The sequence below is a fragment of the Camelus dromedarius genome, chromosome 13, assembly GCF_036321535.1.
Source record: "Camelus dromedarius isolate mCamDro1 chromosome 13, mCamDro1.pat, whole genome shotgun sequence".
NCBI lineage: Eukaryota > Metazoa > Chordata > Mammalia > Artiodactyla > Camelidae > Camelus > Camelus dromedarius.
Genome location: NC_087448.1, coordinates 22,479,804 through 22,551,892, shown reverse-complemented (window position 1 = coordinate 22,551,892; position 72,089 = coordinate 22,479,804).

Sequence of the window (72,089 nt, the reverse complement as noted above, 5' to 3'; positions counted from 1 at the left end):
TATATATAGCCAAGTATTAGGATAATAGTATGTTCTTAGTATTAGGTTCATTACTGCTATATTGCTTGCCCTGTACAAAACAGCCCTATACATTTGGAACTAGTATTTTATCGCTTCTTTGTTTTCAGACAAGGAGAGGTGGAATTAGAGTTCAATTAATTTGCTAAAGGTTACACACCTAGCACATCACAGTTGTAACTTGCATTTAGACTATTTACTTTAAAAATCTAAAGTTTTTAAATCAGTATATTCTATTGATTCCCAGTACCCACCTACATATATGTATATGCTAAAAAATAAAAATAAACCTACCTCTATCTGTATGTGGCAATACTTGGTTATGTCTAGTATTTATAAAGTCTCATGTTATGTTCTATATGCATAAACTGAGTGCGTTTCACTCCCAGAAATAAATTATTCTTTTAAAGAAATGATCATAGAAAGTTAGTATTACCCTGACTTGCTTACTCTGAGTGCTAGAATCATGTAAGTTCTGTCTTGTTCATGTATTTATTTGGGGGATCTTTGATTGAAAAATTTATGATTGAAAACAAAGGAACTATTTTAGAGTGATAATACCCTATGGGATAGGAATTATAAGCAACCTATGATACAGGTGATCACTCTGTTGAATGCAGATGATATACAGTGGGACCTCTGCATAGTTTTCATTCTCTCTATACAAACGAGACTTTGCAGATGCTCATCTTGATCTGTGTACTTACTCAGTCTAGAATTCTCCATTTTTTATTTTCTATATGTCATACACATAATTTTCCCTCAGGTCATTTCATTGTATTATAATTTGTAGTACACACTCTCCAAAAAGTATTCTGCTTATTTCTACTCAGGGGAAGTAAGTCAGGGACATTTTATGTTTAAAATTCACACAAAATCCAAAGTCTTGAATAATATTTGAAGGTTGCCTCCTTTTTATACATTATGCAAAGGGTTTCACTGGTTATTTGTCAGTCACAGAATTACTTTTATATTGGCTATATATATATTTTTAAACTTAGATGAAAGTATTTCCCTATCAGGCTGAATTAAGGATAGCACAATGCTCCCCTGAGTATCTAAATTCACTCTCTCTCCTCTTCTTCTTCCTCTTCTTTTTCTTCTTCAACCTTGTTACATGCACTCTGATGGCTTAATTATTTTATCTAGTGTTTTAATCAGAGTTCAATCTGAGAAGCAGAATCACAGAATCATTAGGAATACATTTATATTTTTATATATATATTTTTGAATTTATTACAAGGAACTTCCTTATGTAACTGTGAAGGTTGATTAAGTAACTCCAAAATCTTCTGATAATCAGGGAGGGAAGATCCCAAGCAGGCTTGACCCCTACATACCTGATATGAAACCTGTGGTCATTAGGCAGCAGTCAGAAAGATTCACAGGCAAGGAAAAGCCATTGCAGACTCAGTGCTACGTCGAGTCTTTTCCTCAGTAAAGACCTGCTCTTCTTAAACTGCACTTCTTACTGGCTAGGTCAGCCCCCTCCAGCACAATCTCCTTTTGTTTAACTTGAAGTCACTGATTAGGGATTGTAATCACATCTGCAAAATTACTTCACAGCAGCACCTAGATTAGTATATGTTGAGTAATTGAGAGAGGGATGTGGGTACTATAAAATGACTGCTATTCCCTTTTGTCCTTCAACTCTCCTAAATGCGTGTCTCTTTTAGCCTGAGGCAGTGGGAATCACACTAGAAAATGTATTCTAGGGACTGTAGCTCAGTCTAGCCAATTTGACTTATCAAAAAGCTATCGCATCAAACATTCAAATTCCTAAAGTTTAAATTGTTTTAAAAAAGAATATCTTGAGATTGGAATTGTACATTAGTTAGAAGAATCATAAGTAGTTTTATTAATATTTAGGTAAGAAGCAACAAATAAGCATCAGCAGTCACTGAGCTGCGAATGAAATGCCCTTTCTGCACTCCAGGAATTGCCTCCTCCCTTTCCTGCACTGTCTTGCATATAGGTACTACCATATGACCTGGTCTTAGTCAATGGAAAGTAAGAAAAATAATTTGGAAGGGTTCCTAAGAATATTATTGCTTTCCTTGCCTTATTTAACACTGGCTCTCTTGTTATTCTTTCTTTAAACACAGCATTAAACAGGAGTGAAAGAGCTACTAGGTGGCCATCATGGAAAGTTTATAAGGATTACAGAGATTTCAGCTCCAGCATTCCTGAGCTATTGAACCTCATTCTTATCTGAGAATAATAAGTCATATTTAAAATCCAGTATATTCAGGTTTTATGTTAGTTTCAGAAGAAAACATATTTATCTGTTGTATATGCATATGATTTGATCTATAAATAAGTCTCTTGGCATTACTTATGAGAATTAACCTGACAATTATGCACATAAACATGTGTACAAGGTTATTTATAAAATAAATTATAGCTTATAATACTAAACATAGAAACCAGTCTATACTTCTTAATACATTAGGAATTGAATAAATTAAACTATATATTCAAAATATGGAAGCATGTGACCATTAGGTGAAGAAAGGGTAAGTAATGCACACTGTGGTAATAATTTTTGAATAGTTGAGCCAGGATTCAACCCAGGCAGCTGAACTTTGGAATCCACGCTTTTAGATGCTAGGTTAACTTTTTCTATATTCATGAATATAAGAGTATTTTATGATAAATTATTAAGTATAAACGCAGATGATGAAAATGTACAAACATTCATACAAGGTAAATACTTATGTATTAACAAAATGTGCATTTTTATACAAGCATGAAACATTTTATCTATATATTCTATATCTTTAAAATATATGTAAAATTTGAAATTCTGTTGAAGTACTGAATTTTGTTTTGAAACAGTATGAGTCACAGTTTTATTTTACTTGCATAAACTTTCAAGAAGAAATGTATTCAAATAATGTTTTTTTATTTTAATTGAAGTATAGTCAGTTACAATGTGTCAATTTCTGGTGCACAGCACAATGTCCCAGTCATGCACAAACATACATATATGTGTTTTCATATTCCTTTCCACTAAAAGTTATTACAAGATATTGAATCTAGTTTCCTGTGCTATACAGAAGAAATTTGATTTTTTAAAATCTATTTTTATATATAGGGGCTAACATTTGCAAATCTCAAACTCCAAAAGTTATCCCTTCCCCCCTTCTTTCCCAGGTAACCATAAGATTGTTTACTATGTTTGTGAGTCTGTTTCTGTTTGTAGATGAGTTCATAGTGTTCCCCCCCTTTTTTTTAAAGATTCCACATATGAGTGATATCATATGGTATTTTTCTTTCTCTTTCTGGCTTACTTCTCTTAGAATGATGATCTCTAGGTCCATCCATGTTGCTGCAAATGGCATTATTTTATTATTTTTTATGGCTGAGTAGCATTCCGTTGTATAAATATACCACAACTTCTTTATCCAGTCATCTGTCAATGACATTTAGGTTGCTTCCATGTCTCGGCTATTGTATATAGTGCTGCTATGAACTTTGGGGTGCATGTATCTGTTCAAAGTTGTATTCCCTTCAGATATATACCCAGCAGTGGGACAGCTGAATCATATGGTAAATCTATTTTTAGTCTTTTAAGGAAACTTCATACTGTTTTCCACAATGGCTGCACCAAGCTACATTCCTACCAGCAGTGTAGGAGGGTTCCCTTTTTTCTACACCCTCTCCAGCATTTATCATTCATGGACTTTTGAATGACAAATAATGTTTTAAATAAGAGCTTATGTAGTTCTTACAGACTGATTGAGTTAATTTTATAACAGTAACATAATAATTTGTGTAATTATAAAAAAAATTGGTAAGTTCAGCTTTCTAAAAAAATTTTAGGTTAACAAATGCCATTTTGGGGAAAATATTTTAGAAATAAACACTTAAAGACTTTGATAGTCTCCAGTTTACTAGGTAAAAATATTTGAGAAATAATTATGAAAGGTAATTTGTATTTACATGAAAGTTATTTATCTTCTTGGAAGCCTACTTAACAAAGCTTACTTTATGATAACAGGTTACAGAATAGGTATGATATTTGGGGTAACTGGTATTTAAGTATTCTCAAAACATCTTCCACCTTTTTATAAATAAAAGATTATATCTAACTGTGTATTATATTCTCCAAATAACTTGTATCATTAACTTCTTTTCTGAAAATTTCTGCTTAAGAAGTTTTTAAGTATATTTTTAAAAAAATTTTAGTCTCATGAAGCTGACTTATTTCAACAGTTTATCCTATGACATGGTTTTATAACCTTTAGTTTTCTCTTTACATGTTTTAGACCTAATTGACTAATATTCCTCTGAATAGCAGATGTACAGCACTGAACACAGCACTACAAAGTTCCCCTTGTGTATTTCTACAAAGTCATGTTGTAATACTGTAACACTTAAATGTTTACAGGTCTTCCTTGCCTATTAGAATAAGAACTTGAGGAGCAAACACTGTTCTCTAGTCCTCATTATAGAAGAAACTCTTTGTTATGCAGGAGTTCATAAATATTTTATGAATTATTTCATTTATGATAAAATAAATGACACATTTAAAAGTTAGTCATTACTTTCTCTTTATGTGTTGTTTTTCACTAGATTGGGAAAACACAACCTATTTCTTCTAGCCAGAAAATGTAAGGCACATTCTGACAGTATTTATGGTCTCCCTCCTTCATTCCTGAACGAAATACCTGCAACCATTTCTTTCCTGTGGGAGTTATCACATAGGCATTCTTTCATTGCCATGCACTATTGCCAAATCGCCACTTCTCAACTACATATATTATTTTGAAAAATGTCGTCCTTCTTAACACTATTCTCAATCCATAACATTTCAATGATACTATTTAATCATAATCTTTTCTCTATGTTAGAATTTCTGGAACACTTTGTTTCTTAATTAGGAACAGTGTTATAGAGATCATTTTAGGCAAAACAGAAACAAACAAAAAGAAACAGAAGAGTGTTGGTCTATGTCAACATCCCTGTGATATCACTTCTGAGAAATACTTTCTTGCTTATATTTAATTACTTGCCTTCCTAATTATCTATTTTATACTTGTAATGGAGCAGTGGTCCCTTCCTCCTTAAGTTTGATTAAGTTGGTGATTTTAGTGACTTATATGTTTAATTTGGTTTAGTATGGTTTTCTCATGAGGTGAAATTTTTTGGTAAAGAAACAATAAAATTCTCTTTTCTGATGTTTAGCTGTTCAGTTCCCATGTCTTCCATGTGTGCCCAGAGGCAAAATGCTTCAGTTACTCAAAAAAATTGAAATACTATCCTAAGCATTATTTTCCTGTCTTAAATTTCAAAGTCATCAAAGATACATTCATATAAAACTGTAAGATTTATGATATATGTTTGATGAGTCCTTTGAAAAGACTTAATTTTCTATACAAAACACTTCTGTTACAGCAGGGAATCTTCAAATTCTATTACCCCTTCCTTTTTAATGATCTAGCAATCTTTACATTCTGGCATTCTTTACATGTTATAATCCTATTGATTCTTTGTAAAATTAAAAAATAAAACTACATCTGAACAGAATCAACTTTAAAAGACATACATGGTTCTTTCCCCATATGCTAATCTTAGCTTGTTTTCAGACTCTAAGTCTACCAACTAAAGGGGATGCTGGATCCCTTGAGAACAGTTTCTGCAATGTAAATAAACTTAAAAATATAAAATAAACATTCATCCAATCCCTTCCCTAAAACATCCTGCATCCATTTACTAACATAAATATACACTGGGGAAAATTATGAGAGCTGCTGGATACAGCTCATGATATGATCTGACACTGGGATAGGAATTGTAAAATGCCATCGTGTTCCTTCAGTTAGAGTGGAGGCATAAGAACTGGTGATAAATGAGATCTTCACCCAGGTCCATCTCACAGTCATTCCAGTGAGTTCACAGACCTACCCATGATAGTGTGATTTATAACAACAAATACATTATTTGGTCTTCATCCCTGTTTCTGGCACAGAGCTTCTAAAACTCCAGGAATTTCCTAAGTGATGAGAGCCATAAAGTTGTCCTTTTTTTATGTTAATGAAGTAGCTTTTGGAGTACACCTAACTATTAGGATTGACCTCCAGACAAACCGACCCTCTCATTAGAGGGCTGAAACTTTTACTCCCACGGAAGTTTTAACCTCCAGGGAAGACAGAGGGGCTGGAAACTGAGATCAATCCTCCATGACCGGTGATTTAATCAATTGTGCCTATATACTAAAACCTCCATTAAAACCCAAAAGGACAGGGTTCAGAGAGCTTCTGGGTTGGTGAACACGTGGAGATTCTGGGGGAGAGTGGTATGTTCGGAGAGGGTATGGAAGCTCTGAGCCCTTTCCCCATATCTTGCTCTGTTCATCTCTTCATTGGGCTGTTGATTCATATCCTTTAATATCCTTTGTAATAAATTGGTAATCTAGTGCATAAACAGGCTTCCAGAGCTCTGTGAGCTGCTCTAGCAAGTTAATAAAATCCAAGGAAGGGATCGTGGGAATCTCCAATCTGTAGGCTGTTGTTGGTTAGGAGTACAGGTAATCATCTCAGTTTGTGATTGGCACCTGAAAACGGGGTGGAGGGCAGTCTCCTAAGAATAAACCCTTAACCTGTGTGATCTGATGCCATCTCCAGGTAGACAGTGTCAGCACTGAGTTGAATTTTAGGACAGCCATCTGGCGTCTAGAGCATTGCTTGTAGTGGGGGAACTTCCCCCTTTCCAAATTGGAATTTGGCAATCAGAACCAACTTTACTACCCTTAGGTTATTCCTAGTATGTGAAAATAAAATTAGGATGATTATACCAAACAGCCAGCAGAATACTTGCACAGGTTCCCTAATTTGTAATATAAGAGCGTTTTTGGTAATGTTACTAGAGAGGAAGTTCTTGTTTCACTGAAGAAAGAACTCAGACATGACACATGGAGGTCAGGAAAGCTAAGTAAGGATTTATTATTAGGTGATAGTGTGCTCTCAAGGGGAGAGCAGGAAGAGTCAGGTGAGTAGCTGAGCTGAGTTTCTTTGGCAAGCTGGTTATACGGGGTGTAAAAATGAATTGGCAGAATATTCACTGGGGAGGGAGGGGTTTGGTGTTATAGTTTCTGATTTTTATCCTGGTTCCAGCTTCCTGATGGGAGGAGGGATTTTTGTCCTTATTTAGTCTTGATTGGAAGTGTCATGGTGTCAGTGCATTATAGGTAGTTACCTGCAAGGATAATTTTATTGTAATGAGGGCATAATGAGCAAAAGATTACATTCAGACAATGGAGATTCCTGCCTCATCCCATCTTTCTTTATATGCCTCCAGGACACTTACCAACTCAAAAATGTGTGGTTATTTATTGGTCCAGAGGATCCTGCTTTTCTTTGTCTGCCCAAGGACTCCTGTTGTTCACAAGATGTATTGTTTCCTGCCATTTGACCCGTACCCTCCTTTCTCTGCTCATATCTAGCCCTCTGTCTGCTCTAAGAATAAGGACTAAGTGGCAGTTTCTGAAAATGTCCCTGCTTTGCTACATCAGCCAAGGCAATAAACCAGAAGTTATGCTATATACCCTTGGTGAAATGGTAGAGATTAGGGACACCCTCAAATACTTAAATGAGATAGGAATCCTTGTCCTATTGTGTCGGCTTTCATTCATTTGTATGGTTTCCTTAGGGGAAAGAAAGGTGGAGTGTGGTAGATTATTCTGCATTATCTTAAAAGTCACAGACTCAGTTCCGTTTGTTTTCCAGATGTGGTATCTTTATTGTTATGCAGCTGTTAATCTAGTGAATACATTCTTTTCAAACCCCATTGGCAAATAGGATCAAAATCAATGTGCTTTTATGTGGGAAGGACAGCAGTAATATTTTATTTTTTAGTTTTATCTTATCTTATCTTATCTTATCTTATCTTATCTTATCTTATCTTATTTATCATCCCTATGCTGTATCATTGTTAACCTTGATCATCTTGAATGAAGAATATCACACTGGCAATACATACTCTATCACCCAGATACAGCTCCACAGGTAGAATGTTGGGATGGCCTGTGAAAGGCCAAGCTAAATGGCCAGCTTAGGGTTGGCACCATGTGTGATTGAGGTATTGTCCTCCAGGATGTAGTATATGCTTTGACCAAATGCCCAGTATAGGATATGTCCCTAAAATCTAGAATATCCGAGTCTGGAAACAAAGGGATGAATGTAGGATTGGCCTCTTTCCATTCATTGCCAGTAACTGTTGTGCCAATTTTGTGTTTCTTCCCCTTTGTCTTATTAGAGACTTTAATTCTTGAGTTTGGAGTTGGGGGGGCACACTGCTAAGGAAGCAAGAAGCACGCCAATAAACCAGACTATGTGACCATCATCTAGCCACCTTGACTTCTCATCCCTGAGGGTCAGCAGGCATGGAAAGGAGTTACTTTATGAACTGGGGCAGTTGACACTGATCACCATGAGGGGTAGGGATGCTAACACACAACGGGGTTATAGAGGAGTATGCCTAAAACCTATGGTGTTCACTGGGTGGAGTCTTGATTTTCAATCTCAGTAATAACTGTAAAGAGGCAACTGCAGGAATTGTGACTTAATAAAGAGAAGACAATTAAGGGCTTGGTTTACTCCCACCAGACAAGCAATTGAGACCAATGAAAGTGCTAAACAGGAGAAAAGGAGATCTAAGATGGATCATTGAGGTAGAAAATGATGGAATACCAATTAAGGACTTGGGGTTGACTATGGCAGTGGGAACCGTAGCCTGTTGGAAGAGACTCTGAGACAAAATGGATTTGTATGTCGCCTGTCAGGAAAGTAGTGAAAGTATGTAGTTTTCACAGAAAGAGATCCATATTGTGGAGTGGGTGCTGGAAATTGGAAGGGAGGGTAGTTTCCTGTTGCCAGTGTAGACTATATTGGCAGCTATTATATACCACTGCAGGGCCTCTTGGAACTGGGATACTTTGCAAATCATGTCCTACTAGCTGCCGTGGAGAATGACCTCCTGTGCACAACCATCAGAACCTTGTCTCTTGCCCATGTTCTACACCCTTAGGTAGTAATATTAGGTTTTCTTTTTGATGTAAAGCTGTAAGATACCATGGAACTTTCATTGTGATTATCCATTTATAACTAGAAGGGCAGGGAAGTTAATATCTCATAAAGAAAAAAAATCTTTGATCAACATTATAGTGAAGCCGGAAGATAAGTTATTTTTTTTCTTCACCTGGAAAGAATTTCCAGAAATTAATATAGGTTCCTAGATAAACATTTCTGAGAAGCTGAGTAAGTTACACAAAATTAAAAAAAGTGGTAGCTGGTTCAATATGCAATTCCAAAATTGTTCCCCTTCTTTCTCAGTCTCATTAACTTTTCAATCAATACTGCATTCTTGGGTTTGAACCTCCTCATAAATTATTAATTTATAAGGTTTTCCCCAGAGTGTATTCTCTAGGGTATGCATTCTAAGACAAGTATCTATCAGTGGACCAGTTCTCTTTCTGAGTAAATATTCATCTTATATAGTATATTTTTCAAATTTTGTTCTTACTCTGGCCTTCATTCCCCCTCTTTTAAGCTACTTAGGGTACCTTAAACCCTATCTCATTTGTCAAAATTGTATCTATTCTTCAAAGCCTTAAATGATTTCTGATCTCTTGCATTATGCTTTCAAAAATATTTTTCAGAATCTATTTTTTAAATGTTATACATTGTATAAATATCCAATATTTCTATCTACATTTTAAGTTTATTAAAGCTAAGGATTATATCTTTCATCTTTCTAGTACTCATCACACTTATTACATCCTTGTAGAGGTATAGCGTAAATGTTTATTTTTATGCTAATTTATGTTTTCTTCTGTCTATGTAGTTTTTTCCCCTTTCCAGTCCATTTGAATATGGTAGGCCTCCAGTGCTCTCTTACCTCAGAGAGCACTCATATTTAATGAGTTGTAAAACTTGTACAACCTACTTTCCTGTATTTTTTTCTCTTTATTTCTCATGCTATGGGGCATTATCCGCAAAGTAAAAGACTTAGAACACCCTTTAGAATAGCAGGAAGGTGCACAGGTTTCTACTTTACCTTTTTTTCTTAAAAGATTGTTGAGATCAGAGAGGTTTGTGTATCACTGGCTCACGCCCTGTTTTATATTCACTTCCTAAGGAGCCAGCAAGGCCTCAGAGGGGAATGGTTGCATAATGCATCCAAGTAGACTGGACATTAAGCTTCAGGGATAATGGGATCAGCCGAGAAAATTTATGCTTAATTGTCCTACTGAAGCATTGGTTTCTGAATTACTGCACAGGCCCCAAGGAGGACAAAGAAGCTCTATTAGTAACATTGATATTTCCAGCAAACATGCAAGACACTAGTTGAAGTTTACTAGATTAAATAAAAAATTAGGATTTGACATTTATTTTATCCCCAAGCTTATAAGTTAAGATTCATGCCCATAAAACTCAAAATAGGCAATTAACTGAATTGGTCATACATTCCAGGTATCCTGGAGAACAGTCACGCTCCCTTTGTCTTTCCCTGTGGGTCATTCTTTTTAGCAGCTTCAACTAAGTTATTGTTTGCCTCAAGGCTCTGAATAAGGAGGAATATTTTCAGTTTCTTTCAAGCACCAAGTTTTTCTTTCTCCCTTAAAATGTGCATTTACTTTTGCCATTTGGTTTTCTGTTATCTTTGCCTCTACCCAGGTCATGAAAGTCTGTTTGCTACAGCTATAATTCAAACCTTGATTAGTAATACCATTTTCCATCCTTTGCATGCCCTGTTGCTGGCAACTTACAAGTCAACTAAAAGTAGTCATACTTTCTTAAATTAAAAAAAAAAAATTTATCACTTCTCTTTGTTGTTCATTTAATTCTACCAGTATCTTATTTTCGTACAAGTATAACAACTTCTTAGAGCATACAGGAGCCATATGGCTAAACACAGCTAATGTGGATATAGGGAACGCTTTCTATCCACCAGTACATACAAGATCTGTTTCAAAATAGTACACCAAACTATCTTCAGTGCATCTTATTTTAATGAATTGTTTGTGATTAGCCATTTTTTTTAAAGGCAGAATATGTAATTATTTCTGGTATTACACTACAAGTATTTAATATTCAAAATTTCAAATTGAGGGAAACAAAAAAAGTGCTTTTTTCTGAAGTTGAATATTTGAAATCAACACAGTTTTTTCTGTTTGTAGTATTTATATGAAAACAATATAATGCCAAAGTCTTGACAGTTCCATTTCTTAGAAGTTTTAATTCTTACTAACATTCTAAGTATTGTCTTGATTTCTTATGGGTTTAGTTCATCTGAATTCACCCATGTTGAATATATTTTTAAGTGGTTGAGAACTCAGGATGTGAAAGTGAAGGCAAGTGTCAGGAGCTATACAATTTTATAAATGTCATCGTTGGGAAAAATGAAAACAGGCAACCTACAAGCAACTTGTGTGAGTTATCTCTTTCTTCATAATATATTACCCTGAAACTTAGCAGCTAAAGCAACAAACATTGGTTGTATTAGTTTCTGTGTATTAGGAATCTGGACAAAGCTGAATGTCTCTGGCTCAAGCTCTCACATAAGATTGAGGTCAAAATGGGAGCCAGGGCTGGGGCTGCAGTCTCAGCTGAGGGCCAGACAGGAAGAAGATCTACTTCCCAGACTAACTCTCATGGTTGTTCACAGGATTTAGTCCTTATGAGCTGTTGGACTGAGGGCCTCATTTCCTCACTGGCTATTGGACAGAGGCTTCCTACCTTCTTTGTCCATAGGGCAGCTCAAAACATGGCACTCTTTTCCCTTAGAGAAAGTGTGTATGTGAGAAAGAGTGGGGACTAAGATATAATGTATAGTCTTTGCGTAACCTAATCTTTACAGGGACATCTCAAACTTTTGCCATAGCCCATTCATTAGAAGTGAGTTAATAAATCCAGCCCATACTTAAGGGGAAAGGATCACACAGGGAAAGTATAATGAGGCAGGAGTCACTGGAGCCATTTAGACATGCCTCCTGCACAACTGTTAAAATTCTCCTTTGGTCAGCTATCGTAGATATAATGCAAAACTACAAATAATGAAACATTAAAGCAAGGAAGATGTATAGATTCCTTTTATGATACACAATTGTTTAACATCCAAAGAGAACACATTATTTAACCACAAATCCTTGACATTTTGTGGGAGGTCGGGGATTGTGGGAGTATTAGTGATGGCAATATAAGTGTTGGAAATTTTACAAATTTATAAAAGTTCTGAAATAAAATGTGTAGACTGTAGAGGATAACACATTATTCTATTTTACTCTCCATTGTCATTAAGATAAACCAAATGAATACCTACTACTGCTTTTTCATGCACACAGAATTGTATGTTGTGCCCATACAGACTCTGTAACAAAAGGACACCTTTACCTGTATCATTATTTTCACCTTTAGAAAATTATTTACCCTTTGCTAATTAATCATTGAAATATAGCTCATTGAGACTATAAAGGATTTTAGGAACATTTTCAGTGTTAACAAATTGCATCACAAATTTTACATAAGAGGTTTTGTCAAACTTTGTTGAATGAGTTACTAAAGGAATGCTCAGTGAACTTCATTAGTTTGGCCTCCCAATCATCAGTTATCTCATTCAGTTATCCCAGTACAACTCTTCATGTAAAACAATTATTATAAACTTATTTTTTTCATTGATGAGATGAAGCCGTATTTGCTTTTTTTCTCATCTTTCTGCAGTCACACTGTTATTTATTCCATGGAAAACTTGCAACTGTTGCTTGATTAGGAGTAATGATTTAAACATAAAATTGGCTATATAAATACATTTTTTCTGAATCATTACACAGATGCCAACTATTTAAACTGAATGTTCATTCATTTAGAATCTGACAAATATATTTTTATATTATTATTAGACTCATTGTGTTACAAGAGCATACACTGGCATCTAGGCAATAATATTGCAGCCAAATGATCTCTGGACTTCAGTGTTTGGTGTCTGTCTAATGCTAATATGCACTTGCTTTGCACCCAGGATCTCCAAGTTCTATAATTTTCTGTGCAAATGAGCCATGGTGAATTATGCAGCTTTAATGCTTTACTAGCCCCTTATTTGTCTGCATTTATAGAGACATGAACAATCTCTTAAAATATGCTTGGCTATCTTCACTGAGGGCCAAAGAACATATGCTCTTGCATTTATTTAGCCATGTTGGTAGAACAGAATTTTAACAAATATTGATAAAATTCGGGCTTTTGGGGATCTGAATGTAATATTTTTACCACAGGAGTTTTTTTTAGTTAAAATAGTATGAATTTGCTTAGGACTAACACTGTTAATTTGTAAGAGAAGATATTATAATATCTTTAATATGAAATAACCACCTATAAAATATTTGTTAATGAAATAATTTTCAGTAACGTTCATGTTGCCTATTCAAGCATCATATTATTTTTATCACAGGCACATCATCATTTGGTTTGTGGAGAAAGAAACCTTGAGCATCCTGCACCTTGTCCCTAGGCTAACGTAAGGCTATGAAGCTAGAAGTCACTTAGTACAGATTTAGAATTTAAATGGTTGAGAATATACACCTCCCCTACTCAAAGTACTGCAAGACCCTTTGAAGAAGCTAAGGTTCCCACTGAATCTAAACAAGACCAGATTTTGAAGTGCTCTGTTAGTTTATTTTCAACCATCATGTGTCCCCTGATGATGTAATAACCTGCCTGCTTCCTCACCACAAGACAGAAGCTTTCAAATTTCCCTCTCTTCCATTCCTAGAAAACATAAGAAATATTTCTGGTCTCCTATCAGGATAAAAGGTTAAAAACATCTCAGTGTTGACTTTTTAATAGGTGTTACCCAACCAGAATACTTGCATTTCAAAAATGTAGTGATATTACAAAAAAGAATCTTGTCTTCTAGAAGTAGATATTCAAAACTATGATACATGGCTTGCGAAACATGCCATTCAAATTACATTTACAAACATTACGGTTATATTCCTTGCTTATAAAATACCTATCTTACATGCACATAGGGAAAATGAAGCAATTTAACAACACAGACAGGGCTTTGAAGTCTGCTTTGAGGCATTTCTGAAAGCCAGTCCACACTATGGCATTTCAAAATTTAATTTTTGCATTATAATTTGGTTTCATCCATAAATGATAAGAACCTGGTCTCGGTTTGGATCCTGTCCTGGAGTTTGCTGTTGCCACAAGGCTCGGGCAGGCTCCATTTGCTTCCTTCTGTTGGTGCCAACTGGACTCCAGTTTTCTGGGTTTCCTTTCCCCTAGAGAGAAGCAGAGACTTTCTCACTGAGACCCTTACTCTTTGTTAGCTTTCCCAAGTGTAAGAATCTTCTTGATTTACACTTTTGAATGATATTCCATTGAGATCCACTTGTCTACCAGCTATTCCTCAAGATTCTTCTTGAGGTGGTGTGGTTGGAGAGCAGCATGCTACAGAATTACTGGCTTTTTGCTCCTGAAGAAGGTCATCCTAGCCTCCTCATCAGAACGTCATTCGAAAGGGATCTCAGTTATCCATGCAGAAGCTGTGGACATCCATGTCAGTCCTCTCTGCTTGCCTCTCTAGATCACAGAAGGATGCAGTCATTCTTAAACCCTGTGACCTGCTGGTTTAATGGCTTTGTGCCAATGCCAGGTCACTGGCCCATGAGCCTTATAATCCTATAACCTTTCTCCTTGAATCGTGTAATCATCAACAGATTCTTTCCCAGGCTTCTGATCTGCAAACAATCCACCTAGGGCCTTAGCATCTGAGATTTTACTAAATCATGTGAAAATTTTGCATAGCTAAGATACACGTATTTTCATTCTGTGATACTTCTGAGATTTAAAAGATTTATAGTTGTCCTTTTGTTTTCTGTAACAGAAAAATATAAATGCTAAATAACTGATGTTCCCAACCAAAGATGGAAAGAGAGAAGAATAGTATGGGTGGAAGAATTCAGGAGTTAGAACTCATTAAAATATCATTCACCTTGGGCCAACTATTTAAATCATCTGAGTTTTAGTTTTCTCATCAATACATCAGGATAATTATTCCTCACTTTTAAAGCTGTTAAAGAAGCTGATGAATGTAAAAAATAAGCATAGAAGAGTCATTTGAGGGGATCAACGTGTTTATCCAATTTTTCTTCTATATCCTCTAGATTATGTCCATGATTATTTCACTGGTTAGACTGCTTGGCACCAGGTAGGATGTACTGTTTTGATTATTATTAGACACGTTTCAGGTGACAGCCTTCAGAAGGGGTGTTCAGCTAGCCAACTAGCTCATGTTGTAGTACTTATTTTGGGGAGATTTCTCTCCCTCTCTCTGTCCCTCTGGATTAACCAGAAAACTACCAAAATTGTTTCCATTTTCAGTTTCCCCTTTCACATCTTAAGAAATAACTTCCTATTCTACTTCACATCAAACAGTGACATTTAGGAAGCTGAAACCACTACCTGTCATTCTTTTACTTCCCTCCACACATTCTGAAACAAGTCCAGACCCATTTACTTGAAACAGATGCTTTCTGTTTTCTCTCCCTCACCACCTCACTCTTATTTGATCTCTTCCTCTCTAAAGAAGAAAGCAGAACTTCCAGACAGACCATGGAAAATCTCTGCACATCTGTCCCTGCCTATTTTCTTACTTGGTAAAGAATCTTTTGGAATGTCTATACTATACCTTACAGAAAGTGTGAGATGCAGGTGGGCAGGCCTTATTTTAGTTATTGACAACTTCACATGTGTAAGAAAGAATAATTTTAAAATGTAAATGTGAATTGCCACAAGATCATATTTTTTTTTAACAAGGAAAGTATCTCCTTGATAAATCTATCTTTAGGATTGACACTTCACTAAACGCTGCATCTAAGAAACTTATTCTTATAATTTTACTTAAGAAACATATGTCCTATAATTAGAATATCCCAGATCATATCTGTTTAATTCTTCTGAGTGTTTGAATTAACATTCTTCTATTAAAAATAAAATGAAGCACAAAAACAAACTTAGTCATAAGGTTTAATGAAAGCACAATCTCATTCTGATTTTTTTTTCACATCTGCCTTTTGGCATATTAGTTGTCTTTTTAAAAATTTAAGGAATAACAATATTCATCGTTATCAGTGATCTACAGTGCTTCACATATACAGAGATACAACATTTTAAAGCACTTCACGAATTAACTATCGTAATTTACAGCCGGGATGCAAGAAAGAATGTCTGATATTCTTGGAAATGTGTAACTGGGAGGTGCCCTCAATGTTACTGTAAATGCTCTATATATCTCCTTAGCATTTTCTAAGCATGCAGTACCCTTGATGTTGCCTATTTTGTAAAACCAACTGGAAACATTTAAAAAGTATAATCTGCTGTGCAATGAAATGAATGATACGGAGACAAATAGAAGTTTGAAATGTAGTTCATACATCTCACAATAGCCACAACAACTGTTGTGGATTGATCACAGGCAATATTCATCCTAACTCCTGCATCCATTTTTTGACAATAAAGTTTGTGTGTTATATGACTACTATATATATGTCAAACTAGTAAATTTGATATACTAGCATGGAAACATCTTGGTATCACTGAGTCCAGTGAAATAAAGATGTGATTCATAAAGCAGCATGCAATCTAGAGGACACTCACTTTCTATTAAAGGCAAGACTACTTTATTTTGTATCTATTAAGGAAAATTTCAGATAGTCCCAAGGTAAGGGCTGGCATTTTATAGTTTTATTTTCCTGGCCTCTTTTAAATTATTAGATGAATTAGATGCATCTTATTTGTGAAAAGTTATAATTATGTGTTCAAACATAAGCTTTCACATGCTTTTTGATGACTGGTTTTTCAGCATGATTTTCACAATCCATACACCTTTCTTGAGCAAATTCATATTAAAATACAAATTCAAATAATTTGTGGGCTGAAATAACAATGGTAGATGTAACTTCTCTAGCATATAATCCTCAAAATTCTAGTTTCCTTCTAGCAGTAAGCCATTGTGAACTATTAGGAAAATATATGTATTACCCACCTTAGCTGTTCAAGTAAACATCATTTGAAGGCTAGATGGATAAATGGGTCATTGAATGGAATGGACTGCTCCCTGGATGGATGGACAAGTGAACAGAAAGATGAGTAACATAGTAACTTTGTAGGATTTCAAAAAACTAATGAAACCAATACCCAGTGTGTTTTTTTAAGTGTAGGGAACTGGAAGACATGTTTTTCTGAGAGTATGTGAATTGCTGCTTTCTCCTATTACTGTAAAAATAATCAAGAATATATGCTATCGCACAAAAGTTTCATTAGTATAATTAACAAAATAGTTTTATCACAAAACAAAAATCCCTGGGCAAGAGTAAGATTATAATGATAAATCTCATTCTAAGTCTTTCTGTTTGCCAAGTCTAAGAATTGGTTCTGATTTAATTTCAGTTCCCTCAGCATTAATCTTAAGAATTCCAATACAGGTAGTTTATTTGAGACATGATCCTTCCCCCAAATGCCAATACTAAACAAGAAAATTGAGACAGGAAAGAACAGAAGTCAATAGAGAGGCTGTGATTGAACAAGTTTCCTCTATGGGAAATGGAGTTTAATCATGCTGTGAGTTCTGCTATCAGTCTAGAGAACACAGTCTTCAGATCAATAGACACATGAAAAAATGCTCAATATCACTAATTATCAGAGAAATGCAAATCAAAACTACAATGAGGTATCACCTCACACGAGTCAGAATGGCCATCATTCAAAAATCCACAAATGACAAATGCTGGAGAGGCTGTGGAGAAAGGGCAACCATCCTACACTGCTGGTGGGAATGCAGTTTGGTGCAGCCACTATGGAAAACAATATGGAGATTCCTCAATAGACTAGGGATATACTGACTGTATGACCCAGGAATCCCACTCCTGGGCATATATCCAGAAGGAACCCTACTTCAGGATGACACCTGCGCCCCAATGTTCATAGCAGCACTATTTACAATAGCCAAGACATGGAGACAGCCTAAATATAATGACTGGATAAAGAAGAGGTGGTATATTTATACAATGGAATACTACTCAGCCTTAAAAACCAACAATATAACGCCATTTGCAGCAACATGGATGCTCCTGGAGAATGTCATTCTAAGTGAAGTAAGCCAAAAAGAGAAAGAAAAATACCATGTGAGATCACTCATATGTGGAATCTAAAAAAAACATACAAAGTAAACAAACAAACAAACCAAACAAAGCATAAATACAAAACAGAAACAGATTCATAGAGATAGAATACAAACTTGTGGTTGCCAAGGGGACGGAGGGTGGGAAGGGATAGACAGGATTTCAAAATTGCAGAATAGATAAACAAGATTATACTGTGTAGCACAGGGAAATATACATAAGATCTTATGGTAGCTTACAGAGAAAAAAAATGTGACAATGAATATATATATGTTCATGTATAACTGAAAAATTGTGCTCTATACTGGAATTTGACACAACATTGTAAAATGATTATAAATCAATAAAAAATGTTAAAAAAAAAAAAAAGAATTAGACCACCAAACAGGAAAGGAATTTAGAAATTTACCCTCCAACCCTGTGATATATCAATTAAGAGCCATTCCTGGGAGGGAACGTTCCTTCCCTAGCACTTCAGGCTTTCAGCTTTGTGTAACAGACACCAGGGGCCAGAGAAAAACCTCATGCAGACTTGTGGATGCTGAGAGTTGGAATCTGGACTGAAATGCACAGAAATATTACGTGATGTGGGAATCTTGGTGAGGCATGGATAGTAGCTATTACATCACACTCATTTCTTATTTGGAAATTGAGACATGCCATTGTAAACAAGGAGAATTATTTATGCACTAACTGAGTGTTTTAATAAATACCTACCACATGCTTCTCAGCCTAAACACTAGAAGTAAAATAGTGAGCAAAAGCAGATATGGTTCCTGCCATCATTGAGCTTACAGTGTAGTAGACAAGATAAACAAAAACAATTCCTTAAGTAAGTACTACTTTATGATTATGGTAAGTGCAAAGAAGAACATGGTTTTATGAGAGCATATTTTTTAATAGCTGAAAATCTGTGTCGGTGTTATTCAGTCATCAAATAAATAAAATGTTATAGAAAACAGTAAGATGTTGTGACCGGTCAAGATCATTCATTGCTTTTTCATGTTTTCTATTCCATAGAACATATTGTGTTATCTTGTTTCTTAATTCTGTTAGGAAGTACTGCTTTCCTCCTAATTAACCAGTTGAAGAGAAAAGAGAAAAGAATCAATAAACAGAGTGTTACTAGAGAAGAAAAGGAACATTTTGTAATCAACCTGCACAGGTCAACTAATCAAGAAGATAGAACAGGTATTAACATACATTAGACAACAGATTCATGAAATATATGAAGCAAAAATAAAATTTAAGCAAGATACAAACAACTCAACACTAATAGTTGGAGATCTGAATACACTTCTCAGTAGTTTATACAAAAAATGGAGAGAAAATTATCAAGTATATGGAAAACTCGAAGAACTCCATCAAACAATTTGACCTAACTAAACTCTCAGCAGCATTCAACCCAACAATAGCACAATACATAGAATTTTCAACATCACATCAACATTCTGCAAAATAGACCATATACTCAAATAAGCTGCAAATGATTTGAGTTGAAATCACATAAAATATGTTTTTAAAATGAAATAGAGTAATTAACAAAAATAAATATGGAAAAATCCATACAAATGGAAAATTAAAAAACACTCATGTTGATCAAGTAAATCATCAAAGAAATTAGAAAGTATTTTGAGCTAAATAAAAAATAAACATATCCTATAGTAGATCATGTGAAAAAATATGAAAATGAATGTATGTATATTCATGTATGACTAAAAAATTGTGCTGTACACCAGAAATTGACACAACATTGTAAACTGACTGCAAATCAATAAAAAATAAATAAAAATAAATAAACATGGAAAAATCTAAACATATCCAAATTTATGGAATGTGGCTAAAGAAGTACTTAAATGAAATTTGTATCTTTAAACATACATACACATACACATATTTCAAACAGAAAAATGAACTAAAATTAATTACTTAGGCCTCCAGCTTGGTAAACTAGGCAAGGAAGATAAATCTATACCCAAATCAAGCATAATGGGGAAACAAATGCAAATTAGACTAGAAATCATTAATGTAGGAAACAAAATCAATAGAGGAAATGAGTGAAACCAAAATATTAACAATATTCACAACTCTTAACAAATCTGACCAAAAAATAAAAAAGAAAACACAAATTGCAAAATGAGGCCTGAAAAGGGTACATTACTATTGATGGCATAGAAATTAAAAGAATTTATGATAAAATTCCTTGAACAACTTTCTGTCAACAAATTATACAAATTTTATATAAATGGGATAATACCTTCAAAAATAAAAATTACCAAAACTTCATCAAGAATAAAGATAAAATACTAATAGGTCTAAAACCAATAAGGAAATATGATTAATAAATGAGAAATTTACCACCGAGGGAAGCCCAGAGCCAAATGACCAAACTGGTTAATTCCACCAAGCATTTAAAGAAAACCAAAACAATTTTTTTTTATTAATAGACTGTTTTTTTTTAGAGCAGTTTCAGGTTCACAACAGAATTGAGCAGAAAATACAGAGTTCACACATAGCCCTCCCCACCCACACGTATATACTCCTCTACCCTCAACATCCCTCATCAGTGTGGCATGTTTGGTACAATCGATGAAACAACATGGACACATTATTATCAACCAAAGTCCATAGTTTAGGGCTCACTCTTGATGTTGTACATTCTATGGGTTTTGACAAATGCATAATGACATGTATCCACTACTGTAGTATCACAGAATGATTTCATTGCCCTAAAAATCCCTTGTGTTCCATCTATTCCTCCCTCCCTCCCTCTCCCCAAACCCCTGGAAACCATGATCTTTTTATTGTTTCTGTAGCTGTATCTTTTCCAGAATGTCATTTGGTTGGAATCATACAGTTTGTAGCCTTTCAGACTGGCTTCTTTCATTTAGTAATGTCTTTTAACTTTCTTCGCCATCATTAGTTTAAACTCTTTCTCAGATAAATCGCCTATCTCCTCTTCACTTATTTCTTCTGGGATTTTATCGTGTAACCTGGCCTGGGAAATACTCCTTTGCCACCTCATATCGTCTATCTTACTATGTGTTTGTGGATTCCTTCCACAGACTTTGGGATTGTTGTTTTCTTATTTCTAGTATCTGCCCCTGGTGGATGAGGCTGGACAAGAGGCTTATGCAGGGTTCTTGGCAGGAGGAGCTGGTGCCCGCCCACTGCTGGGTGAAGCTTGGTCCTGGACCTCTGGTGTCTGGAGGCCTTTGTGGTTTAGGAAGTCTGCTGATGGGTGGGGCTGTGTTCCCATCCTGTATGTTGTTTGGCCTGAGGCTTCCCTACAGGCTGTTGGATGGGGCTAGGTCTTGGTGCTAATGATCCAATCAAGATGTCGGCCTCCAGGAAAGCTCATGTATATGAACACTCCTGGAATGTCTGCCACTAGTTTTTATGTCCCCTGGGAGACCTTCCAAATCCAGCAGGCAGGCCTGGCTCAGTTCCAATGAAATCACTGTCTCCACCCTTGGACCTGGCACACATGAGTTTCCGTGTACACTTCCCAAGCAAATGGAGTCTCCATTTCCCCAAGTCTCATGGGACTCCTGGAGCTAAGCCCCGCTGGCCTTCAAAACCAGATGTCCTGGGGTCTCCTTCTCTTCCCAATGCTGGAACCCAGGCGAGGGAGCCTGAAATGGGGTTTAGAGCTCTCTCTCCTATGGGAGGGCCTCTGTGACTTAACTATTCTTCAGCTTGTGGGTCGCCCACCTGGGGGGTATGGGCCCCAATTATATCACAAGCACACCCCTCCTACCATCCTGATGTGGTTCCCTCTTTATGTTTCCAGTTGAAGAAGATCCTTTTTGCTAGGTTCCAGTCTTTTTTTTTTTTTGATGGTTGTTTAGCATTAAGTTGTGGTTTTGTTGTTGCAAGGAGAGGTGAGCTTGTGGTCCTACCACTCCACCATGTTGATCCGCGTGACTCTTCTCAACAAAAACAATTGTCTACAAACCCCACAGAATACAGATGAACACTTCTCAGCTCACTCTGGGAAGCCAGTGTTATCCTGATACCTAAACCACAATAAGACATCACAACTAAGTAAAACTACAGGCCCACATCCCTTAGGAATATAGACTCCATAATTTTTACAAAATGTTAGCAAAATAAATACAATGAAATATTTTTTAAAAGAGTATATCCATGGCTGATTTCGATTTATTCCAGCAATGAAAGATTTATGTAACATTTGAAAATAAATCAATATCAGGGTTGGGACTGGAGTGAGTTGAATGTGGAGCCTAAGCACATTAATTTTAAAAGTACTCAAACTCTCCTTAAATTTTGAACACGAGTGCCTCACTTGACTCACCATAGACCAGGCCCTGGTTATTATTTCATACTTTCAACATTTATTATAGGATAGGTCTGGTGGTGATGAATTCCTTTATATTTTAGTTATCTGAAAAAAAAACTTTACTTCTTTACTTTAAACGATAATTTTGGCTGATAAAGAATTCATGATTGACAAATTTTTTTTTCATTCTGTATTTAAATATTTCACTCTATTCTCTCCATGCTTGTATGGTTTTCGATGAAAAGTCTATGGTAATCCTTATGCATTTTCATCTATAGGAATGATACTTTTATAATCTGGTTTCTTTCAAGATTTTGTCTTTTTCTGCATTTTTAATACAATATATCCCTATGGACATTTATCCAGCTTAGTTTTCTCTGAGCTTTTTGGATCTGTGGTTTGGGGTCTGCTATTAATTTTATAATATTCTCTGATGTCATTTTAAATATTTCTTCCGTACATTTATCTCTCTTTCCTACTGATATTCCAATGATGAATGCTACACCTTTAGAAACTGTTCCACAGTTCTTGAATATATTTTTCTGCTTTTCTCATTCTCTTTTCTCTTTGCATTTCATTTGGGAAGTTTCTGCTGACATATTTTCAAGCTCATCGATTTTTTCCAGGGCCATTTCAAGTCTACTAAAGATTCCATAAAAGACATTCTTTATTTCTGTGAATGTTTATTTCTAGCATTTCTTTTTGTTTTTCTTTAGAGTTTTAATCTCTCTGCATATATTACCCATCTGTCCTGCTTGTTGTCTACTTTTCCCATTAAAACTATCATACTCAATCACAGTAATTTTTATTTCTCTATCTGATAATTTCAGAATCTGTGTCATATCTGATCTGGTTTGATGCTAGTTTGTCTCTTCAAACTGTATTTTTTCTTGCCTTTTAATATACCTTATCATTATTGTTGCAAACTGGAGATAATTAATTGGATAATAATTAAAAATAAATTAGATTTTAGTGTGAGATTTATGTTATTTCAGCAAGGAGTTGGGGTACGCTTAATATTTGCTATAACAATAGATGTCAGAAGCTTTGCATTTCTCTGGTATCCTTCTTTTTGTCTTCCCTGTGGGCCCTTTTGTGCTGGTAAATTGTAGGTGATGAGTAGCAATCTGTAATCTTACTATTAAATCACAGTGCTTTAGTGGATCTCTATTTCTGGCTTGTCCTTCATAAGTGTTTCCTAGCTTCCCACCTCCCCTCACCTTATTTGAAACAGTTGGTTATTGGGCATGGATTGTAAATTTGTCCTTCCCCAAGATGAGATAAAGCTCTGATAAAGTCCTTTTCCCTGTAGAGTAGGTCTTTGTTTTGCAGTTATCTAGGTATATTTCAAAATGGTTACTTTTCCCTTGCCTTCCAGAAATATGAGGGGATTTTTCTTGTCTCCTCACTATTATAATCTAGAGGGTTCCTGGGTATAAAAACTACAAAATTATGAAGGCCCACCTAATCACTTCAGCCCCCCGGAGTTTGCCCATCTCACGCTAATTCATACTGTGCTTCCAGCAGTTCATCAAAGTTACTTTTTAAGATGGCCTACCAGTTAATGGCTCCAGTAGCTTTTGTTCTGGGAAAGCATATATCTGATGTGATTCTCAGTATTTCCCTGTCTTTCCAGAATTTGGAGTGGTAGTGATTTTCCATGGGAATCACAAATCTCTGAGGAGTCCAAGAAAGTAACTGAATTTCAATGTATTCAACTTTTCTTCTTGTTATAAGTACAGGAGTGACAACATCCAAGTTCTTTTCATGTTGGAGATGAAACCAGAAGTCACAGATAAACTTTGAGTTATTTTTGAATTAAAAAATCTATTTTGCAACTTGCTTTTAATTTTATATGACTATGCTGTTTGGGTTAGCTGAGTTTAGCAAACCACATATGGTTGGTTTTGTTTGATTACTAGGTTAACTCACAGGAGAAGAGTTTTCTGCCTTGTGAAAAGTAGAGAAAAGAAGAAGAGATTGTGAAGGAGGCCTGGTGACCAATCTTGTCTTATAAGGTGGATGACTGGCTGAGACCTAGTGAGAAGCTGATGAGCTTATTTTTCTAAAAAGAAACAATGAGAATGCAATTGGAAATGCTTAGGTTCAAAGGTGCCAGTGTGTAAGAAAGAAAAAATGATGGCTTGACCTCTCTTGGTTCTTTTAGTCGTGTAGAGTCATTCTAGCACCCGAGATAGATCTGGAAGCGTGAAAGGACTGCACCTCTGGCATTGATTCTGTTTTCATCATGAGCATCAGAAATACCTGTGGAAGCAAAGTGCGTTTACGTAGTGTCTTTATCAGAGTTCATCAGTAACACGGTCAGAAAATGGAGGGAGATATGGCCACAGCAAGGTCATTATTATTGACAGCATTTATATATGTATTTATTTTTATCACACATGTAACACTGGCTGGAGATTAATAGAAATAGATGACTCAATGTGGGCCTGATTTCCTGTAACAGCAAATGAGATGAAAGACAATGTTACTCTGACTTTAAAATACTCACAGGCTGGCATGACTTGGGAAAATTTAAATTACATATTGAAAATACTTTTTCAAGTTAACCTTTAAAAAGAATCCAGTTTTACTTTGACATGTAAATGTTAAAACATGAGTCAAAGTAAAAATGAAGTGCATTAAATTACTCTTAAATGAAGCATCTGCATATGATACTGATAACTTTGAATTTTCAAAAACATTCAAAAGTACAAACAAAAAATTTAATAGAAAATAGTTATTATTTTAAAATAATCAGAATAAATGTCTTCTGATGGTCTTTTGATTTTATATTTGTGAATTAAATGACATTTTTATTCCATAATTTTTAATATTAAGAAAGAACACTAATTAAGAATGAATGTAGATGCATAACTGTATGTGCCATTCTAGTAAGCAAATTAGGAAAACACTAGGAATTTTTTTCCTGCTTGATATTAATTGTAAACTCTAATTAAATAATGCCCTTTGGATATTTAGAATTAAATAATACCCATTAATTTAAAATTCTAAATTAATGACAGATGACTTTGTCCTTTAGAAGCAGCAGATGGGTGAATATAAGTATAAATTTCAATTATAATGTTAAGTAAAAGCTATAAAGACACATTATTATCATAAAAATCAAGTGTCAAAACACATTTTAAGTACTATTTGTCATATATTTTTTCATTTTTTTCTATTTTATCTCATATATTTGTCCTTCACTTTTATGAAATATTCTACAAAATATCTAGAAATTTCTCAATATTTTACAATTAGAAGATGAAGCATAAGATCCAGTCATATTTATTTCTTAGAGAAAATACATTCTCAATTTTTTATGGCTTAACCCTAAATTTTTGTTGCAGAATTGAATACCAAATTTTATTATTAAATTTTGTCTTGCCAATTTGAAGAAAATCAAAAGAACAAATATTGCCTTATATATATTATAATCTATATATGGTCATTTTCAAAAGGAATATTACCTATATTGGGTAAGAGCAATGAAAGAGCTTAATATCTTTCTGTCTCTTTACATAAGATTTAACATGTTACTGTTCACTAAACAGAATAATTACCACAGAAATATTTAAAACAGATACAGTCAGTGAACATTATTGAAGCACATAAGAAAAGGCAAAGGTATTGTTGTTTTATTTTTAACTAAGCTTTTCAATTTAAAAATATTCAATATTTAATTCTCATAGTTTAAAGAAAATACATATTGGAGTTTGACAACCTAATTAATAATAAAAGCATGTAAGGGGAAAAAATACACTAAAGTATATGTTAGATACATACCTACACTTGAAATAAAAATCATTTGCTGAGCTTCAACTGGGCTGCATTGAGACTTTAGGAGATTTGAATTCTATTCCCAATTGTACAACCATTGTTAGGTTTTTATACTCACTTCTCTTACTGCAAAATGATTAATAATGTGAAATTAGTCACTGATGGGAACTAACAATTTGATAAGTGGCCTCTTTAAATGTGCTCTTAGAAAGAAACATTAATGGATTTCTATTGCTTAATTTGAATTATTATTTTCTTTTTTCAATTCTCTATGTGGGCTGAAAGATTTTGAAGACCTTTGGCAATGCATTTGTTCTGAGGACCAAAAAATAGAATAGCTGGATTGTTATACTTGCAAAAGTTAAAGACATGAACCAAATGATATTATAATTTTATGTTTCTTCTGTAAAAGACTTACTACTATTGACAATTGATAATATTCTGTCATTTGTATTGTTTTTCAGTGTGCTCTGTGCTCCCTTCTAGAAATGCCATACTATTGTGGAAGTACTAATAGTTTATTAAAAATTTGAATTAAAAAAACACATCCTTAAGGGATTAAGAGTAGAATATAAGAATGATGTAGGGTCTATAGAGAGCTGCAATACATCATCTTTCTAAATATATAATCCAGGGTAAACCAAATATTAGAATCCCAGTTATTACTATAATGTATTGTACAGTTCAGGTGCTAATGTAAGTAGGTAGATTTGAGGATAATGCAGTGACATTTGGCTTTGAACTGCAATTTTGAACATTATTTTTTCTGTGTGTTATTTGAAAAATACATAGTACATAGGAATGATAAATGTAACTTCTTGACTTGAGGAAAACTAGAGCTGCACATTTGTCCAGGCGTCACAACTGCTCAGATATTATTACCTGCTCTTCATTTCACACTAATATTGAACAGTATTACCTCCTGGGAGAAAGTACAAAATACGATTTTTACTTTGTATTTTCCTTCAAATATGTCATTTATGAATTCATTTATGAACTCAAATTACTATACTTGGGATATGCTTTGCTACATACTTCATATAGATTCCAGAGGAATACACTCTTCACAAGATAAACATTACTAAAAACTGCCTTTTATTGATGGGGCACAAATGAAGATGGAAGGAGTGAGTTACATTTTTAAAAATTATTTTTATTGACTAATTCTTTTTTTTAATTGAAGTACAGTCAGTTACAGTGTGTCAATTTCTGGTGCACAGCATAATGTCCCAGTTATACATATATATATATACATATATTCATTTTCATTTTCATTAAAGGTTATTACAAAATACTGAATATAGTTCCCTGTGCTATACAGAAGAAATCTGATTTTTACAGTTTTTATATATAGTGCTTAACATTTGCAAGTCTTAAATTTCCAAATTTATCCCTTCCCACCCCCTTTCCCCAGTAACCATAAGATTGTGTACTATGTCTGTGAGTCTGTTTCTGTTTTGTGGATGAGTTCATTAGTGTCTTTTCTTTTCTTTTTTTTTTTTCTTAGATTCTGTATATGAATGATATCATATGTTTTTTTTTTTTCCTCTTTCTGGCTTACTTCACTTAAAATGATGATCTCCAGGACCATCCATGTTGCTGCAAATGGCATTATTTTATTCATTTTTATGGCTGAGGAGTATTCCATTGTATAAATACACCACAATTTCTTTATCTAGTCATCTGTTGATGGACATTTATGTTGTTTCCATGTCTTGGATATTGTAAATAGTGCTGCTATGAACATTGGGGTACATGTATCTTTTCAAAGTAGTATTCCCTCCAGATATATGCCCAGGAGTGGGATAGCTGGAAGCTGGATCATATGGTAAGTCTATTTTTAGTCTTTTCAGAAATCTCCATTCTGTTTTCTATAATGGCTGCACCAAACTACATTCCCACCAGCAGTGTCAGAGGGTTCCCTTTTCTCCATACCTTCTCCAGCATTTATCATTTGTGGACTTCTGAATGATGGCCATTCTGACTGGTGTGAGGTGATACCTCACTGCAGTTTTGACTTGCATTTCTCTTATAATTAGCAATACTGATAATTTTTTCATGTGCCTATTGGCTATTTGTATGTCTTCACTGGAGAATTGCTTGTTTAGGTCTATAGATAGAAAACCCTAAAAGCTCTACATAAAAACTTCTAGAGCTTATAAAATAATTCAGCAAGGTAGCAGGATACAAGGTTGACATATAGAAATCAGTTGCATTTCTTTACATTAACAATGAAATAGCAGGAAAAGAAAGTAAAGAAACAATCCTTCTTAAAATCACATCCAAAACAATAAAATACTTAGGAATTAGCCTGACCAAGGAGGTGAAAGACTTACACATGGAGAACTACAAAACACTGACGAAGGAAATTAAAGATGACTTAAAGAAATGGAAACATATCCCATGCTTTTGGATTGGAAGAATCAATATTGTTAAAATGGCCATACTGCCCAAGGCAATCTACAGATTTAATGCAATCCCTATCAAATTATCCATGACATTTTTCACAGAACTAGATCAAATAATCCTAAAATTTATATGGAATCACAAAAGACCCAGAATTGCCGAAGCAATACTGAAGAAAAAGAATGAAGCTGGAGTAATAACCCTCCAAGACTTCAGACAATACTACAGAGCTACAGTAATCTAAACAGTGTGGTACTGGCATAAAAACAGACAAATGGCTCATTGGAACAGAATAAAGAGCCCATAAATAAACCCACAGACCTATGGTCAATTAATCTTCAAAGGAGGCAAGAATATACAGTGGAGAAAAGACAGTCTCTTCAGCAAGTGGTGTTGGGAAAACTGGATAGCAGCATGCAAATCAATGACCTTAGAACAGTCCCTCACCCCATACACAAAAATAAACTCAAAATGGCTTAAAGACTTAAATATAAGACAAGACATGATAAACCTCCTAGAAGAAAACATAAGCAAAACATTCTCTGACATAAATTTTAGCAATGTTCTCCTAAGGCAGTCTACCCAGGAAATAGAAATAAAAGCAAAAATAAACAAATTGGACCTGACTAAGCTTATAAGCTTTTTTTGCACAGCAAAAGAAACTACAAGCAAAACAAAATGACAACCTATGGAATGGGAGAAAGTACATTTTTTATTGACCATGTATCTTGCAATGCAATCTTTAAAAAGCCTTATCATTTCCTTTTCACAAATAACACAATTGAAAGAGGAGTTAAGATAGTTCTTAAACATCTCAGAAAATAAAATTAATTCAAATATAGCTCTGTTAGATCAGAAATCTCTCTCGTTTCTCCTGACCATGCTTTTATTTTGTTTTATTAATACGGCCTCCATAAACTCTAAATACTTACACAATTAATTTGAATTCATAACTAGCATTTTTATGACATAGAAATGATTTTATAAATTACTAATTGACATTGCTATATTTATAGTGCAAATCTTATATCTTAATATATGTCCCTTTATAAGAATTTGTGATTAGAATTAGAACACAGATCCAGCTTGAAATTAAAGTGCTTTCCTGATGATTGTCTTACTACCAAAATGCCTTTTATAAAAACTGTTGTAATGTTTTAGTCCAGAATAATTATTTGGTTTGAAGAGTTTTTACATAATTATAAAGAAATTAAAGAGATCAGAGGGTATATGAATGTTTTATTAATTCTAGGATCTCATTTTGAAATAACTCAAATCAATAACATAAATAGAAAAACTAATCCAGTAGGAGAAAAAGAAATTCCCATAATCTTAATCTATGAGCTAAACTGCTATTTCTTTATGAGATAAAACATTACAATTTCCACAGTAAATTTATATTGCTCTATATTTTGTTGTAGTTGGCATTATTTGTTCCAAATACTTATTGATCCTCTCTACCAAAACTGTCTATGCAACCCGTTCAAAGAAAAAAAACATCCTTCCCACACATTGACTTCAGGCTTGTCATGTGATTTGCTTTGCCAAATGGGATATAAACTTTAAGCAGTATCATATAGTTTGTCATTGTTGTTTCCCTTTGATTTCAAAATGTCAAGGGCCCTAGATGGGTCCTAAATAGCAGTTGCTTCTTTACTTTAGGTTCTGGAGTGAATAGGACATGGAGCTTATTTATTGCCAAATAATAAAAACACATTTAGCAACACAAATTAACTTTTGTTTTTACAAAACCATGAAAATGTGGGGTTCTTATTTTTAGAGTTGTATAACTTAGCCTAAGCTGATTTATAAAATACTGAATTTATATTTATTTCACAGCATTTGCACTCATTCTGTTGGCTCAGTTTACTGACATAAAGTAAAAATGTAATGCATTCAAATGGAAAGCAAGATAAGATTTATGCATTTTCTTTAGATAATATACACACAAATAATTGAAAGCTGAAATACACTTGTAGATTTGGTGAAAAATTTGAATTATACTTAACTTCCTCTTATTTTACTTTGTTGGGGTACCTTATTATAAGAAAGAATTGACCACAAACTACATTATTCCCAGTATGTCACTGATTCTTAGAGACTTAGTAGCTCTCCTTGATTTATGGTTCCATTCTAATTTCACAGAGCTCTATCAGCAAACTCATTTTGACACTTTTGAGCTACAACTGTAGCAATTCATTTACAACACTCCCTAAACAAATTTCAGCTTCGCTAACAGATTGTGCTTGGCTCAAGCCGCTGGTGATTTAAAATGCTGGAATCCTAATGTAAGTTTATAATGAAATGTCTGACAAGACTCTAACATGGGAGTCTCCTAATGATTTTGTAATGTTTTGACAATCTTGAAATGTTTTTTAAAAAAAGCTAACAAATGCAAGTTTTCCCTAAGCAAAATATCCCATCTGTTCAAAAAAATCTCTTAAAATATCAAAAGCACTAACCACAGTGCAGGACTAAGCATTTGTGTGATTTCATTTCTTTAAATAAATGATTCTTTTGATGAGATAAATTATAGGGATTGTAGAAATCTTTAGAATCTTAAGTTTATAATGCAACTGCCTGTTAACCTTTAAAGGTAAGTGACTGTGGGAACTGTCAAAGATCCCTCAACTGTGGCAAAATGTGTCCTGAATGATCCTATTAGCAGAGCTAAAAAGGATATTTAAAACCTTATTAGTCTGAAGCAGAAAGAAAAAAAGTGAGTTTTCTACTAAATAGGGTACTGAATGTGCTCCCTTTAGACAGCTATTACCAGCATTCATCATTTACTGCTGCAGTTGAGGGAATTTTGACAATTCCCTTTACAAGTCACCTTTAAAACTATTCTGCCAAGCAGATGAAGCCACAGTATTGATCTCAGTTGTCCACACATTAGCTCAGATGACTGCAAGTCAGTTTGACTTCTGTATTCTATTCTGAGCTTTCAATTTACATAACCTCCAGAGGTAAAAATTAACACCTTCCTTTTGTACATAGCAATTTTTCCAGTGTCCAAAGTTATTTCACACACTCAATTTCATATAATACATATACACTCCTCAGCATCTCCATTTCAAATATAATGACACTCGAGTCCCTGAGAGCTTAAAGAATCCATTCGGTTAAACTATATGAGAATTTTGGATGTGAATTTATGAAAATGCCGGCTTCCTCCCTCCTGTCTTTCTTTCATTCTTTCCATAAATAAAGTTTTTTTTTCTTACAATCTTGCTTTTAAAAGCTAGTAAATAAAGCGTTGTCTATTATGAATTATGGGTATATAAAATTGCTAAGTTTAATTTAAATTTATATATTTTAGGAATTCAGGAAATCTGTAAGTAAGGTTTACTTAGATTGGACACATGTTAAAATTCAAAATAAATATGTTTTAAAATTTTTTAGGCTTTATTTTACCCAGTGTATTTTAGAAAATTATATTTGTGCCTATTTTACATGTTCAGGCACAATCACCTGTGGCTCCTATGGTCTGTCTGACCATGTTAGCATTTCTGTCTTAGATACCTAAATAAAAGCAAATACCATATTGCCATTGGTGAGTTTATAGTCTTTAATTGTTGATTCACATAGCAACACTTACGTTCAAAAGTGGATTTAACATGAAGTTAATGCATCATAAGCTATAGGGCCTCTCACTAAGGCCCATTATAGATCAAATCATTTAGATACTTAATTTTATAATTAGATGTTACTTTATTCTTAAGGAGGTTCCCCAATTTTTGTATTGAAATGTAGTTGGCATAAAATATTGTTAGTTTCAGGTATACTGCATATGATTTGACATTTGCATACATTATGAAGTGATCACCACCACGGTAAGTCTAGTAACCATCTGTCCCCATACAAAGCTATTACAGTATTATTGACCATATATTGTTATGCTGACTTATTTATTATATAACTGAAAGTTTGTATCTCTTGATCTCCTTCACCTATTTTACCCACATCCCCACCCCCTACCTTCTGGTAACCACCTGTTTGTTCTCTGTATTCATGAGTCTGCTTTTGATTTGTTTTGCTTTGATTTTTAGATTCCACCTATAAGTGAGATCGTATGGTATTTGTCTTTCTCTGTCTGACTTATTTCACTTATCATAAAACCCAATCACATTGTTGCAAATGGCAAGATTTCATTTTTATGGCTGATTAATATATACCGCTTCTTCTTTAACCATTTGTCTATAGACAGACACTTAGGTTGCTTCCATATCCTGGTATCGTAAATACTGCTTTAGTAAACATTGGAGTGCACATATCTTTTTGAATTAGAGTTTTTAATTTCTTTGGGTAAATAGCCAGAAGTGAATTTGATGGCTCATATGGCTGTTTTTAATTTTTTGAGAAACTTCCATACTGTTTTTCATAGTGGCTGCACAAGTTAACAATCTCACCAAAAGTATATAAGGATTCCCTTTTCCCTACAACCTCACCAACACTTATTTGTTGTATTTTTTCCCTTCCAGCTTTGTTAAGTTATAGTTGACATACAGCACCGTATAAGTTAAGATGTATAACATAATGATTTGACTTACATATATCATGAAACGATTGTTACAATAAGTTTAGTGAACATTCATCTCATATAGATACAAAATTTTAAAAAATATAGTTCTTGTGATGAGAACTTCCAGGATTTACTCTTACAGCTTTCATATATAACACACAGCAGTGTTTATTATATTGTACATTACATTCCTAGTCTGTATTGTAACTGGAAGTTTATACCTTTTCACTACCTTTATCCAGTTCTCCCTACCCCAGCCACCCAACTCTGATAACCAAAAATCTGATCTCTTTCTATGAGTTTGCTTGTTCATTTATTTTTGAAGTATAACAGACCTACAACACTATGATAGTTCTTGGTGTAAAACATAGTGATTCAATATTTCTATATATTACAAAATAATCACCATGATAAGTCTAGTTACCAGCTTTCACTATAAAAATGTATTACTTTATTATTGATGACACTATACTTTTCATACCCTTGACTGATTAATTTTATAATGAAGTTTGTACCTCTCAATCTTCCTCACTTATTTTTCTCATCTTCTCAACCCCTACTTCATTTGCTCTCTGTATCTGAGACTCTGTTTCTGTTTTATAATGTTTGCTCACTTCTTTTGGTTTTCAGATTCCACATATGAGTTAAATCATACCGTAACTGCCTTTCTCTAAATTATTTCACTTAACATAATACCCTCCAGGTCCATCCATGTTGTTGCAAGTGACAAGATTTCATTCTTTTTGTGGCTGAGTAATATTCCATTTGTGTGTGTGTGTGTGTGTGTGTGTGTGTGTGTACACCTTACCCATTCATCCATTAATGGACACTTAGGTTATGTCCAATATCTCTGCTATTGTAAATAATCCTGCAATGAACACAGAGGGTATGTATAGCTTTTCAAATTAGTGTTTTCACTTACTTAGGTTAAATAACCAGGAGTGGAATTGCTGGATCCTGTGGAAGTTCCATTTTTAACTTTTGGGGGCACTGATAATGTTTTCCATAGTAGCTGCACCAGTTTAAATTCCCACTAACAGTGTACCAGGGTTCCCTTTTCTCCACATCCTCACCAGCACTTGTTATCCACTGTCTTTTTAGATCAGCTATTCTAACATCTGTGAGGTAATATCTCACTGTGGTTTAGATTTGCATTTCCCTGATGATTAGTGATTTTGAGTATCTTTTCAGGTGTCTGTTGACCATCTGTATGTCTTGTTTGGAGAAATATCCATTCAGGTCCTCTACCTATTTTTTGTTTGTTTGTGTTGATGTTGAGATGTATGATCTGTATGACATATATGGTTTATGACTATCAGTATGCAGTCTTTTCATTTTTTGATAGTTCCCTTCACTGGGCAAAAGTTTTCTTAATTGAAAGTAGTCCCATTTGTTTATTTTTTGCTTCCCTTGCAAAAGGAGAGAAATCCAAATATACATATATATTGCTAAGACAATGTCAAAGAGCATACTGCCTATATTTTCTTCTAGGAGCTTTATAGGTTCAGATCTTACATTTAAATCTTTAATCTATTTTTATTTTTGTATATGATGTGAGAAAGTAGTCTAGTTTGATTCTTTTGCATGGAGCTGTTTAGTTTTCCTAACACCGTTTATTAAAGAAGTTGTCTTTTTCCCATTGTATATTCTTATCTCCTTTGTGGTAGATTAATTGTCCATATATGTGTGTGGGCTTATTTCTGGGCCCTCCCATTCTGTTCCACTGATTTATGTGTCTGCTTCTGCTCCAGTACCATATTGTTTTGATTATTGTTGCTTTGTAATACAGTTTAACATCAGGTAGTGTCATAACTCCAGCGTTTTCTTCATTCTTAACATTGTTTTGGCAATTCAGGGTCTTTTGTGTATCCATACAAATTTAGGATCATTTGTTTAGTTCTGTGAAAATTGCCACTGGTATTGTTATAGGGATTGCATTGAATCTATAGATTGCCTTGGGTCATATGGTCATTTTAACAATATTAATTCTTTCAGTCCATGAGTATGGTATGTATTTCCATTTGTTTCATCTTTAGTTTCTTTCATCAGTTTCTTACAGTTTTCCCATGTACAGGTCATTTACTTCATTAGTTAGATTTATTCCTAGGTACTCTTTTGATGCAATTGTAAATGAAATTGTTTTCATAATTTCTTTGATAGTTTATTATACATGTATGGAAGTGCAGCAGGTTTCTGTATATTAATTTTGTATCCTGAAACTTTCTTGAATTCATTGATGAGTTCTAAGTTTTTTGGTGGTGTCTTTGTAATTTCTAAACATGGTATTGTGTCATCTGCAAACGTTTTCTTCTCCAATTTGGATTCCTTTTGTTTGTTTTTCTTGTCAGTAAGACAAGAAAAGTGTTAACTCTTTAAATGTTTTGTAGAATTACCTGTGGAGCTGCCCAACCATATGTTCAATAAAAGTGGCAAGAATAGGCAACCTTGACTTTTTCCTGATCTTAGAGGAAATGCTATCAACTTTTCACCATTAAGCAGTATGTTGGCTGTGAGTTTGTTATAAATGGCCTTTATTATGTGGAAGTACATTTCCTCTATACCCACTTTGTTGAGAGTTTTTATCTAAAATGGATGTTGAATTTTGTTAAAAGCTTTTTCTGCATCTACTGAGATGATCATGTAATTTCATTCAGTTTGTTATAGTGTGTACCACATTGATTGATTTGCAGATATTGAATCATCCTGGCATCCCTGGATAAATCTCACTTGGTCATGACATATGATCCTTTTCATGTATTGCTGAATTGACTTTGCTAATACTCTTGAGGATTTTCACAGCTGTTTCATGAGGGATATTGGCCTGTAATTTTGTGTGTGTATAGTGTCTTTGTCTGGTTTTGCTTTCAGGATGAAGCTGGCCTCAGAATGAGTTTGAAAGCATTCCTTCTTCTTCAATTTTTTGGAATAGTTTGAGAAGAATAGGTGTTAACTCTTTAATGTTTTGTAGAATTCACTTGTGAAGCTGCTTTTTGGGTGTTTTTTAAGTTACTGATTCAGTTTTTATAACTTGTAATTGGTCTGCTCATATTTTTCTGTATCTTCTTGATTCAGTCTTGGGAGATTATATGTTTCTAAGATTTATTCATTTCTTTTAGGTTGACAATTTTATTGGTCTGTTATTGGTCCTAATAATCTCTTTTAACCCTCTGTATTTCCATGGTACTTGTTGTAACTTCTCTTTCATTTCTGATATTACTTATTTGGGCCCCCTCCCTTTTTTCTTAATGAGTCTGCCTGAAAGTTTTTGTCAATTTTGTCTATCTTTCAATGAATCAGCTCTTAGTTTTATTGATCTTTTTTACTGTGCACTTAAAAAGAATGTGCATTCTGCTGCTTTAGGATAGAATGTTCTATGTATGAGTGTATCTATCTATCTATATTTAAATCTACCTGATCTACTGTGTTATTTAAAGCCAGTGTTTCTTAATTGATTTTCTGTCTGGATGACCTGTCCATTGATGTGAGTGGGGTGTTAAAGTACCCTACTATTACTGTGTTACTGTCAATTTCTTTACTGATATTTGCTTTAGGTACTCAGGTGCTCCTATGCTGGGTGCATACATATTTATACTTGTTATCTTTTTGTTGGATTGATCCCTTGATCATTACATAATGATATTCTTTGTTTTTTGTTACAGACTTATTTCAAAGTCTATTTTGTCTGATATAAGTATTGCTACACCAGATTTTTTGTTCCCATTTGCATTGAATACCTTTTTCCATGCCCTTACTTTCAGTCTGTGTGTGTCTTTTGGTCTTAAGTAAGTCTCTTGTAGGCAGCATATATTTGGGCCTTTTTAAAAATCCAGTCATTCCATATCTTTTGGTTGGAGTACTTAGTCTAAAAACATTTACGCATTTATTGCCATTTTGTTCATTGTTTCGGGGTTGTTTTATAGTTCTTTTTAGTCCTTTCTTCTTTTGCTCTCTTCCCATGTGGTTTGATAACTATTTTAGTGTTACATTTGGATTTGTTTCTTTTTTCTGTGTGTATCTATTATAGATTTTTGGTTTGTGGTACCATGAGGTTCATTTATAACAACCTATGTTTGTTTTAAGTTGACCATCTCTTAGAGTCAAACACATTCTGACAATCCTGAATTTTTACTCCCCCCCAAAACTTTTAATGTTTTTGATATCATATTTTACATCTTTTTGTGTATTCCTTAATTTATTGTGTATATAGATAATTATACTACTTTTTTCTTCTAATCTTCATGCTTGATACAAGTGTCTGATCTCCTACCTTTATTTTATGTTTGCCTTTATCAGTGAGAAATTTCCTTCTTGTAATTAGTATGTTTCTAGTTGTGGTCTTTTCTCCTTAGAGAAGTCCCATTAACGTCTCTTGTAAAGCCAGTTTCGTGGTGCTGAACTGTTCTGGCTTTTGCTTTTCTGGAAAACTTTCTCTCTCCTTCAAATCTGAATGGTAGCCTTGCCAGGTACAGGTTGTAGGTTTTTTTGTTTTGTTTTGTTTTTTAATCAGTAAATTGCTTATCTCTGTTTTGTTTAGTTCTTTTCCTAAGGTTTTGTCTTGTTCCTTTATTTGGAACACATCCCTCTGTCTCCTCAGTTTGCCTAATTTTCTGTTCATTTCTATGTATTAGGTAGAAATTGGAGAAGTGGCCTGAGATAGAAGACATCTTATGGGGCCCAGCCACACACTCCTCACTGATCACCAGAGCTATATGCCATAAGGGTCCCACTGTGTAGGTTGCATGGGTGTAGCAGACTACTGTGAATATGCTGGTAGGTGGACGTGGCCTTTATTTATGATTTATTTTTTCTGTGAGACAATTTTATTGTTGTTCCAGTTAGATTCCACCTCTGTCCACACCTCCAATCTCAGGGGCTTTAGAAGGTAGCCCCACTTTGGGCCCTGTGCCCATTAAAACCTGGATATGGGATCTCTCTGAGGCAGGAGTTTTGGCCTTTTGGCTGCTCACTTAGATGTGAAATCTTTGTATCATTGTTAGTATCTGTTATCTCTTGTTTTTTTGTAATAACTATCTTAACAAGTGTGAAGTGATCATTGTGGTCTTGATTTGCATTACCCTGATGATTAGTGATGTTGAACATCTTTTCTTATGTTTGTTGGCCATCTGTATGCCTTTTAGGAAAGAAATATCTATTCAGATCCATTGCCCACTTTTTTTCCAGGTTATTTACTTTGCTTTTGAGTTGTCTGAGTTTGTAAAATTTAAGCAGAACTATCAGATAATACCATGCATATGTTTAAACCAAAAAAAAGGGCTATTTGTCTAAATTGTCATTTTTATGTTTATTTATTTACATATGTATTGGTATACTTATTTACATAAAAGTGTAACATAACAAATCTGAGAATATTCACTTGTCCAGAACTGAGGCACCCTTATTGTGATGATGTTAGCTTAATTATTTTTACAATTGTCTATAATTACGAAATATTCCAAAGCACCATAAAAGCATGAAAACAAACCCCTTTGAAAATGCAAATTCAAATAATGCTAGACAGTTACAATTTGCTATGTAGGTAAAATATGCAAACTGTACATAATTGCTTGCTTACTACTGCAACTTGAGAACAAACTATAAATTATTTTTAATTTGTATCATCAGTTCTCTGCTTACAACTATATGTAAGCTTCTTTTGACAAAAATTTTGATGTGTCTCAATGAGTATGTGCATAAATAGGCATTATATATATGCAATTATTCTATATAATGGTAAATAACACCATTATTTAAACCTTTAAACAATACTTTTCAGATTTATTTTGTTACACACTGTTTTTAAAGTGTAGATATTACATTTATAAAAGTTTGATAATTTTTGAAAAAACGGTAATTGTGTATATAAAATGTTTCTTTGCAACTTACATATTATGGTCTCTATTTTTTGAATGACTTTTACTTTGTTTTAATACCGCTGGGAATGAAATTATAAGCTTTTAGTGTCAGAGTCACTAATAAAGAGGATATATTTTTCTTTTTTAAAATTTTTTCATTTACTTTTTGCATGTTATTTCTTATTATAATTTTATTTTATTGTAGAAATTCATTAACATGTATGATAGGTATGAAAAATATCACCCTTGCATGGTTATAGTAATGATATTTGATCAAACTAGCATTCTTCCATGGCGCTCTCTGTGTTACGAGATATTCTGTGTGTCTTTGGTCTAGGTGTCAGGTCCTAGAGACCTAATTTGATTTCTGTCTTCACATTTTCTTCCTTCCTTGAATTAAAATCATGTTATTTGGGGGGAAAAAAGTAAGTTACTTAATTTATTAGTAATTAAATTATTTGGGAAGAAACAGATTTTGATAGATAATTCAGGGACAGTGAAGCAGTTCAAATGAGCTCCAAAGATAAACTCGTAACTTATTTCCATTAAGACATAGGAGGAGGTGAAATGTTCTGGATACTCTCTCAGGCTTTGATTGATAATAGAGGCTGAGAGAAATTTTAACAAAGATAAAAGATGGTTTTACCCTGAGATACATTCAGAATATTTACCAAATTATGATTATTGAATGCTATAAGGAGAAAAAAGTAAGCAATATATTTTTTATTTGATTGCTCACCCCCTCAAAAGGGGAAGAACAGAATATAAAATTTAAGGACTGACTGCATGGAAAGATATGTCATGCCTCAAAATTTTTGAACCAGGAGGAATTTTAGACATCTGTACAACTGCTTAATTTGTAAAGTCAGAAAACCAAGCCTGCAAGAGTTTCTGGCATCTGACAATAATCCTGGTAAAGGAAATCTTCAACTTGATCCTTGTATCTGATTTTCTCTGTTATTTTAAAATGTATTCCATTTATTCTTCAGGTGAAATAATACCTAATTGATTACCACTATACTGTTCCAGTCACCTTTAAGAAAAATGCATATTTATAGCCCACAATGAGATGGGTATTTAGTTTTTCCCCTAAAATAACTATACTCATAGAGCCTCATGGTGATTAATAATAGCTCTCCTTTGAGTAGCAAAACAAGAGTTTTAAATAAAATCTTGCTCCTTTTTTGTTAATTAAGATAATCACTCTTATTTTTTATTTTAATAGTTAAATTAACTTAATCCAGGATAAACATTTAATCAATGTGCATAAATTTACTTTTAAATGAAAAAAAATTCATGTTTTAATATGAATTAACCAAATACATTTTCAAATAATACAAAAGAATCCATAACATTTATAGTCATCATTGCTTAACTTGCCTGTAATTTTTTTATCAGCCTTTCTTGTCTCAGCCCACGCTATACTGTTTTAAGTGCATCTGTAGTATTTCAATATGTTTACTCTGTATTACCACTTGAGAACTTTCTTTTTAATTTTTATCATGTCTTTTATTTCTGAAAGCAATCAGCCTCCATGATTTTCTGTTCTACTTGCTTCTGGTCAGTAGGCCTCTTATCTAAGGCCTTGCAAGGCATCAATTATTATTATGCTTGTGGTATATGATGGTTTGCAATCCATCCCATGCTCCTCTCTGATTTCAATGGAGCAAGGATACTTTTACTCAGACTTGTCTCAGATTTTGGAAGTCAGGCTTGTGATGCCAAGTTACCTACCCTTAGAAACTTCTCATTATGCTCAGATCACAAGTACATCTTTAAGGTTCTGCCATGCATTATCAACCTTAAAATTTTAAATATAGTCTTAACACTTAGAAGTGCAACCATTATGTTTTAAAACACTATCATAAGCAATACATTATTTTTAGTAAGAAGTAACCAATGAATATGAGTTATTCATTTTTCTATCTTGGTAATACACACCATGCCTGGAATGAAGCTGGTTTTAAGAATGCTTTTTTAAAGATGGATGGACTGGATGAACTACAAATCATGCAGTATTCTTTATTCATATATGAAGATCATAATTCAGAATTCTACTCTAGTAGATATTTTCCATTTTAAGATACTTAAATTTTTCTTTAAACTTTATCCTTAAGGTAATGATTAAGTGAAGCTTCAGAGTTTAAAGGTGTTCATATTAGCTCTCATAATATATAGACATGTCTGTCATGGATATTTAGGAACCTAGATACATAAAATGACATATATTGTTATTTCATCATGATATATTTCATTTATCTAGAGGCAGTAGGATAAAAATATTTCATCTTTATAAAGCAGACTTGTAAAATTATTCATATTTATTATTTTGCATTTTTATTGCTCTTGTCCCCTAAGGAACTCAAGACACTTTATCAAATTTTTTTTTACTCTAATCATAAACCACACAAAGCCCCTCACACAGGTAAATATGCATAAAATCATACCTAAGGCTGTTTTCCCGGTTATAAATCTAATCTGTGTTAAGAAAAAAATGAAGACATTTAATTCTTGAATATTTAAGATAAAAACATTAAATACATCATATGTTGTCCCAAAACATAGCATACCAAAAGGTATTTCTTACTGGTGTACGCTATCAATAATTAGGCTCTTCTTGGTTTTTTTGACCCTATGGGTTTACCTGGAGTTGGCGTGAGAATGTTAAGTTCAGTATTTGCCTGATGAATTTGTCTAAATTATACTCAATGTACTTTAAAAAATGCAGTATATATCTTAAGAGCTTTGACATTCTAATCTTTAAAACATCATGTGCAAAATAATTTTAATAAGGGTATACACAATTATTATTAATTATTTTATATACTAGTGATATTCTTTGACCTTACTCATGTAAACAGCCAGTAAACAAAAATAATTTTTCTGCCAGTCAGTTTAATCAAAAGGGCACAGTATAGATAAAAACTCTGAGATTGTGGGATAATGGGAATTTTTATACTTTAGGAAAAACAATATGGAATTTAAGAATCCAAAAACAATGCATAACTTATTTTCCCTCGCCGTACGCTTCTCACTCCTGGGTTAAGGAAAATATAAAATGAGGGAAAAGTATAAAGATGTTTAGCAAACTTTATTGAGATGAAAAGCTAGAGATTAAATATTCAGCAGCAGAGCAGAGATTAACTAAAAACAGTATAGTCACTTGCTGGAATAGTATGTTAGCTATTTTAGTAATAACAGTGAATTCAAGAGTGATTAGAATATATGGTATACTAAGTCAAAAAAGAAAATTACTAAATTTTACTTACACTATTATTGAAATAGCATAGAGATTTTGCATGCCCACTGATACAACTTGAAAGAAACCACTCTATTGCCCAATAGAAATAATTAGATAATCTTTTCCCTTAACTTTCACATCCATTTAGCTACCACTCCAAATCAGTCTGCCCACTTCAAATTATCTCTCCAATACACTCCTTCGAAATAAACTGTTTTTGTTATAGTTTTATGCATTTTAAATTCTATATATTGAAAGAAAGGCCCTCCATTTGCTGATCCTGTCTACCTCTCCATACTAATTGTTTCCTTCTCCAATAAAACACACCATACACTTCAAATATAATAATTTAAAACTTTAGGAAAATACCATGCATTTCCATAATTTTGTGATATTGGACATATTATACCTCTGTGCTCTTTGCAGTTCTGTTCTTTTCTGCTGTTGAGTTGGCTGACTCATTCCTTTTTAGGACTTTTCTCAAGGGTTCATCTTCTCTTTGTAGCCTCATACTTTCTGTCACCCCAATTATTAAAAGTCCTATTTTAAGCTACATTGGCATCCTAGGCAGTTATAATAATATCAGATTCTTCTTTATATTTTTAAGTTACAGGATAGAAGCTGTTCTGTAGAGCAAACCATGAATACATTTTTAGCATAATTAAGTCAAATAGGGACAAAGAGAAATTGTTTTATGTCTTAGTATAGTGTAATATTACCAAGACATTTAAAAATATTATTGTCTTTATAAAACATAAAATTGAAAAAAAAAAACAACACAATTAAAAAATGGGCAAAGGACCTAAATAGACATTTTCCCGAAAATGTATGAAAGGCCAACAAGTATGTGGAAAATTCTCAGCATCACCAGTCATTTTAAAAATGCAAATTAAAACCACAACGAAGTATCATCCTACACCTGTTAGAATGGCTGTCATCAAAAAGATGAGCTAAAAAGTGATGCTGAAGATATGGAAGAAAAGAATTCTGTACTACTGGGGGCATTATAAATTGGTATAGATGCTATGGAAGACAGCATAGAGTTTCCTCAAAAAAATTAAAAATAGAGCTACCAAGTGATCCAGCAATTCCATTTCTGGGAATATATCCAAAGTAAATGAAAGAAACTAAGAAAGATATCTACACCCCCATGTTCATCCACAGCCGTGTTAACAATAGCCAAGCCATAGAAACAATCTAAATGTCCATCAGTGAATGAATGGATAAAGAAGTTGTGAGTCAGATTATATATGAATATTATTCAGCCATAAACATGAGGAAATCTTATCATTTGTGACAACATGGATGAAACTTGAAGTCATAATGCTAAATGAACTAAGACAGAGAAGGACAAATACTTTATGATCTCACTTATATGTGGAATCAAACAGACTCATAGAAAAAGAGATCAGATTTGTGGTTATGAGAAGCAGGGTAAACTGGAGTAAGGTGGTCAAAAGGTACAAACTTCCAGTTGCAAAATAAATAAGCATTTGGGCTGTGATTTACAGCATGATGACTGTAGTAACACTGCTGTATTATACACAGGAATGTTGTTGAGAGCAAATATTAAGAGTTCTTACCACAAGGAGGCTTCTTTTTTTCTTTCATTCTTTTAATTATATCTATATGAAATGACAGATGTTAACTGAACCTATTGTGGCAATCATTAGAAGTATATGTAAATCATAAACATATACAGTGATGTGTGTCAATTATTTCTCAATAAAACTAGAAAAAACTTAAATTTTAAACTTAATAAAACCTCATTGACTCATGAGTAGAATGTTTACAGTAATCAAAGGAGTCAGGATAGGTCAATATGAAGGGTCAATAAAAAATAAAATCTATGTATTCTCAATAAATGATAAGGAATTTATATTTTGCTTTTTAAAAGTGCACCAAAAACATGAAATGATTAGGCATGAAACTAATCAAATATAACATGTGCTAACTTATGAAATATTGATGAAAGAAATCAAAGAAGACCTAAACAAACAGAGACATATACTGTGTTCATAGATTGGAAGACTCGGTGTTGTTAAGCTGTAAATCCTTCTCAAATTGATCTGCAGATTAAACACAATCACAATTAAACCCCAGAAGGAATTTTGCTGAAATGCATAAGTTAAATCTAAAACTTATATGGCAAGGTAAAGGATCAGGAATAACAAAAATAATTTTTTAAGTTGAACAAAGTTGGATAACTCATAGAGCCTTATTTCAAGACTTACTATAAAGCCACATTAATCATCAGACTGTGTTTTTTTTAATAAGAACTTACAAATATATCAGTGGTACAGAGTAGAAATACATCCCTTATATATGATCAATTGATTTTTGACAAGGATGTTGTTGTAGCCTGTTTGGGCTACCATAACAAAATACCACAGACAGAGTGGCTGAAAGAACAGAAATTTGTTTTCCTCACAGTGCTAGAGACTGGAAGTCTAACATCGAGGAGCTGGCAGGGTAGGTTTTGGGTGAGGCCCCTGTGGCTTGCAGATGGCTGCCTTGCTGTGTCCTCACATCACCTTCCCATGGTGCAGATGTGGGGAGAGTCTCTGGTTGCTCTTCCTTATAAGGATGGTAGGCCTACAGAATTAGAGCCTCAGCATCTCTACCTCATAACCTCCTTAAAGGGCTTATCTCCAAATACAGTCGCACTGGGGGTTAGGGCTTCAACATATGAATCCAGTCTATGGTAGGTGCCAAATGGAGAAGGAATAGACTTTTGAAAAGATGATACATGTACAGTTAGATATCCATATGAAACAGACTAACTTATATTGACCACAACATATAAAAAAAATGAACACAGTGTGGGTCCTAGATTTAAACAATTTAAAACAAAAAAATGATAAAACTTACAGAAAAAAAGACAACAGAAAGCCTTTGTTATTTCTGGTAAGGTAAAGACTTTTTAGATATGACACCAACAGCAGAATTAAAACAGAAAAAACGATAAATTGCTGTCTTCCAAAATTGAAAAGTAAATCACTGGAATAGTGGAGTTAAGGAGGACAAATCATAAAACTGCAATAATGTCTGCAAATCTGGAAATACTTTATATTTCCCTCTAAAAAACATATAAATTTCCTATTTCTTTTATCAGCCTTCTTCTCCCTTAGTATACAAGTAATGATATATGATTATATTTTGATATATTCAAGAACTGGTTATAGGAAATACAAGCTGTTAGGTAGTAGAGTAAATGATCAAAATTAGGTCAGCAATGTTTTTCTTTTAATGATCTAAAGAGCAAAAATTTTAGTGTTGGTAAGACATAAATTTCTGCTGCAACTAAACTCCATCATGAGGACTCCAGAGAAGCCACAGATAATAACTAAATGAATTAGATTGAAAAAAAAAAAAGAGTGGCCTCTCTAGGCCTGTAGTTTGTCAAAAACTGATATAAAATCAATCATCTAGCTCTCCCTGGTTACTAGCAAGTAACATAAAATCAGGAAAATGACTTAAAACTGTGAATATTGTAGTTTCTTACGTAAATACTCTGTTTACTTGTAAGTTTTTGATTGTTTTTGTTTGCTTTTGTTCTTCATGTATTGTAGTAAAAGAGTGCCAAACTGAAAATTAGAATGAGTTTCACCTTCCGGCTTTTCAACTTATTAAATTTGGTTTGAATAACTTAAATTTTCTGAATCTGTTTCTCCAGCAATTCTAAAATATAATAATAATGAAGATTGTATAATGCAAAAATCACTTTGTAATCTAAAAAGTATTATGCACAAATAGCATTGCCTTTTCTGCCTCCCCCTCCACTCATTTTCCATGGTTGCCTCACTTCGAACTCTGACTAAACTTCACTAAACATACTGAGCAATGGCACAGTCTTGTCTCACACCTTCTCCTCACAAGGCTGATTCTCTCTTTAATAAAACTGTTACTTAAACGCCTATGTTATCTAAATCAATGTCTCTACTCTGTCTACCTTTGGTTCAAGTAATCCTTTCCACCCATAGTACCAAAGTTACCTTCCACAAACTCATTACTCATCTACTTAAAAAACGCAGTGATTTATTACTGTCTAAGGATAAAAATTTAAACTCCTTGGCTCCTCAGCTAGCACCGAGCTTAACTTCTGCCATTCCATGCTCCTGGGCACTTCAACTAAGGAGTCTGAGCTGGCACAGAATCACTGGGCTCGTCTCTTACCAGCTGCCCCCTCCCTCCACCATGGCTGGCACGAGCACAGCTGCTGTGAGTCCACGTCCTGGTATGTGTGTGTTGGCCCCACTTTTTTAGGTGCCATGCCAAAGGCCAGTCATTGGGCACCAACACCCATTTTGGAAGTCCGTGTTGCTATGTTTACGTGGATAACAGAAGTACAAAATAAATTCTATTTATTGCTATTGTACCCAGAAAAAAAGGGTGTTTCAACTTTTCTATTTTTTAAAAAAAGGGTATATCAAAGGTTTTAAGGGTAAAACAAACTCCTTGTTGTGGGATATAGAATCCTGTCCCAAATTACCTTAACCACTTTACCTCCTGCCACTTTCTCCTTCTGTATTTCACATGTGTCCTATCGTCTACTCACTCCAATTACTCTTTATATATAAAAAAAATGGATATTCAGTGTTCATTTAATGCTATTTCCTCTGCCCTTCAGATCTCTACTTGTCCGTTATGATGCTATTTCTTGTGTAAATCTTATTTGTATGCCTCCCACGGTGAAAATTGATGGCTTTCTCTTCTGTGCAACAGTCTATATTTATCTCTACATGAGGAATGTCTTTCCATTATACTGTTGATCTCACAAACCTACATCCACTACAAATCTATTGTCTTCTTAGGTCAGCCCCCTATATTCTTTTTATCTCCACTTTCTAGGTCGGAGCCTACAATAGATGTTCAGGAATATCTCTTAAATATGAAGTAAAGTTATCAAAAAACACACGCTTTTATCTCACTGGACACAAAAAATCTACTTTGGCATTTCCAGGTTTAGTTCCCTCCTCTACACTTCCTCAATTTATAAGAAGCGATTGCTGATAACTCTATAATAACTTGAGGTAGTTTAAATAAATCCTTGTCTTAAAACTACGGGAGCCAGGAATTCAAACATAGCCAAATGGTTTAAGTGATCCACTGCTCACATTTTCCTCATTCTTCTCTGAAATTTTGTGGTTTTTTTTTTAATTCCTCATATATCTTATTTGGTTTTCTGATATGAGTTGACAGTTTGGATAATGAGGGAAGAAAAAAGAAAATTAAAAGTTACCGCCCATTTAGTGCCATCTGCTGTTATATTTCTCTTTACTAGTTACCCAAGGAGCAGCTTTTCAGATTTTACTTTTGGCAATGCTTTTCTGTACTTTTTCTGCCCTCTCTTTTCCTTTTTTTTAATATGTTGCAATTCTCTGATTTGGATTTTCAACTACATTGGTATGCTTCCTACTCTGAATAAAAATTTAAGATCTTCTTAAGGCAGTTACTTGTCAACTTTGATAGGAGTCTAAACCTAGATTAGATAAGTGTTTAAGAATTAGTCTGGAAATGTAGGTCAGGGCAATTGAGATTCCTCTGTTTTCTGTATCTTTTCTGGCATCTTGGTTTCCAAAGACTTAAAACACAAAGAAAGTTATAGTAACTATTACTGGGAATTTTTCCCTGAATCCTTTTTAATTTCCAGGAATTCAGCTATATTATAAAAAATGTCCAGTATTCCCTGGACTAAATGAGTACAGCAGTATCCCTGAGAACAATGGCTGTTAGTCTAATAATGCTGTTTTACAGTTATGGGTCCTATCTCCATTTGAGGATGATATAATCTACTAAAAGGAAAATAATAAAAGGTATATTTGCTGAAATATTTATTGCAAAGTGTGCTTTGTTTTCCAGTGTTTTTCTAAAGCATGTATGTGTTTTATATATATAAATTTTTTTTAACTGTACAACATTTTCCCCCATGGTTTTACTTGGCCAAATTTTTATTTCTATGGCAGATCCGTATTGGTGCCACCCATCTTTCCTCCTTTGAAATGATAAATATTAGAGACCAAAGAAAGCTTTGAGAAGAGGAGAAAGGCATGGGAATGGAAGGGATTATGAAATAGAGTGAATTCTGAATGTCAGTTCAGGAAGTTAACACATTTCCAAAAAAAGAAATGGGGAATTATTCAATATTTTATTCAGAGACGTGATTTAGGAAAATTGTGAATATATAGGAAAGATTGGAAGACAAAAGTAAACAATACCAATCAGACAGATGAATTGAGGATGACTGTAAATGGGGAAACAGTATACAAGTTATACCAGCTGTTGTAAGAATTTTAAATTCGAATTATGACAAGTAAAAGAAAAAAAGGCAAATAATGTGTAAAGGAATTTGGAGATTAATCCAATATGATAGGTAAGGTGTCCAGAAAGGTTTAAAGATATCTCCCCGAAAGTATGGGGGAGTCATTTTTTAGGGTCATTATGTGGCCTATACTGAAATAAAGGGGATTTTCAAATCTATGCTCCAAGATCAACTTTTTAAAATTATTTATTTTTAATTGAAGTACAGTCAGTTATGATGTGTCAATTTCTGGTATACAGCACAATGTCACAGTCAAGCATATACATGCATATTTTCATATTCTTTTTCATTAAAGGCTATCACAAGATACTGAACATAGTTCTTGTGCTATACAGAAGACATTTTTTAAATCTATTTTTATATATAGTGCTAACATTTGCAAATCTCAAACTCTCAAATTTATCCCTTCCCACCCTCTTTCCCCCAGTAACCATAAGATTGTTTACTGTGTCAGCAAGTCTGTTTCTGTTTTGTAGATGAGTTCATTATTGTCCTCTTTATTTTTTTTTTTTAAGTCCACATATGAGTGATATCATTTGGCATTTTTCTTTTTCTTTCTGGCTTACTTCACTTAGAATGACAATCTCCAGGTCCACCCATGTTGCTGCAAATGGCATTATCTTATTTTTTATGGCTGAGTAGTATTCCATTGTATAAATATACTACAATTTCTTTATCCAGTCATCTGTCAGTAGACATTTAGGTTGTGTCCATTTTTGGCTATTGTAAATAGTGCTGCTGTGAACATTGGGGTACATGTATCTTTTTGAATTAGAGTTCCCACCAGATATATGCCCAGGAATGGGATAGCTGGACCATATGGTAAGTCTATTTTTAGTTTTTTGAGCAATCTCCATACTGTTTTCCATAATGGCTGCACCAGACTACATTCCCACCAGAACTGGAGGAGGGTTCATTTTTCCACACCCTCTCCAGCATTTATCATTCATGGACTTTTGAATGATGGCCATTCTGACTAGTGTGAGATGATACCTCATTGTAATTTTGAGTTGCATTTCTCTGATAATTAGCAATATTGAACACTTTTTCTTGTGCCCATTGGTATGTCTTCACTGGAGAATTGCTTGTTCAGGTCTTCTGCCCATTTTTGGATTGGGTTGGTTTTTTGTTTTATGAGCCTTTTATATATTATGGAAATTAAACCTTTGTTAGTCACATCATTTGTAAATATTTTCTCCCATTCTGTAGGTTGTCATTTTGTTTTGCTTATGGTTTCTTTTGCTGTGCAAAAGCTTATGAGTTTAATTAGGTCCCATTTGTTAATTTTTGCTTTTATTTCTATTGTCTGCATAGACTGGCCTAGGAGAACATTGCTAAGATTTATGTCAGAGAACGTTTTGTCTATGTTTTTTTCTAGGAAGTTTGTCATGTCTTGTCTTACATTTAAGTCTTTAAGCCATTTTGAGTTTATTTTTGTGTATGGTGTGAGGGAGTGTTCTAACTTCACTGACTTACATGTTGCTGTCCAGTTTTCCAATACCACTTGCTGAAGAGACTGTCTTTTCTCCACTGTATATTCTTGCCTCCTTTATCTAAGATTAATTGACCATAGGTCTCTAGGTTTATTTCTGGGCTCTCTATTCTGTTCCATTGATCCATATGTCTGTTTTTATGCCAATACCATGCTGTTCTCATTACTGTAGCTCTGTGCTTTTGTCTGAAGTCTTGGAGGGTTATTACTCCAGCTTCATTCTTTTTCTTCAGTATTGCTTTGGCAATGCTGGGACTTCTGTGATTCCATATAAATTTTAGGATTATTTGATTTAGTTCTGTGAAAAATGTCATGGGTAATTTGATAGGGACTACATTAAATCTGTAGATTGCCTTGGGCAGTATGGCCATTTAACAATATTGATTCTTCCAATCAAAAAGCATGGGGTATCTTTCCATTCCTTTAAGTCATCTTTAATTTCCTTCATCAGTGTTTTGTAGTTCTCCATGTGTATCTGTCACCTCCTTGGTCAGATTTATTCCTAAGAATTTTATTATTTTGGACACAATTTAAAAAGGGATTGTTTCCTTACTTTATTTTCCTGCTTTTTCATTGTTAGTGTAAATAAATGTAACTGATTTCTGTATGTTAATCTTATATACTGCTACCTTGCCAAATTCTTTTATCAGCTCCAATAAATATTTGTGTGGAGCTTTTAGGGTTTTCTATATGTGGTATCATGTCATCCACATATAGTGACAATTTTACCTCTTCTCTTCAAATTTGGATCCCTTTTATTTCTTTGTCTTGCCTGATTGCTGTGGCTAGGACTTCCATGACTATGTTGAATAGAAGTGTTGATAGTGAGCATCCTTGTCTTGTCCAGATTTTAGTGGAAGTTTCAGTTTTTCACTGTTGAGTATTATGCTGGCTGTGGGTTTGTAATAGCTTTTGTGTTGAGATCACGATCAACTTTTACTAAAACAAAGTAACACTATAATTCTTGATATACATAGAAATTCTAGGAAGAATGACAATTAGAATAAAATAGATTTGATCAATATACAGAGGATGGCTTAAGATGTAATGTGAACTGGTTAAATTTTTAGAAATATTTAGAAATGTGATACAAACAGCACTGCTCTCCTTAAAGTTATGATGATCATCCAGTTATGGGCTGCAAAAAGAATATTATTCAAATATTTAGAGTACAGAACTATACTCCCCGTAATTCCTTTCCCTGTAGCGTTCTGGATTAGAGTGGGCCGCAAGAGATGTTTTGCATGCAATGAGATTTGGAAGGTAACTTTTAGAAACACCTATTTTCCTTTTACACTCAAAACATTGGTGCCAGGTAATAGGTGCTATCGATGTTCATGTGTATGCTGATGTGCTGATTCGGTTGCTGAAGTGGGGTAGTATCCAGACCCACAAACTGAGCAGCAGCCAGATCTTCCCTTTCACCTTCCCTGAATCTTGGACAAGCGTGTCAGCTCCTGGAGCAGCAAATGGGTCTACAGCTTATTTAGCTTCTATGAGATGCTTTGTTCTGTTGCCTGATAACAGGGCTAGGTGTATGTTAACTCTGTGACATTGGATGCTGTCTTCTCCTGCAAATCCAAACCTTATCAGAATTGGAGGCTTGGAAGTAATGAGACATTCAAGTGGGCTCTAGTTCATCAATGTGGGTTCCAGTTTGTCTTTTATATCTGTCTTCCCTTCTGAACTGCCTACTTCACTGACTTTAGGCCTGGCATCAAGTCCAGAAGTAAGAGACATACATAAATTCAATAACTAGTTTCTACAACTACCTAAGGTCAAATCCCTAAGGTAAATCTCATATTCTGCATCACTCTTAATAATCTTGTTTCTTAAATTGTTCAATATATTATTCTGAAGCTATTAGTTGATTATTTCAAAACAAGTAGATTAAAATATTGTAACCTTTTTTAATGTTAACCACTTTGAAAGCTTAAAGTGAAAGACAAATTCATAAATAAAAAGTAATTAAAAATTCTAATGTAAAAATGAAAACTTTGGAATATTTAAATATTACAAATACAAGATGCTAATAACAACCTGAAAACATATTGGATTCATACTTGACAGGTGTTAATGACTGTAATATGCAAATTGGATTTACAGATCAATACAAAATGTAAACATCATTTGATGAATTTATTAGGAAAAGCAAAAAAGTACACTTTTTTATAATGACAATAATAGTGACTATTATTTCATATGTTAAACTCACCCACTCTAAAAATTCTGCAAATTAAAGGGTTTTACTATACACAAAAAAAAGAAATACTGGAAGTGTAACTATCAATTATAAGATACAAAGTTTAGTTCCATTTCTAGTTTGATGAAGTAAAAGAAACTGGATTACCAGAGGGAAGAAGACCAAGGGGAGCAGCAGAGCAGATGAAGGTGTTTAAGAGATCCAAACTACTGGGTGTAAGGTAAGTTACAATGATGTAATGTATAGCACAAGAAATACAGCCGATGTTTTTTAATATAGCCAATATTTTATAATAAATTTACATGAGTGTAATCTATAAAAATATCAAATCAGTATGTTGTATATCTGAAACATGTAATATTGTAAGTCAAGTATACTTCAATTAAAATAATTTTTTTGTTTTGATTACTGTAGTTTTGTTTTATAGTCTGAAGTCAGGGAGTGGGATTTCCCTCAGCTCCCTTCTTCTTTTTCATGATTGTTTTGGCTATCCAGAATCCTTTGTGTTTCCATAAAAATTTTAGCATTTTTTGTTCCAGCTCTGTGGAAAATGTCATTGGTAATTTGATAGTGGTTGCACTGAATCTATATATTGCCTTGGGTAGTATGGCCATTTTAATAATACTGATTCTTCCAATGTGTTAATGTCATCTTCAGTTTCTTTCATCAGTGTCTTATAGTTTTTGGAGTACAGGTCTTTTGCCTCCTTGGGTACGTTTATTCCCAGGTATTTTATTCTTTTTGGTACAATGATAAATGGTATTGTTTCCTTAATTTCTTTTTCTGCTACTTAATTGCTAGTGTAGAGAAATGCAACTGATTTCTGAGTGTTAGTTATGTATCCTGCAACTTTACCAAATTCATTGATGAGTTCCAGTAGTTTTCTGGTTGCTTCTTTAGGATTTTCTATGTATAGTATCATGTCATCTGCAAACAGTGACAGTTTCACTTCTTTGTTTCCTAGATTCCTTTGATTAAAAGTGGTGAGAGTGGGCATCCTTGTTTTGTTCCTGATCATAGAGGGAATGCTTTCAGCTTTTCACCATTGAGTGTGGTGTTAGCTGTAGGTTTGTCATATATGGCCCTTATTATGTTGAGGTATGTCCTCTTCATACCCATCTTCTGGAAAGTTATCATAAATGGATGTTGAATTTTATTTAAAGCTTTTTTCTGCATCTATTGAGATGATCATATGGTTTTTATTCTTTAATTAGTTAATGTGGTGTATGTATCACACTGATTTGCAGATATTGAAAAATCCATGCACTCTGGGATAAATCCCACTTGATCATGGTCTATAATCCTTTTAATGCTTTGTTGGAGTTGATTTGCTAGTATTTTGTTAAGGACTTTTGCATCTATATTCGTAAGTGATACTGGCCTGTGATTTTCTTTTTCTGTGGTATCTTTGGTTTTGGTATCAGGGTGATGATGGCCTCATGGAATAAGTTTGGAAGTGTTCCTTCTTCTGCAGTTTTCTGGAATAGTTTCAGAAGGATAAGTGTTAACTCTTCTCTAATGTTTGGTAGAATTCAACTGTGACTCTGTCTGGTCCTGGACTTTTTGTTTGTTGGAAGTTTTTAAAGTACTGTTTCAATTTCAGTACCTCTAATTGGTCTATTCATATTTTCTATTTCTTCCTGGTTCAGTCTTGGCAAATTGTACCTTTCTAGGAAATTGTCCATTTCTTCTAAGTTATCCGTTTGGTTGGCATACAGTTGCTCAAAGTAGCCTCTTATGATCCCTTGTATTTCTGTTGGTTGTAACTTCTTCTTTTTCATTTCAGATTTTATTAATGTAGGCCCTCTCCTTTGTTTTGTTTTTCCTTGATGAGTCTGACTAAAGGCTTATCAATTTTACTTTTTCAAAAAACTGTCTCTTGGTTTCATTAATCTTTTCTTTCTTTCTTTTTTTTTTTAGTCTATTTCATTTATTTCTGCTCTAGACTTTATAATTTCTTCTACTAACATTGGGTTTTTTTGTTCTTTCTCTAGCTCTTTTAGGTGTAAGTTTAGGTTGTTTACTTGAGATTTTTCTTGTTTCCTGAGGTAGGCTTGTATTGCTATAAACTTCCCTCTTAGAACTGCTTTTACTGTGTCCCAGAGGTTTTGGGTCACTGTTTTTGTTTTCATTTGTCTCAAAGTATTTTTTGGTTCCTTTTTGATTTCTTCAGTGATCCATTAGTTGTGTAACATAGTTTAGCCTCCACATGTTTGCAGTTTTTTTCTTGTAGTTGATTTCCAATCTCAGAGCATTGTGGTTGGAAAAATTTCCTTAAATTTACAGAGGCTTCCTTTGTGGGCCAACATGTGGTCAATTCTGGACAATGTTCCTTGAGCACTTGAGAAGAATGTGTATTCTGTTGCTTTCGGATGAAATGCTTTATTAATATCAATATCATTAGGATATTATAGATATCAATTAAACAGTATGGTACTAGCACTAAAACAAACATAGAACACAGAACAATGGAACAGGATAGAAAGTCCAGAAATAAACCCACATACTTACAGTCAATTAATCTACAACAAAGGAGGTAAGAATATACAATGTAGAAAAGACAGCCTCTTCAATAAGTGGTGCTGGAAAAACTGGACAGCTACATGTGAAAGATTGAAGTTACAACATTCTCTAACACTATATACAAAAATACACTCAAAATGGATTCAAGACCTAAATGTAAGACCAGATTCTATAAAACTCCTAAAATAAAACATAGACAAAACACCACTGGACATAAATCACAGCAAAATATTTTTGAACCAGCTCCTAGAGAAATGGAAATAAAAGCAAAACTAAACAAATGGGATCTAATTAAACTTAAAAGCCTTTGAACAGCTAAGAATACCATCAACAAAACAACAAGCCAACCTACAGAATAAAATAAAATATCTGCAAGTGATGTGACCAACAAGGGACTAATTTCCAAAATATACGAACAGCTCATACACCTTGATATCAAAAGAAAAAAAAAGCAACCCAATCAAAAAATGGGCAGAAGACCTAAATATCTCTCCAAAGACATACAGATGGCCAACAAGCACATGAAAAGATGCTCAGCATCACTAACTACTGGAGAAGTGCAAATCAAAACTACAATGAGATATCACCTCCCATCAGTCAGAATGGCCATGATTCAAAAGTCTACAAATGATACATAATGGAGAGGGCATGGAGAAAAAGGAACCCTCCTACACTGTTGGTGGGAATGTAAATTGGTGCACCCACTATGGAGGACAGTATGGAGGTTCGTTAAAACACTAAAAAATAGCTTTACTATGTGATCCAGCACTCCCACTCCTAGGCATATATCCAGAGAAAAATGTAATTCAAAAAAGACATATTTACAATAGCCAAGATATGGAAACAATCCAAATGTCCATTGACAGATGACTAGATAAAGAAGATGTGGTATATATACAATGGAATACTACTCAGACACAAAAAAGAAAATAGTGACACAGAGTACAAACTTATGGTTACCAGGGGTTAAAGGGGGTTGGAAGGGATAAATTGGGGATTTGAAAATTGCACCTCTTGGGGAGTGATGGAAATGTTAGCTATCTTGATTGTGGTGGTGGTTTTGTGGTCGTGGTTTTATGGGTGTATACATCTATCAAAATTCATCAAATTGTACATCTGAAATATGTATAGTTTACTGTACAGGAACCATACCACAATAAAGGTGTTAAAATTTTTTTTGAAACTTAAAAAAAGGAACTGGGTTTGTTCTTCTACCTGAAACAAACAAAAAAGGACAAAATATAAAATAATTTTCAAAATACTGGCAACAAAGGTCAGTGATCCTTGACAGGAGGGGAACCAATAGGGTGCTGAAATCTTTCAAAGCTTATTGAGAGAGTCTGCAGACCTGGTTCAGACATAGTAAACCCAGGCAGTGTACACCACACAGAATGGAGAATGTGGGGAACTGAAGGCAATTTAAATTCATGGGACAGAATATCAGACAGGAGAGAACTACACAAAGCAAAAACTTGGGAGAGATGAGTGGGTTCTCCTAAATTATTTAGTTGAGTAATAATCAGAGAATGCCTGTGAAGAAACAGGTCAGGGAAAGAAATCTCTGCACGGGTTAAAGGTTGCAGCATGTGGTACTCACATAGGGCCAGGAGTAAGCCTGTTCTAATCAGCCAGACTGGAAAACCCAAAGTTCATGGGTCACTGGGCAGATAATCAGAAGGGTTTGGCTTAAGCAGAGAATAATTATATCTAGACTGGGCATGCACCAGTCTCACCTACCATATCTTAGAAGAAATACTCCACAGGATCAATTTGTTTCACATATCTTCATGTCAGAACAAAGATGAAGAATATTTACAAGAAAACAAAAATATCAGGGCCCAAAAAGGCAAGATTCACATTGTCTGGCATACTATAAAAAATGATCAGGCATGCAATGAAGCAGGAAACCACCACCTCTAAGAAAGAGAAAATTCCTCATTGTAAACTGACTTAGGACTGATATAAATGATAGATATTAGCATATGAGGATTGTTATTGTAATTGTTATTGTAATATTATTCCATATGTTCAAAAAGTCAAGCAGTGACATGGAAGATATGAAAAATACCCAAATCACACTAATAGGGATAAAAATTATCATGTGTAAATAAATTTTTCTTTATTTGCAGACAGTATGATCATCTATGTATAAAATCCAATGGAACCTACAAAATAGCTACTAGACATGAGTAAATTTAGCAAGGATATAGGATAAAAGATCAATACATAAATATAATTTGTATTTCTAGATATCAGCAATGTACAATTGGAAAAACATAACATTTTGAGCACCTCAGGAAAAATGCAGCACATGGTGTAAAAGACCTGCATGTTGAACAGTAGAAACATAACTTAAATGACATGAACAAAACCCAAGTGAATGAAGAAATAAACCTTACTAATGCATAATGTCAAAACTCACTATTGAGCTATCAATGTCTCCAAATAAATCTATAGATCCAATGCAAAGCAGACATTGTGTGTGTGTGTGTGTGTGTGTGTGTGTGTGTGTGTGTGTGTGTGTATGTGAAAACTGAGAAACTGACTCTAAAATTCACATGGAAATTCAAAGGAATTAAAATAACCTAAACAACCTGAAAATGCAAAGCACTGATCAACATTGGTTTTTTTTTTTTTTTAACCCTTAACAGAGGCACTGAGGATTGAACCCAGGACCTTGTGCACATCAAATACTTGCTCTATCACTGAGCTATACTCCCCAACCCCAACAGTACTTGATCTGGGTCTTACAGAGCTAGCAGTGGAACAGGGAGATTATAGGGAAACTACAGAGCTCTGGGAAGTGGCTGTAATTACACACACGCACACACAGACACCTTTATATACCACAAGGGATCCTCAAATAGATAAAAAGGTTTGATTTATTCATTTACTTATCAGCTTTCGGTGATTTTCAGCAGTAATTGAGCATGGAAATCTTTGGAAAAGACTGAACTTCCTGTTATTCAAATGGAGCAGAAGCAATATATTCATCATCTGGTGAATCCTGGGAGATTATAATTCTCTATGTAAATTCTCATTATCACTTAAATTATTGCTGAGTTTGATGACAGAGTAGAAGAGCAGAGAACTAAAGTAAATTGAATGTATTGATTATTCATGAGTGGCCCATAGGACCAATGGCATAGAAACAGTCTATATATGGTGATATTAAAAAATAAAAGATAACATTAGCTTTACATAGTTTCCTATGTATAAAAGTATTAAATATCTTTAAATTAATATTTATTTCATCAGATTTCCATAATTGGTAGAAACAGTTGGAAATACTATTTCCTAAGTTCCCAGTTCTAGTATGCCTCAATTCTAATTTTATATCTTTCACTCTTCTGTCCCTATGTTCTCCCTCTAAGGCTAGTAGAAGATTATAAGATTATTTCATTAAAATCTTATGTGAAAAGGAGACATCATATATTAGACGTGAAGTATATGGCTTTAAGTAGAAATTTATTGTTAATTTTGGAAAATATTTGACCAATATACTGACAAAAACCTGACTTTCTTTAGAGGTAAAACCTATTACTAAAATGCAATATACATTTCTTTTACTGTAGAATTTTCCAACACGTGCTAAATTGTTAGCGTTCACTTTGTATTACAACTGGCATGGGTATGGAAAGTCATCCCACACAATATTTCTGATTTCATGAATGGCCTATATCTCTAAAATGCCAATGCTCTGGAACATGCTCTTACCTTCGGAATGCCAGCCCCTTCCACTGTCTTACTGATGTACTACTATACAGTTATTCATATTCATTTCTCTTGTTTCTAGGCAGAGATATTTGCACTTTTCTATTTGCTTTCTTTGTACTTTATAAATCATCGTTATAGTATTTATTTCACGGTTGTAAATGTTTAACAGCACTTTAATGTGTTGGGAGCTACAGAGAAGCAGACCACCTTGTTTTGTTAACAGCGGTCAACACCATTTATCAAGTGTGTGTCTGCTGTGGTGCCAAAGAACTTCTGGCACAACTGAGTTATTCACTATATGCTGCTGAGTAAATGGGTAGATTGTTTATCCAACACTATCTTTTAGCCAATGTTCACCAAAGAAAGTTTGGAAATAAGATTATTTTTGGTAATTTTTTAGATGAACATATATATTTCTTGTATCTTGGGAGAGACATGTCTATGCTTTTTAGAATATTTAATTTTGAGAAGTGTTTGATTTAACATACTTGAATTTCTGTTTTAGAAATATCCACCAGAATTCTCTTAAGTGCCCCATCCCATGGGCAGCTTATTTGCAATTATGTTCTGGGGGACTGAAGTCTCTCTTTAAAAGTCAAAATCAGTTCATATATTTATGTGTTTCAGAAGTTTAAGCATGAAGATATGAAGGAGTACATTTTGTTAAATAGTTGCAGTTATTCATGGGAATTCGAAGCAGGTATTATAAAGCAGAATTTACATAAAAATATGAAACTTGTGTGCCAATAAAAATGATCAATAAAACTAAAATATACTTTAGCATGAAGGCCAAAATGTATATAAAAATCCCTAAATATAAATAAGAGAATAGAATTTGCAGAAATTAGTCTCCAATTCAGTCAGTATTTATGCATTTTGCTAAAAATCATTATAACCCACCTTACTTTCACTACATAAAATTTGCAAAGGAATGCATTTTGTCTGGAACATGATTGAGCTATTTGACTTAAAAGTGTAATTACAAATTGCTTCATCAAGTTTATAATTCTGATGAGAAAATTGAATTATTTACTCAGCATTCCAATGACTTTACTGCTCACAGATAAAATTTTTTGGCAGAACTTCAAGGAAAAATTCTCTAAAAATTCAGAAATATAAAATTGGAGTTAATAAGCAAATTAAGACTGGAGTATAAATATATGCATCCAAATAATATAGATTTATTATAGAGATTATGGTTCTAAGTGTTTATTTTTACATTGATTATCTTAATAAATCATACTTCAAAATTAAAAGATCTAGCCACACAGTAATCAAATGTGGTATATACATTTTACTATTTCAACTGCTAATTTGCTTCATCATGGCAAATTTTAGGCATGTTCTGTATCTTAGACATAGGAAGAAACAAAGAATTAAGACTAATTACTACATTAAATAATGCCTATTCTTTCAAATTAAGTGTAAGTTATGTGAAGTTAAGGATCTTTATTTTTCCACTTGTTATTCTTCGTTCTGGGAACAGTGCTTAGCATATGATAGGTAATTAGTTAAATGCTTTGCTGACTGACCAAATGACTGCTTTTTCACCAATTAAATTCCAAATGAAATACTCAAGTAAAATATATAAATGATGTTATTAATGAAGGCAAATATGTTAGTGAAATACTGCAATGAAGCTTCATGGACTCCAAATCATTTCATTATTTGAACAAAATAATTAGCAGATAAAAAAGTCTACAGAAGGAGAAATGGCCTGGTGTTCTTTAATACGAATCTTACCATTTATGTAAAAATGCTTAAATCCCAAAATTTGTAATGTGGGTTTCATTAAATGCCCATGACATGTATGATTCCCAAATCAATACTGGAAAATAACTTTGGAAAATATATTATTTTATATACATTTATATTGATTATATTTTCCTTCAATAATACTCCAAAGAGCTACTTTTTCTTAGAGCATTAGTAAACAGTAAGTAAAAGTGAAGATATGAAAAATAACTGAGGATTTCTATCCTAATAAAATTTTTGATTCAGTAAATGAAAGTCTACTTGCTTAGTCAATTGTGCTCAATTCGGCATGTTTCAAAACAAACCCATCTGGTTTTTAAATATATTTTCTCTGGACTGTTTTTAACCAGCCAATAATCATCTCCTTCTAATTATCCCCTTCTATATATCTAACAAAGTAATTTGAGGTTTCTTTCAGATGTTGTCTATGATTTTTGTTTCTTCTGATTAATGCTTTGGATTTGATTTGTATTTCCAGCTCTGCTGATTCTATTTATTTGAGTTCAGTTGTCCAGTAAACATTTTTGGAAAAAGCTAAACTTACATTCTATACTGAATGGGGTTACTGTTGACGATTTAAATTTTATTTTAAAAACTTGATATACTAGAGAATTGCCTCACTATATTGTTAGCTGGAAGTTATGTAAACATAGTTTTATAGTCAAATGGTTGGGTCAGTTATTTTGAGGAAAGTACATACACCTTTTTAAAACAGTAGAAAAGATACTTCATGAATAAATTAGTAATTTTATGACTACAACTTGTATTCATTGATTCCCTCTGTTTTGAATCTGGGGCTCTTCTTTGTCTGGCATTATCGTCTATAGGGATAAATAAAAATGGTTACTTTCCCAGGTAGGTAAAATACATAATGGAAGCAACTATATATTAACAACTGTCTACAATAAATGTGTTCTGCTGTGGTGCATTGAAAATGAGAGAAATTAATGTAGTCTCTACTAGAGGTAGTGCAAGAAAAATGCTCAGAAAGGAAGGTATGATGACTTTCTAAACTTAAATTTCAAGGATAAGTACACATACCATCTGTTTTCAAATAGCACGTGGCCATAAAGCTCTAACTTTCAATGCATTACAGAAAAGTTCATGCATTGAATATAAGAGACTTGGAAGTGATTGTCCAGTCACGAGTATATTGCCTTCTAGCAGCCAAGAGTTGGGGAGTAATGGCTAGTGTACATTATAAGGATATGAATGTCAAGTAGGGAGGAAAGGTTGCCACAGTTTTTAATTTGCCTGCTTTAATGATGCTTTCAGTCCAAACTGACCCTAAGATTACCTGTCATTTAAAAAAAAAAAATTCTCCCAATAGTAAAATATCAACCCAGTACTGACAAATCATGATTCAAAAGATCTATTAATATCACAGATACTCCTCAAAATTTATAGGTTGGGTGATAAGTCGCAGGTCATGAAACCACAATATGTGAGTAGTGATTTGGCATCAGGGAGATGACAATTGTTGCTAAAATTTTGTGTTCCATTCTTTTTTTACACTAAACTCTAACTAGTGCTATTTTCCTTGTTCATAAAAATTCATAGTGCATAGAGTTCTCAGACATATTGAAAAATATGGGTGAGAAAGAATTTTAATGGGGTGTGTATATATTGACAGAGATAGTTCTGAAGCCATTTGTTGATGTTGGCAGGATACCAAAGTAAGAGCAGACCAAAAGTGTTTAATTTATTGTTTCTCCTTCCTTAGTCTCTGAAAAAGAAGATCTTGTTTAAGGGCTTTAAAAATAAGCAATGAATTTAATTGCTTTTGCAAAGAAAATCTTTCATGTTGATAGCCATAAATATTAATGAGTTATAAAAAATAAAAAATAAGGTAATATGAATAGAAGCCTTCATCAGAATACATTTAAACCAATTTGGAGCTTCAAATTCCAGCCTAGTTTAACTTTTACCTTGCTATTCTCCTACATAAACTAACTACAAAAGCTGGATAAAGAACATAAAAACAGCTGTTTAAAGACACCACAATATAATTAAGACAAACTGACTTTAGTGATAGCACAGAGAAAAGTAAAATTTTCTGTTTTGTCTGTATTATCCTTCCTAACTTTTCCTTTAGGTAAATTGTTTTTTTTTTTTTTCAAACTCACAAATAAAACAGGTAAATAGCCTTTTAAATTTACTCATTAAAGGAAAATGGTAGTCTGGGCATATGAAATTTTGTCAGGACTAGAAGCCATAGGCTGGTGTTCTGGAGCTGCAAGCTCACCTACTAAAACTGACAGAAGTGAAAATAGAAAATATGAATAGTCCTATATTTATTTCAGAATTTTGTCTTCATAAGGAAAAGTCTAAACACAGATAAGTTTAACCAGCTATATTTACAAACATTTACGAAAGAATTAACACCAGTCTTACGCAAACATCCTAGGCAACAAATGAAAAAATAGAATCTCACCACTTCCTTTATGAGGTAAGCACAATCATAACTAAAACTTAATAAAAATATATCTTAGATTTTCATTTGAATGCATATGTACAAATGATAGAAGAAAATATTAGCAAATTAAAGACATAAAAAGAATACTATTTCAAGACTACTTGATTACTCCAGAAATTCATTTTTGATTTAATATTCAAAAATCAATACAGAATTAAGGAAAAATTACAGAATTAAGGAAAAATTTTTTCAATCCTATCGATAGATAAGAAAGCAACATCTGACTTTTTAATTTACAATTAAACCTCCTAGAATACTAGAAACAAAAGGAAACTTGTCTAACCTGATAAATTATGTCAATTCAGCAAAAATGACCAATCATTAAAAACTGCAAACTTTTTTGAGGACAATGAGACAAACATGTTCACTACCATTTTTTCTAGTCAATAATAGTCTGAAAGCCCATGGCAGTACAGTTAGTGCAGTTAGGCCAGCAAATTTAGTAAAAATTTCCAAAAGAAATTACAGATAATCTATAGGAATTTAAAATAAATTTACTAGTTATTAGAATTGAAGTTACATACTTCCATATTTTAGCAACAAATTTTTAGAAAATGAATTAAGACATTGATCATGGCATCAGAAGTATAATTTGACAAAAGATGTAAATATCCACACAGATCTAATATAATATTCTTTAAATGGAAAACTACAAAGATGTAAGTAAAATGAATATAATATGTTCATAGACTGAAAATTCTATTTTGATAAGTCTTCCTTAAGTGATCTATTGATTTGAAGAAGATTCTATCAAAATCATAGCATTTTTTTTTCAAATCTGGCTGGAATTTATACAAAAATGGCTAAGAACAGCCAAGATAAATTTGAGGACAAAGCTAGACTTAAGATGCTAGATATGAAGCATGTAAAGCTGCAGTAGTTAAAGCAGCATGGTATTCAGTGCAAGAATAGGTAGATGCACACATGTAACAGAATAAAGAAAAAAACCTAATGTATATGTGATCACTAATTTTACAATAAAGTGATTGCTGCAATGCTACTGCTATGGCTTGGGGCAGCAATGCTATTTTCAATAAATCTGGGAATTTTAACTTAAGCTCGACACACTCTCTGCATATCAAATTAATACCATCACATCAAGTCAAAAACCAATGTCCACATACACAATACACAGAAGACAGATTTGTATAACAAATCAGGTCAGTTCAGAATGTTTAAAAGTGGCAGTGGAGTGGCTGGTGGTCAGGGAGAATGTAATAGTTAAATGCAAATCAAAAAATGCTTATATAACAGATACTAAATAAAATAAAAGGTTGAGCAAAAATGTTAACTTAGTCAAAGAAAAACTTGTATTGTTGCACTGTGTATAAACACAATGATAATGATAAAAATCAAGAATAAAAGTCAATAAAATAGCACTGTAGCAGAGAAAATGTAGATTGTGTAATAATAAATACTCATCAAGGATTGTGCTGAACTACACATTTTGTTTCTAAAGCACTAATGAAATATAACACAGTGGTAACTTAAAGTCCAGAAGTGACTGAATTCACAGATTGTGATAGAACATAACACTATGCATTAATAGAAAATAATAGAAGTAAACATTGTACCACTTACGACGTTTTTCAATTCCTGTAACTGTGAAGGCACTGGGTCAAGGATTATGAATAAGCTATTTTTACATTTAAGTCTCATGGAAAAGACAATGACACAGTAACACATTTCATTACACAAACATATTGGATGCTAGGCCTCAGTCCCTATTTAAAGAAGTAATATAAAAAGCATAGATTTTGAAACATAAAACTTTGAAACCTTGAAAAAAATCTAATCAGTTTAAGCTCATTTTGTGTGTGTGTGTTTGTGTCCCAGTCAACATCACCATTTATCTTGTTAAAAATTTGTATAGTTTGCTTCCTGAATAATTTTCTCAGTTGGCCATCATCCTAGTGAGTCAAGCAAGAAAACTTCCCCTTTTCCTTGCTGGAGGTCAGCTCTACAGTCAATTTTGTAGATTGATGTGATTTGATGAAAGTGATGACACTTCTTCCATCAATGCTTATTTTTATGTCTTGTACTTTTTTTCACGTTGACCTATATTCTCTATTAACTCATTGATTCATCTGTTCTTGTCCCCCCTTCTGATCCTGCTACTCTGAAATATTTAAGGCACAATGTGTCTGATAATCATTTCTGCCTAAAATCCATTTTAAAGTGGTTTCACATCTCACTTTTGTTCCACCAGTCTTTTTTAAAAAATCTTTTTACATATGGAAATATATCTAAGAACCCATTCAGTATGTATTTCCTGAATTGCATATGTTGAAGAAAACGTAAAAAAATCTTTTCTTAGAAGTGCTAAGGAAGTACATGAAACATGTGTATTTTGGATACTAATAAGGATTTGAGAACTAAGAAACATTTTATCAGAATTTACTGTATAAGAATAATTAGTTTTTCACAAACACATGGAAACAAAATAACACATTAAAAAAAACCAAAAGGTTAATGGGGAAATCAAGGATGAAAGCAGAAAATACCTTGAGACAAATAAAAATAAAAACACAACTTTCCAAAATATATGGGACGCAGCAAAAGTAGTTCTAAATAGGAGGTTTGTAGGGATACAGGTCTACATCAAGAACAATAAAAATCTCAAATAAACAACCTAACATGCCATCTAAAGAAAGTAGAACAAAGTCTGAAGGAAGGAAATAATATCAGAGAGGAAATAAATAAAATGGAAACCAAAAAAAAAAACTAGAAAAGATCAGTGAAATCAATAGATAGTTTTTTGAAAAGATAAACAAAATTGATAAAGCTTTAGTGATGCTCTCAAGAAGGAAAAGAGTTGAGCCCAAACAAAATAAGAAGTAAAAGAGAAATAACAGCTGATATCAGAGATACAAAATGTCATCAGAGAATACTAGGAGTTACATGCCAACAAACGGGACAACCCAGAAGACATAGATAAATTTCTAAAAACATACAAAACTGAACTCAAAATGGATTAAAGAGCTAAATATAACTGGAAACTATTAATCTTCTAAAAGAAAACACAGGGAGAACACTGACAATACGTCACAGCAATATTTTTTTCGGATAATCTCCTCAGGCAAAGGAAACAAAAGCAAAAATAAACAAATAGGAACTAATTAAACTTAAAAGCTTTTGCACAGCAAGTGAAACCATTGAAAAAATGAAAAACCAATCTCCTGAACAGGAGAAATATTTGCAAATGATATGTCTGCTAATGAGATAATAACCAATATATATATATAAATAGCTCATACAACGCATTATCAAAAACAAAACCACCTGATTAAAAAATGGGCAGAAGTCCTCAATAGACATTTTTTCCAAAGATATGGATGGCCAATAAGCACATTAAAAGAAGCTCAACATCACTAACCATCAGAGAAATGCAAATCAAAACCACAATGAGTATCACCTCATAACTGTCACAATGGCTATGGTCAAAATGACAACAAATAACAAACGTCGGTGAGGATGTGGAGAAAAGGGAACCATAATACACTGCTGGTGGGAATGCAAAGCTATAGACATTATGGAAAATAGTATGGAGGATCCTCAAAAAACTAAAAACAGAAACACTGTATGATCCAGAATTTCCACTCTAGGGCACAAATCTAAAGAAAATAAAAACTCTAGTTTGAAAAGATATATGCACACTTATGGTCATAGCAGCCTTATTTACCACAGCCATGATGTGGTAGCAACCTAAGTGTCCATCAATAGATGAATGGATAAAGAAGATGTGGTATATACATACAATGGAATATAACTCAGCCATTCAAAAAAGAAATCTTGCTATTTGCAGCAACATGAATGGACCTGGAGGGTTTCATGCTTAGTGAAGTAAATCAGAGAAAGACAAATACTCTGTTAACACTTATATGTCAAATCTAGAAAATGAAATGAATAAACATAACAAAACAGAAACAGACTCAAAAGATGTAGTGAATAAACTATTGGTTACCAGTAGAAAGAGAGATGGGAGAGGGGAAAATCAGTGGTAGAGGATTAAGAGGTATAAACTATGTACAAAATAAATAATATACAAAGATACATTGTAAAACATAGGGAATATAGCCAAGATTTTATAACTTCAAATGGAGTGAACCTATAATATTGAATCATTATGTTGTACACCTGAAACCAATACAGTATTTTAAATCAACTATAATTTTTAAAATTTAAAAAATTGAGTTTTTTAAACTTACTTCTTTTGGAGTGATACTTTTAAATTTGTTTTTATATATAACTTGAGAAGTACTCACTTTTTATGCCTATATACTGTATTTACAGCTTAGCATGTATGTCAGCTGTTAGGTTGCTGTAATTTTTTAAATTCTTATATTTATGAAAATGTATTGCTTAAATATGATCTTCTAAGTGGGAAATATCACCATACACATATTTTTGTGTGTATATACATACATATACACACATGTATATTCTCTTTACTTTCTAATATGTAGCCTTAAACTATACTAGTACTAGAAAATTATGGCATGAAGGGATATTAACTCCAAAGTGATTAATGTTAAGTCCTTTTTTATGTATTTTCTCTTTATTGTCAATGTATATGCTAATATTTTTAAATTTATTAAACTTATTTACTATCTATTATTTATTTTATAATTACTATATATTATAAGGCTTCTGTAAAATATCTATTTCAAATAAAAATATTCATTATAAATATTCTAAAAACTGGTAGTTATCTACTTATATCTATTTAACATCATACACATATCACCCAATAATTTTCTGACAAAAATAGTAACATTTTTTGATTCAAACTAGCTTTTGAAAAATAGCCTCTCCTTGCAAATGTGAATTTCTGGATGTCACTGGAAGAGCAATGACAATGAAGACACTTTCTGATTCTCTCATGTGCATTCAATATCATGAAAAGGACGAAATTATTTGGAAAGTAGGCCCAACTTGAGGAACTCATTTCATACGTCATGTTGCTTACACCCAAGCTACTCCTGTTGCTTTTATTATCTTTTACCCTTGTGAGTACCATTGGTTTTGCCTAATTTCCTCTGTTACGTTTAACTTTAAACAAATGTGAACTCACTTTGAGGATTTCTTTTCATCAACATAATTCTAACCATTGCATTCATCCTTTTTGATCTCACTCAGTTTATACTTGATATTTACAACAACACATCTACAGAATTGTGAACCAAATAGAGGTATTGGAAGCTGGAGAGAAGATACTATAGTAAAGAATTTTTCCCTCATCTGTATCAACACTGAGTTTTTCATCCACAGTGAGAGAGACACAATATGGTAAGACACAGTGTAAGTAAGAAAGCAAAAAATATTTTTTATAAAAACGCATATATTCCAGGATTTGATATCATCGTATAGCAAAACCCTGTTTCTTATATGTTTCATAATAATGAAGCATGTAACTGGGCTTCCTTTCCCTCATAATTTACTCATTTCAATAGCCTACAAATGAGCATTCAAAATTTCATCATTTTTCCAAGAAGCAAATGTGATCTAGAGTAAAAGATAATTTCTAAGTTATGCTTTCTTAGCTCTTTGGATTTTCACATGGAGAGTCATTAAATTCACAGTTTAGCTTTTATTCTTTGGCCTTTTAATTCTCGCATCCCTTTTCTGCCTTAGAGGATCAAAGAGGATGCTTTCAGTGAACACGCCACATTATAATCCTTTAGATTTAAACTACAGGTTTCCTACCCCTGTTGTTAAAGCATCTGCTTCTCTAGTGAGCTGTGCTCCTTTGGATAAAACTTTGAACATTTCTATTAGCCCTTTCCTAAGTGCACTTATAAATTCTTTTTAAGCATTTTACAAAATAGAAAAATAATTACAGGTCTTTACCATTTATCAAAAGAAAAGACTGTTTTTATATTATAAAAATAATGCATTCATGAAACAAGCAAGGCTAGAGTTTAATCATTTCAAAAGTCTAATTGAGGATGCAATTTTAGACCATGAGAATTATAAATTAGAGTGGGTTTAAGTTATACCTGTTTCCTATTTAATTTACTTATTTCACAACATAAGTTTTTTTAACTCTAATGTGACTGTATATCATTCCGTCAGCTGAATAAAATGCTCCCTTTCTTTTTAGTTTCATGAAAGAAAACTGTATATCTGAATTCTTTATAAAAGAAGAAAATAAATGTTTCACTGATTCTGAAAACAAATGCAACCTTTAGATATTTACTTCTAAGAAGAAATGCCATAAAATTAATTAAGATTTTTTAAAGACTTTTAAACTAAAGATAGCAAAAATAATCAGTCTTTCTGACAGGACATGAAATTGGATTATTTTCATAATCAATATGGTGGTAAGCAATTGCTTTATTACACATAAGATATCTGATTTTGTGTAATAGCAGGGATCTGCACAACTTCTTATTTGTCTGGTGGTCAGAACATACTCCACCTTGGACCAGGATTTTGCTATTATACAGAGAAACGTTATCAAGTTTTAGAAAGTGACCTCTTCCTCAGAAAGAGATAGATCTTTCCAAGTCCATCCTGGGTATTACTACAGCTACTACCAAATTTGTCAGTCACTAGTCCTGCATCCTCCGTTGTTTATATCTTACCCTAGTTAAATCATATCTATCTTATGTACAGAAAGTTCTTGCTTACCCTTTATATGCTACTTACACAGCAAAGGAGCAGAGCATGAACATATGAAATAGAATACTAAAATATTTCTTTAACTTTCTAAATGTTAAAATCAGTCATTCAGACTTTAACAAATGAAAGCAAGCATTTTATTATTCTTTAAATATATTAAGAGTGAAGTAAAATAAAATTATCTAAAGACTCATCTTAATGAATTATAGTAAAATCTAAATGAAAGAAATATATATCCAATAAACTCTTTCTGAACTTATTAATGTAAACTTGAATGTTTCATTCCTGACTGCATGTACAGACACTATTAAAACCTGAGTCATTATTTACTAGCATATGTACATAGCATTTTCTACGAGGTATATTTATAATGTAAATAGTCCATCTGCTGTATTTTAAGTAAAACTATTTAAAAATGCTATACTTGAGCTCTAGTATCGAAGTCTTAGTATATCCTCCCTTATGAACGTCACTTAGTCATTTATTCAATTTTCTCCATGTGCTTAACTGGAGACTTCAAAGTTATGTGAATTAGATGTAAATATTTACCTAGAGCTTCAGGAAATTTAATCATTTTAAAATGCCAAATTTTTAAGGTATAATTTTCTCAAAATATAATCAACTCTAATAAATAATTTTAATCAGTGAATCAGACGAAATCAAATACTTTATTTATGAGGTATGTGGCTTGGGCAATAAGATTTGCTGTAATAGTAATATTTGAACACTTGGCTTTTTGTATGAGTTGATCAGTAATTTCTATGAAGATGATTCATTTGCAACTTTGTGCAGATATTATTCAAAAAAGTAACAGATCTCAGGCAATGCAAACCCAGGTTCGTCTAGTCAATGAATCACAAAGATGACTCATGGCAAACATTTATCAGAGAGTCAAGGATGGTCGGAAGATGATGATTACAGTATAAGACCTCATCTTTATAAAAAAAAAACACATCTAATAGCCAAATTATAAATGTATTATCACATTACTGTATATAAAATAGATAAACAATGAGGATCTACAGTATAGCACAGGGAACTATATTCAATATCTTGTAATAACCTATATTGGAAGAGAACATGAAAAAATATATACAACTGAATCACTTTGCTGTATACCTGAAATGAACACAATATTTTAAGTCAATTATACTTCGAGTTTAAAAAATGCAAAAAAGAATCCAATAAAGAAAATATACCAGAAGTTAGACATTCTGATCTCTGATATTCCCACTGTGCACTTGGAAATGAAAGAATGGCCATTTTACACCTTCCCCACTTGGGATCTGAGAAATACATTATCTTTATCCCAGAGTGTCACTTGACAGATGGCTGGGCAGTCATCCATCAAGGGACTGTCAGTTTCGGTTTTCTGTGTGTTCTTTTTTGGTTCTTCAAGTTAGAGAATTGGCAACTAAGGCCAACAATGGCTTGGACTTGAGTTATAGATGCTGACTGACATGCAGTCACCTCTTGGAACTTACTGCAGGAGGTCAACAAACCAGAAGCCAGGAAGCAATTCAAGCTTGAGATCAAATATATCAGTCAGATGACTGTCAGGCGATGAACTCATGGGAAGACTGTCACAGATCCGTGAGCTGTCAGGTCTCCCATGAATGACACATGAATGAGCCCAAGCTGTCAAAAGAGATGGTGGGTAGACTCAAGGGTTGGGGTGTCAGCATGCTAGAAGCAACATTAGTCAAGCTCTGGTTAAGGTGCTGTCAAGTAATTTAGAGGCATCTGATGCCCTGTGGAAGACAAATCCCTAAGTCACTGGGAAATTCTGTAAATTTGCATGATGGCTAGAATGAATACAAAATTTTAGATAATAGATAATACCAAAGGGTGACTTTTACCTTTAAAAATGCCAACATTCAGTTGAATCAGTTAAGAAAAAAAGATGAAATATCTTTAGAAATCTTTATAAATTTAAAACAAGTGAAATTTCTGTCCCATAGAAAGTCCAACTCGTAGCCTGTCTCCAGTCATTCAGATACGCTTTAAAACTCCGGGAGGCTTTCATCAACCAGTAGCGCAAATCTGCCAGTAAGAGTCACTTCCACACTGACATTTTGAGAAAAAAAAAAAAAAAAAAAGGAAATTTTAAAACCCCAGAGAAATGTTTTAAGTATCAAACTTATTGAAATTAAATTGTAACACAACCACATAATACCTGTTTTTGATGTTATTTTTATTAATATGATTCTAACAGAACTTGTGCTCATTGAGTCCCTTGGAGAGTCCTTGTATTTTCACTATTTCAACAACCAAGGATGAATTAGATATAACTAAACCTTTCTTGGTTTTAATGGTCATTTGTTTTCCCAAAGGAGACTTAGCCTCCTCACATATTCAAACTTACCAAAAATAAAACTGAACCTAGGGTGAAAGATGAAATATTCATTGTGTTTCAGTTGTTCCTGACATTCTGGGGACAGCTAAGTAGCGGTCCACACACTAGACTCCCCAATATTTCTTGTCTAGTGTCACTTTAAAAGTAAATGGAAATATAATAGAAACAAAAATGAAACCTCAACAAAATCTGAAAATTATCATTCATGAGCCATTATATTCTATAAGTCAATTGGCATACTATCAAAAAAATTATAATCTAATTTGTCCTTGCTTAGTATATTGACTAAATGATTAAAAAATTTTTTAAAAA